The following is a 72,089-nucleotide window of genomic DNA, read 5'->3' on the forward strand; positions in this document are numbered from 1 at the left end:
AGTTCAGCTCCTTTGTCAAGTCTACCTGTATTTTAACCGTGTAGAGAAATAAGGGCAGTTCAATCAACACTAGGATTGTCAATGCTATTGGTTTACCTTGGGCCTTTCACAAAAATGCGCTGGACTCTGGTCCCTCAATGAACACTGATTCCAACTTCGGTGGAAGGCTGGATTGAGTCCCAACAACCACCTGTAACACTCCTGTTAAACGTATTTGCCTCTAGCCTAAAATTAAACCTATGAATGGCTGAACATTCGTTCTAAAGGATTGCTTTCTAGCAGGAGTATTTCTCTCACTGATCTCATGGCTGTCAGTTTCCTAAATGGCGACAGGGTAGCGGCAGATAAAAGAGGAAACAGAATTGCTCGGCAGTCACTCGTGCAGTATTGCCTACCGTCAAACGTGTAGTGTGCAGCTTAAGGTAGTGGACAATCACAACTGTGCGAATTCCTAACAGCCTACTTAAACCTCGAGCAGCAGCAGATAAATATCACGGTGTTGCTCTAAGTCCCTTATTCTCGCCCCCCCCCCTTTTTAAGAAGCTCTTTGCCTGAGGCAATCCTCTGCAACACCCTAGGAGGTGCCTCACTAGATAGAAATTGGTTGTTATTGCCTTTTGCAAGGCTTGCCTGATACATTTATGTCTTTTTTCTTTAATGTGCCTTACAGTACTCATTGTTACACACCACTTTACTCTCTTTTGATATTACAAATAAGAAGATGGGTTTCCTAAATAATTTGAACTTTGATTACAGGATAGTGAGGAACTATTTAAATATGAATATGTATGAAAGAATCCACAAGTACTCTTACATTGATAGCAAATATTGTATTGAGCTTCCCTGTCTGGTGAACCTTGATGGAAATCTCAATTTTTGAAACTGCCTTATATTGTGACAAATAGATTTGGGCTGAGCAGATACGCCTGAAGGGCTTGCATGGAGTCACATCAGGAATGAGGAGATTTAGAAGTTCACACAGCCATGCCATTAATGTCATACACTCTCACATGTCACAATTGTCAAAAGCTCAAGTCGTTCAACACGGTGAAACTATCCTGAGCACTGAAGCTGCTTTGCCTCATTATTCTGCTCCAGTAAGCTGTCTTTGTTTTGAATTTTTGAGCTGTGTCCTCCTGCTCGCTGAATACAATTTTTTTTAGATCATTGGTACTGCATTTACAATGCTTGCAAAAAAAAAAACCCATCCGGATCATGATAGTGCAGGAGCTTGCCTCAACTGATAAAAATCTAGGGCCAGATGTTCTAAAAAATATTTTGCAATTCCCTAATTACAAATATTAGTGACTCATAAATATGGATTGTACTAACTGTGCCAAAGTTTAGAAATCACAAGTTAGTGATTTCTTACTATTTGCTATTTCCAAATAGGGAATCGGAAATTGCAATTAGGAAGTAGGCGCATATTGCAATTATCCATTTTTAATCCAACAAAGTAAGTGGCTCATGCTTATGAGGTTATAACTAGGGAGAGAGCCACATCTACAGCAGAATAGGATAGAGGAGGTCTGTTCTGAATTGCTCTGAATGACTTCAAACCAAGGAACTTTGAAAATGGCTTCTCTACTGAGCGAAAGATGTGAAGATAGGTGAAGAATAAAAGACAATTCAGTGATTCAATTTCAGATATATTATTTAAAGAGTGTTTTGCAAATAATTACAGACTTTGTGGCAAATCCTCACTGACTACCCCAGAAGCCACTGTGAGATTCATCTGGCAAAGGATGCCGAACAGAATTAATGTTGAGGCCAGCCACACCATAAACGAATTATGGAAAAGGGGGTACGATATGAGATATCGTACGTAGGAGGAATTTGCAAGCCATTGAAAAAGCCATGGAGTCCTCACTAGCAAAAGAAGCAGTTGCAGGACCAGTGACATTGACACTTTCATATCACCACCAGCAGGTATTATATTCTTGTGTCACATGTGATTCTACAACCCCTGTATGAACACTTGTCTGTGATTTCTTTGTAATCGAAGAAAAATCTGCAGAACTAAACTATAATAAGATATTGCAATTGAGTTCTCAATGTCACATTGCCTGCTCCCAGAGTTATCAGCCAAGGTGAAAGGCAGGTCAGGTCAAGGGGCAGCTGTGTAAAGCAACGAAAATAAAACATGGCTTTTCATTCTTCTGCTCTTTTTTCTGTCTTATGGTGAATAGCAGAGAGAACATGATTATTTTTTGCATTCCTTAGATAATTATAGAAAAGTTAGAAGAATATTTTCACATGTTTTACACATTCTGAGCTACTGCAGCTTTTTCTAACTGACTTCTATTGAACTGTTTCTAATATATTTTTCCAACAAATATCAAACAGGTCTTTGGTGTATTTTATTTTGCACCAGAGGTTCTATTTTTATTCTTCCTGTTGCAAACATGCTATTTCTTTCATCTGAAAGAGCTCTGCAGGAAGATTTCAAGTGGTTTGCGGAGAAAGGTGATGGTGTGACTCTGTGTTATATCAAATAATGTACCCCTGCCATACATTATAAGGATATTGCAAATCACCTTGGAGTTCTGTAGCATCATAAGGAAATGGTTATGGAACTTATCTATGGCTTGCAATATCAATTCAATTTGTTTATTTTGGTCTGGAACTCCTACGGAGGTCCACAAAAACATATCAATAAATTTAAAAAAGAAACAAACTTTACATATAGTATACAATTCTTTCTTATACATCGCTACATCCCAAGGGTAATTCTTATATTGGGCGTACTGTATAATGTGCAAATAGTACAATAAATACATAAGACAATCAAGAATCTGACCAGCTCACGTAATATAACATTGGAATAAAACTACTATAAAAAATCTTTTTCCTAATAAATAGACAAAAAATGTTTTAAAAAATTGATATATCTTAAGGCAAACCATTTAATTTGGGGGAGACAGAACCAGAGACCGTGCATCCTGGGCAGAGTGAATATTAAATTCAATAAAAAATGGCTTTAAGAACACTCGCTAGCTCTTTGCAATTTTGTACATACAAATAAAACATGATTTAGATCTTGAATGTGTGAATGGCACATTTCACAGATTCTTTTCTCTCTTGGTATCAGATATCGGTAACTTCTCTTAGAGGCATCAAATTAAGTCTCAGTAGGAGTATCAGCCTTCTAGTCCCATGAGGCATATTCCAAGATAGATAGGGTTGTGGTTTGTTCCCCAAGGCACTCCCACTGACCACCTCATTACTGGGCCTGGACAGACTTAAAGCGACATCTTTAGCCAAACTGATAAAGGGAATAGACTTCTTTAAAAGCTGTTTCAAAACAGACTTGGGCATAGGAGAAGCAGGGTTCAAACCAAGACTAAATGTTTCATTTGCAACAAAAAAAGATCTAAAAAAGGTTGATTGATCTTTTAATGTGTCAAAAATCTCTGTTCTCAGGGCATCCCTAAGTGTACCCTCCTCCCCCCAGAAGAGGGAATTTCCCCACCGCAGAGCCCCTGCCAAGGATAAAGCAAAAGACAAAACTAAACTAAATTCGAGACGCAATACATGTGAAGCAGCCAAAGAATTTAAATTACAAATTTGATGCAAGATTCGTCCTCTGCCTTATCAAAGGAGAGCCAGTAATTCATATCTAATACCTTGGCAGCATATATTAGTGAACGAGGGATTTTTACCTCAAAAACTGATAAAACATGGCCGAAACGGCCTCTCCCGCAACTTTTGTAATATCTATTTAATGCACTAGCCTGGGAGACGGCCTTACTAACACAGTGTTTAATGTGCTCCAAGTCTCGGCATCCATTTTAGACATCTCTTTATTCTAAGCCCCTTCTTATGAAAGACCACAATCTTGCTCTTTGTAATATTAATTTTCAGGAAATGGGCCTCTGCATATTTACTTAGGGCATCCAGGCGACGTTGCAAGCCAATAGACGTTAAATCAAATATTGCCACATCATCTGCGTATAATAGAGAGCCAACGGACACTGCGCCAATTCTAGGGCCATCTCCCCTCACCGAGTTCAGGGCAACGGGGAGATCGGCAATATACAGGGAGAACAAGGAGGTGCTAATAAGCAACCCTGCTTAAGCCCATTGTGTGTTCTAATTTTGCATGATAACCCCTGTGAACCTCCCATTAGAACCTGGCACCAGGTGTCTGTGTGTAATTTCATAATAAGGCCCAGAAGATGATATGGTATGCCAAGAAGAAGCAGCTTTCTCCACAGCGTTTGGTGGTCCACTTTGTCAAACGCTGTGGAGAAATCAATAAACGCTGTATACACTGACATACCTTGTGAAAAAACATATTTTTCCACAATAGTCTGTATGACCGCTATATTGTACAGGGTGCCATGATTCTTTCTAAAACCTGATTGTTCCGGAGGTAGAATTTTCTGATCATACGCCCATTGTTGAAGATGACATAATATACTTTTTGCGAATAGTTTACCTGAGGCGTCCAACAGGGCAATCTGTCTAAAACTGCCCGGCAGGGTTTTCAGTCCCTTTTTATACAAAGGGACTATAATACTCCCCTTCTGAGAAAGGGGGATTATATTCATAATAAAACAATAGTTAAACAATGGCTCTAAAAAATCACCCCATGCACCTGGCTCCTTTTTGATTAATACAATTGGAATTCCATCTGGCCTTTGAGCGCGAAGGTTCTAGCATTCCTTATGTATCTTACCACTTCCTCTGCTGATGGGGGGCCAAATTTACCAAATCCAATAAAAGTTGATTTGACGCCGTCAATCATCACGGGAAAACCTGGGTTGGTATTTTTATATAATAGGGAAATATAGTCCACCCATTCCCTCTCTGGGATTGGTATGGGTCGAGCCCTTTGCCTACAATCACAATATTCTGCGATCAGGTGCCCGTATTTTCTTGACTTTTTTGTCCTTGCAGCTTCCTTCAGCCCAATCCACTTAACGTCCTTTTTCTACTAAGCATACAGCGTCTTCTTGTTCGCTTAAGGCGATTGATTTCCTGCTGCCGATCTAGTAGGAAATGTATATACTGTTTCCTCACCAGACGGTTAATGGCTTGGTTTTAAGGCATTAAAAAGGACATACCCCATTTGGGCAAACGAGGTCCGGATGATATAGAGCTTAAATTACATATCTTCTCCATCTGGGCCTCAAAGAGGTGAATAATATTGGCATGAGCAAGACACTGTTTTTCTACATAAGCCGTCTTCGCAATTGAACCTACTTTACGGGTGTTTTTTTGCGTCCAAAAGGCCCGACCATTTGCTTTATTAAAAGTAGCCATGCCCTGACAAAAATTCCCCGAATACAGTTAGGCTAAATCAAAAGCCACTTTCATACCCAATATACTATGATCACTGCATATCGACGGGGTAGCAAAACAATTATCACAAGCCCCAAACATTTGATAGTAGACAATCACGTAATCTAAAAGGCTCTGGGTGTGTTGAGAGTGACAAGTAAAATGTGCTATTTTGTCAGCAGGTATTCTCCCATTTAGAATAATCAAATCCAAACTTCTAATGCTATCCAGCAGTAGGAACCCCCGTTTGTCTGTTTTTATTTTATTTGGTATTAAAATCTGGGGAATGTACCCGATTTCCTCTTTACCAGAATTGGCATAAATCCCCGAATCAGAATTTAAACTTTTGGCATTTAGGTCCCCCACTATTGTCACTAGGGGGCATTCTTCCCCAAAAGCTATATCTTGAATAAAAGAAAAAAATAAGCTCAAGAAATGATCAAATTTTCTACCAGGAGGGATGTACAAATTTGCCACCAGGAAGGAGGTGGACCTGCTGGAATCTCCCAAACAAGCCAGCTTCACACATATACAAAGGTTTGAGGGGTAACAGAAAATCTTCTGGTTCCAAATAATGGAGATTTTCAGCAGTATGGATACCCCCCCCATTAGCGTGTCCCCTTTCAGCACGTTTAGCGTGGCAAGAATAAACAAAATAGCCAGCGCATTCAAACTCTTTGCAGCACCACTGGAGGTCCCTGTTGGGTTAATTGGCCCACTGGAACCCTTAGGCTTCAAGGGGACTTAATCCCCCAACCTAGAACGTGCCAGGAGTGGTGGAGTGGAGTGGTGTGGCTCACTGGCTAGAGGTGGCAGACCCGTAAGCAGAGAACAGCCCGGGACCAGGGTTCAATTCCCGACGCGGCAGGGTCGTGGACCAGGGTCAAAACGGACTCGATAATTCTCGCCTCGGTGCCTACTCTAACCAGGGAACACACTCTGCAACTCTGGGCACTAAGCTTGCCTCATCTCTACAACGGCACCCCACAGATGCCGGGGATGCCTCGTTTCACCTTGGAGATACCCAGAAAGGGACCATCTCACAGGGAAAACCAGGACGGGTTCCACAGCGGTCTTCAGCGCCAGGATACTCCATGGAGTCGCAGTGTACTTTACAAGTACACCCACATTTACATTTACATTTGCAGAGGGTGGAGGAAGGGGGCATGGCCTGTGTCCACCTTTCAGCAATCCCACTATCTGGTGCATACCAGAGGTATCAGGTAGGTTAGTTGGCCCCTAAGGACCCCCAGCATCAAAGGGGGCTTTAATCACCATCCAAAAGTATGCCAGGATGTACATTTGCAGATTGGTAGGGAAAGGGGGCATGGCATGCTATGAGAACTTAGCAATCATGCTGTGTGGGACTTACTGGAGGTAATAGGAGGGGTAGTTGGCCCCCAAGGTTGAATTTTTTTTTAATCTGAGCCCATGCGCCTCTGTAAACTATGTGCCCTCCAACCCATCCCTCACCCACAACAACCTCACAATCAGGTTGTGAACTACACCCTCCCATACACCCTTGAAAAATCCTTTCATCAAAGCAGAAACACATGGGAGATCTCCCGTAGGGACTTGGGACGTCAGCTTTAACCTGCCATGTGACAGGGTGACCAGGCATTTTCAACTAATATTCCAACTGCCAAAGGAGAAGGTTGCACCAACATGTACTCAATAGAGATGAAACTGCTGTAGGGTTAAACTGAGAGAACAGGTGTCAGCATAATGATCCGCGCCGTTACACTAATGGGTTTATAATACAAAATATATCCATTGAACAGCACATAAATCATAGTCACTCAGGTTTTGATCCGAAGTCGATTGTTGAGAGGAAGGCAAAGGTGATGTCTTTGCACCTATGTACTTAGCATACTTATGGGCTGATTTAGCGTCTGTAAAGAATTGCGATTTTCCATCGAATGTGATTTTAACTTTGGCTGGATATAGCATAGCATAGGCAATGGTGGCTGATTGTAGGACGCGTTTCGTTGGCATGAACTCCCTACGTGCCGCTTGGACCGTGGGTGTATAGTGCGGGAAGAAAGACAGGGTGTTTCCCTGGTATGTTATGGGGCTTTTTCCCTTGCTGCTCTGAGGACTGCATCTCTGTCCCTATAGTTCAGGAGGTGTGCAATTATTGGGCGCAGTGTGGCTCCCGGCGGGGGCCAAGGGCCCAAGTTTCAATGTGCCCTTTTAACGATTAAAACTTGTGAGAGAACCGGCCCAAACAAATACAACAGCAGGTCCTCAATATACGGTTCAATTTGTGGGATAGCTGTCTGGTAATGCACAGATTGTTGCACCGGTAGCACACCTCCAAATCCTAATTTTTATCTTTGATTACAGCCAATACTTATCTTTTTCCATTTTTAGGATATGTGTTCTGGATTCTGCATTAGAGTCTTGGGCATCTGATAGTCTGGTTTCAAAAATATCAAGACGGCTCTTGTGCACATCCGCACGTTTTTTGAAGGCTTCCAGACTTGAGTATCTGTTCCAGGCTTTAGGTTAGTATGTCAATCTTAATATCAATGGTTTTAATTCTTGAACGCACATCAAGCAAGATGGCATGGATGTCTTCCTCCTGATTGTCCACAAGGGCTTTGGATCCCAGGGCCGGGTCCAGCCCATGGCCGGCATCATTGGTCCTGGTGAGGCGTTTACGGGAGCTTCGCCTGTTTGGGGTCAGTCTTCCCCATTTTGACAGTAGTGGCAGCGGGAAACATCCTTTACAACTGAACCGTTACAACACGGTACCGTTACAATGTTTTACAACGAAAGTCGTTACAACGACTTTCGCTGGAGGGCGCTCTAGGATAGGGATAGTTTAATTTACTATCCAACGCCTTCCCTACTATCCACGGGGACTGGAGTTGGATCTGCAGTTATTGCAGGTACCCAGAATAAAGAAATCCAGACAAGGAGGCCGAGCGCTGGCCCATGCGGGACCAGTGCTCTGGAACTCTCTACCTCTTGAGTTGAGATCACTCACTAGCCATCTGGCCTTTCGGAAGACCTTAAAAACACACTTATTCACTAGTAATTAACGCTTCCTTTGCAATATGTACTACCCCCCCCCTGAACACAACTATCTGGAGTCATATTCTTACTGGCAAAAGCGCGGAGATACCCCTTCGGGGGTCTATTCAGGCGCTATATAAGAATATAAAATAAAATTAAAATAAAATAGTAAATTAAACTATTCGCTATCCACCGCCCCCCAACGCAAGTCGTTGTAACAACTTGCGTTGTTAAACCTGCGGGGTAAAGGTACGCATTGTAACGGTACGTGTTGTACCATCCTACATCCGTGGCAGCAGCTCAAGATAGCTATATGAGACACAAGCGGTGTGTATTTAATCCAGGACAGTTACACCTTTATATTGTTGCTAGTTATTGTGCGTTTCTTTGGTCAGCAAGTGCCTTATAGAAGCTGTGGCTCAAGAACTGATTGTGAACTCCAAGCCAGCACCAGCGTATAGTACACGCCACACACACCACTGCAGAGGAGAGCCTTTTGTTGTGTCTGCCAGCATGAGGGAGCTACTGCCAGATGCCCATCAACCTCAGGGCAGGATCGGAGCAAGGAGCACACCCACCTCCAATACAGGCCCCTGCACCTTCACCGAAGCACTGTAGGCCCAGTAGAGGGGTAGGAGGTCCCCCAAACCCTTACACCCACTCCGCAGCCCACCGTGGCACCACATCGCCCCCGCGGTCTGGTGCAATCAGGGGCTGCTGCAGCATTGGACTAACTACAGTGCTCCCCACAGTTTGGTCAGTATGGAGAATCCAGGGACCAGGCCTGTGCAGCAGGAGCGCACGCGGCACCCACACCACCCCATTTCCCAGGCCCACACTCACTCCCCACGCCGCAGCACAGGATTCCACTTCTCCCAGGTCAGTGCGATAGGACCACCTCACAGCAGCTAGGATCTGCCAACCAGTTGCAGCGCACAATCCTCAGTTCCTTCATCGATCAGGTCCATCTACGCAGCATGGAGATATTGCAGCATCTTCGCTCTCGAGTCCAGAGCGTTCTCCTTCCAAACAAAAATTGCATAGGGTGCTAGTCCGATCATGGCGTTGCGACTCTTCCTGCTGGCTCAGCACCCACACCTCCAAAAACACAGTGAGTCGCAATTATGGTGCTCAGGGCTCCGGAGCTTAGTAGTGTTGGTTTGCTTCACATTAGTATGCGGCAGCCATATTCCTTTGCCTGCTAGGCTGCGACTCAGCAGATCATGTAGCACAGTGCCTTTTCGGTTCTCGACCTTCAGATCTTACAGGGTGGTGCAGGTCAGTTCATCAGCATATTATATAGAGCATTTTAGGCAGAGCAGCTTTGGCAGATGATGATTTTAAATGGTGATTTCAGAGGATATTGGTGCCTGGTCAGCGGAGCCCCTTCAAAAGGCGGCAATTCCATAGCATGACGTAGCCACACCCCCAAGGTTGACCTTAGGGGCCAACTAAACCTCCTGTTACCTCCAGTAAGTCCCACACAGTGGGATTTCTAAGAGTTCTTCGGAGGTCAAGCTCACCTTTTTCCACCACTCTGCATATGCGCCTCCTAGTACAGTACTGGTTGGGGGAAGAAGTCCACTTTACTCCTGAGGGACTTTGGCAGCCAAGTAGTGCTCCTGGTTCCTCCTGTAAGTCCTACGCAGCTGAGTTCCTGATCACTGGTTGGAGGCCCAGGCCCCTTTCTGCACCACTCTGCAAATGCCACTACTAGTTTATAGTTAGAAAATAGCATGTGACAAACCTTAGAAATTCACTGAAAAAAAGCCATAGGTTTCAGTGACGTTATAGTTAGAAATGAACATTTGAAAAAACCTTAGAAATTCACTGAAAAAAACATAGGTTTCAGGGACGTTATAGTTAGTTGGACATTTTACTCGTAAAAAACTAGAGAAATTTGGCCGTTGTAGTTAGTTGAGCTAACTGTAACTCGTGCTTCCTCAACATACTGCTGATGATGTCACATATTACATCACTCATGATAATTGTCAGTGACATCACTGATGAAATCACTCATGACATCTCAAATGCCATCACCAATGACATAATCCAGTGACTGTTTTTCTGAAAAATGTAAGTATGATTTATATATATATATATATATGCCAAGGTGTATTGAAGTATGAGTGGGTGTATGAGTGACTGAATGGTTGATTTAGTAGGTGCATGACTGACTGTTTAAGTGATTGATTAAACGTGTCTTACTGAATGCATGGGTGAGTAACTAATCTGTATGAGTGTATCTGGTTTTGGACGAGTACGAGTGAAATGTCCAACATTTCATTCCTACAAAACCACAGAAATTCTGCAGTTATAGTTAGTTGGACATTTTACTCGTACAAAACCAGAGAAAGTTGGCTGTTATAGTTAGTTGAGCTAACTATAACTCACGCCCCCACAATGCACCGCTGATGACATCACATATTACATCATTCATAACATGGTCAGTGAGATCACTGAAGACATCACTGATGACCTCTCAAATTACTTCGCTGATGACATCATCCAGTGACTGTGTCTTTCTGTAAAGTTTAAATATGTTTTATATATATGCCTTTGTATATTGAAGTATGAGTGGGTGTATGAGTGTCTGATTAGATGATTTAGTAGGTGTGTAGGCAACATAGGTGTAGAAAGAAGCAAGAGAAGTGCAGAAAGAGGCATCAGAGGTGCAGAAGGAGGCACAAGGGGTGCAGAAAGAAGGAAGAGGAGTGCAGAAAGAAGTAACAGAGGTGCTAAAAGAGGCACGAGGGGTTCAGAAAGAAGGAAGAGAAGTGCAGAAAGAAGCAACAGAGGTGCTGAAAGAGGCACGGAGGGTACAGAAAGAGGCCAGAGAAGTACAGAATGAAGCAACAGAGGTACAGAAAGAGGGTAGAGAGGTGTATAAAGAGGCAAGAGAGTTGAACAAATAGGGAAGAGAGGTGAAGAAAGAGACAGTAGGGGTGCAGAAAGAATTAACAAAGGTGCTGAAAGAGGCAAGAGAGGTGCAGAAAGAAGCAAGTGAAATGCAGAAAGAGATAACAGAGTTGCACAAAGACCCAAGAGAGGTGCAGAAACAAGCAGGAGAAGTGCAGAAAGAGCTAAGAGAATTGCTGAAAGAAGCAACAGATTGTTATAAAGAAGCAAGAGAAGTGCAGAAATGGGCAAGTGAGGTGCAGAAAGAAGCAAGAGCAGTGCAGAAAGAACCAACAGAGGTGCACAAAGAGGCAAGAGGGGTACAGAAAGAGGTACGAGAGGTGCGCAAAGAGGCAAGGAAGGTACATAAAGAGACAGGAGGGGTGCAAAAAGAAGGAACAAAAGTGCAGAAAGAGGCAAGAGAATTGCTGAAAGAAGCAACAGATGTGTAAAAAGAAGCAAGGGAAGTGCAGAAAGAGACAAGTGAGGTGCAGAAAGAAGAAGAACAATGCAGAAAGAACCAACAGAGGTGCAAAAAGAGGCAAGAAGGGTACAGAAAAAGGTAGGAAGGGTACACAAAGAGGCAAGATAGGTACAGAAAGAGGTCGGAGGGGTGCAGAAAGAAGGAAGAGAAGTGCAGAAAGAGGAAAGAGAATTGCATAAAAAAGCAACAGAGGTGTAGAAAGAAGCAAGAGAAGTGCAGAAAGAGGCAAGTGAGGTGCAGAAAGAGCAAGAGCAGTGCAGAAAGAACCAACAGAGGTGCTGAAAGAGGTGCAGAGGGTGCAGAAAGAGCAAGAGAAGTACAGACAGAGATAAAAGAGGTATAGAAAGAGGCAAGAGATGTACAGAAACAGGCAGGAAAGGTGCAGAAACAGGGAACAGGGGTGCAGAAAAAGGCAAGATAGGTGCAGAAAGAGAAAAGGCGGGTACAGAAAGGGCAAGAGATCTGCAGAAAAAAGCAACAGAGGTGCTGGAAGATGCAAGTGAGGTGCAGAAGGAGGCAAGAGAACTGCAGAAAAAAGCAACAGAGGTGCTGAAGGAGGCAAGTGAGGTGCAGAAAGAAGCAAGAGAGGTACAGAGAAAGGCAGTAGATGTACAGAAAGAGGAAAAAGGGCTGCAGAAAGAAGAGAGAGAAGTACAAGAAGAAGCAAAAGAGGTGCTCAAAGAGGCAAGAGGGATGCAGAGAGAGGTAAGAGCAGTGCAGAAAGAACCAAGAGAAGTGCAGAAAGAAGGAAGAGAGGTGCAAAAGGAGGCACAAGGGGTGCAGAAAAAAAAGGATGAGAGATGCAGAAAGAAGCAGCAGAGGTACTGAAAGAGGCACAAAGGGTGCAGAAAGATGCAAGAAAAGTACAGCAAGAAGTGACAGAGGTATAGAAAGAGGCAAGAGTGGTGCAGAAAGACGGAAGAGAGGTGTAGAAAGATGACATTGTATTGCAGATGCAAAAAGAACTATTGATGGACATAATGCAGAACACTGTCATACATTCACCCAGTACAGAGTTCTGGGCCTAAATACATTGTTTTTGTGTTCCCCATGCCATTCCAGTTTGAACCCAGCCATATGCATATCAGTGTTGACCTTGCTCCATATGGTAACAGTCCACCTGAACTGCCAGGCCAGGTCCTCCCTGGATTGGATACAAGCAACCTGGGACAGGTTTCGGGGTAACACCCCTTGTCAAACAGGCTAGCTTGACTCCAGTGGTATGGTGAGCACGGGACACACTTCTGGGCATACCCTTCCAACTTAGGGTATCAAATACAAAAAGAATCTTTGTGACTGGGGGTGAATATTTGCATTGTTCAGCATACTGCCCATCAATTGTTCATTTTGCTTTTGTCACCCTAAGTCCGAAGGGCATGCTCAGGCATGGGTCCAAGCTCAATGTGCCACTTGTATTGTCTTGGAGGAGGCCACAGGGAGAGAGTCAAGGGTAGTTATCACAGGTGGCAGAGTTGGTGGTCATTGTAGGCAGCAGAGTCTCGGCACAATGGGACCCACTCACGGGTTATAAAAACCCAAACTTCAGGATTTCACCTTTTATTCTTTGGAGGAGCTCAATCTGATGCCAGATAAGGGTCCAGGACCAAGACTCGCACCTCTTGGGGATCATAAAATCACTCTAGCAGAGACCAGCTGGGCACAGGCAGGTCCAGTTCAGCAGGTCAGCTGGGCAGTTGCAGGGAGGCCTCTGGAGATTATGTCCCTGTATCTCACAGAGGAAGTCAGCCAACTGACACTTGGAGTGACTCAGATGTGCTATGGATGAAGTTAATCAGACATAGTCTTCCTTCCCAGACAGCAAGGCAGTCCTCAGAAGCAGGCCATTTCTCTGGCAGCAGAGCAGTTGTTCTTCTATAATGTCCACAGGTCCAGGAGTGTTCTGACGAGTTGTTCTATGGGTCCAGAATGTATATCTGATGGCAGTGTTTGAGTGTTAGGAGACCCTGTCCTACCCCCACATCTGGTTCTGTAAATTTCTCACCTTCCCCTCTCAAGCCTGTAAGAAGTCTGGAGTGACAAAAGACTGGAGTCAGGTTCTGTTGTGTGTATTGGAGGTAATCTCATTGAAGTGCAACAGGTAAAGGTTACAGCTCAGCCCCCATCCATGCTGGCAGGATGGCCCATTCTGCCCACATCTTGACCCCTTTGTGTCACTGTATGGCCAGAATGCACAAACCCCAAAAGCATAATCATACAAAGTCATGTGACCCAGCACACTTACAGAAGGGACAAATGTTTAGGACAGGAAAATACCAATTTCTAAAAGTGCCATTTTCAGAATTGTGGCTTAAAATCTGGCTTTACCATTAAAGAGAATTTCTCAGAGCATATCTCAATCTGCTCCCAATCCAAAGTTATCACACATTAAACGTAATAATGTATGCTAGTGTTAGTCAATGTGAGAGATAGGCCTTACAACAGTGAAAAACAACTTTTGGAGTGTTTCACTGTTAGGGCATGTAGAATTGAAGTACACATACCTTCTTTTTAAAAATATTACGCCCTTCCCTATGGGGTTTTTGGGCCAATTGTTAGTGTGGTTTCCCTTGTTTGTTTTATCTCTACCTCCTGCATTTTTGATGTTATGCTAAACTTCATTTTTGCTGGTTTATGTACACTGGGCACTTTACCACTGCTGATCAGTGCTAAACTGCAAGTGATCCCTGTGTAAATTGTAATTCTGATTGGTTCTCCATGATCCGCATATTTGATTTACTGGTAAATCTTAAGTACACAATCCAGTCAAGATTCTTTATTTGTTTTCATGACCGTCAAAGGTACAAAATATCCATATAATACATATAACACATTTTACTTCATTCAGTAACCTTGATACATAAGTATAATATAATAAACATTAAATACAATCGTAAAACTTAGTCCCAGCAACCTCATGCAGTGCAATTACATTACAGATGTTATTAACGGAATATCAAGATAATACTTCAAATTATAATCTTATCTCTAAAATGCCTAACTTGTGATTTTAAAATTATTTCTGCACGCTGTCTATGTGCTAAGGCCTGAGTCACTGCATGCGTACTTGGATACTGACTGCATGATTAGAGTACTGAAAGGACAGTGCCTGGGTGAATTTATAAGTGGTTGGGTTTTGGCACAGTGAATGGATTAGTACATGGTGCTCAATGGGTCACTAGAGGAGTGCAAGGGGAGTGACAGGGTGTTGGCTGGAGTGTATGGCAATTGCCTGGGGGAAAAAGATGTGAAATATAAGTGTGTAGGTGGTTAGAGGACTGCATGCATATTGGGCAGAGGTTTGTTGCAGTCCATGTGCTAAGGCCTGGATCATTGCATGAGTACTTGGGTACTGACTAAATGATCAGAGTACTGCAAGGACAGTGCCTGAGTGAATTTATAAGTGGTTGGGTTTTGACACAGTGAATGGATTAGTACATGGCGCTCAATGGGTCACTAGAGGAGTGCAAGGGGAGTGACAGGGTGTTTGCTGGAGTGTATGGACACTGACTGGGGAATTAAAGGTAGTTAGAGGACTGCATGCATATTGGACAGAGGTTTGTAGCATTCCATGTACTTAGGCCTGGATCACTGCATGAGTACTTGCGTACTGACTGAATGAATAGAGTACTGCAAGGTGAATTCCTAGGTGAATTTACAAGTAGTTAGGTTTTGGCGCAGTGAATGGATTAGTACATGGTGCAGAATGGGTCACTAAAGGAGTTAAGGGGAGGGACAGGGTGTTTGCTGGTGTGAATGGATACTGACTGGGGAATTGAAGGTGTGAAAGATAAGTGTGTAGATGGTTAGAGGACTGCATACATATTGGACAGAGGTTTGTAGCGATCCATGTGCTAAGGGCTGGATCACTGGATGAGTACTTGGGTACTGACTAAATGAACAGAATACTGCAAGGACAGCGCCTGGGTGAATTTATAAGCGGTTGGGTTTTGGCACAGTGAATAGATTACTACATGGTGCTGAATGGGTCACTAGAGGAGTGCAAGGGGAGTGACAGGGTGTTTGCTGGAGTGTATGGACACTGACTGTGGAATTAAAGGGGGTTAGAGACCTGCTTGCGTAGTGGATAGGGGTTTGAAGCAGTCTATGTGCTAAGGCCTGACTCGCTGCATGAGTACTTGGGTACTGACTGAATGATTAGGGTACGGCAAGGACAGTGCCTGTGTGAATTTATAAGTGGTTGGGTTTTGGCACAGTGAATGGATTAGTACATTGTGCTCAATGGGTCACTAGAGGAGTGCAAGGGGAGTGACAGGGTCTTTGCTGGAGTGTATGGATATTGCCTGGGGAAATTAAGGTGTGAAAGATAAGTGTGTAGGTGGTTAGAGGACTGCGTGCATATTGGAGAGAGGTTTGTTGCATTCCATGTGCTAAGGCCTAGATCACTGCATGAGTACTTGGGTATTGACTGAATGAATAAAGTACTGCAAGGTGAATGCCTGGGTGAATTTACAAGTAATTAGTTTTGGCGCAGTGAGAAAGCATTAGTACAGTATTAGATATATACAAGGGGTGACCCTAGAAGTATCTTCCTTGTGCCCACTGGGGCATAATTGTAAATTGGTAATCTAGTACTTAATACTCTGTGCCATATAATAGAATTGTGATGTGATATTATGTTTGCATTTGGTTTCGGAAACATACACCAAATTAAGGGAAACCTGATATTAATGGTGTGAATATTTAAGAACAACCATTAAAAGTATGAGTGGTTGCAATAACATCAATATTTAATGATGTCGAACCCAAAGCTCTAAATATCGCGGTAACAGCGGCACGATTAATATGTGCAGTGGCCCCACATACTTTGATGTACAAATACTTTGAAAAGAATATTTGCATTAGAGTGCTGGACTTAATTTTGTATTTAAAAGATTCGTTTTGTGCACTGTGTGATTGCAATACAAGAATGGAAACTTAACGGTATCAACAATAATGTATTTAACACAATGATAAGATGTCCGCCGTTTTTCTTCACATTGCCACTGTGTACATACTGTCCGTTTTTGTGTCACTGCATTAAAAATATGTGCAAAAACGCCTGTCACTTAGCGTGATCAAGCCGTAAGCTGAAATGCGTTGCTGGGCAGCCTGAATAAACTACTTGCTGCAACACACCTTTGTTGTCTGCGATACTTCTGCGATTGAGGAGTCAATCAATGAATCAGTCATTTGTTAAGCGCACTACAGAACCACGAGGGTCTCAAGGCGCTATGGGGGTGGGGGCCCACTACTGATCGAACAGCCAGGTCTTTAGTATCCTCCTGAAGGTCAGCAGGTCTTGGGTCTGTCGTAGGCTCAGTTGTTGTTCCATGTCTTGGTGGCGAGGTGGGAGAAGGATCTCCCGCCGGTGGTTGTTCTTCGTATGACGAGTGAGAGGTCGGCGGAGCGTAGCTGGCGGTTGGGGGTGTAGAAGGAGAGCTGTCTGTTGAGGTAGGCTGGGCCGGTCTTGTGGAGTGCCTTGTGTGCGTGGATGAGGAGCTTGAAGGATAGCTTCTTGTTGACGGGGAGCCAGTGCAGGTTTCTCAGGTGGGGGGTGATGTGGCCGTGTCATGGTACATCGAGGATCAGTCGTGCTGAGGCGTTTTGGATGTGTTGTAGACGATTGATGAGCTTGGTCAGGGGTTCCGGGGAGAGGGCGTTTCCGTAGTCGAGTCTGCTACTGACGAGGGCCTGGGTGACTGTCTTTCTTGTATCTGTCGGGATCCATCTGTAGATCTTGCGGAGCATGCGGAGGGTGTTGAAGAAGGAGGAAGAGACTGCGTTGACTTGCTTAGTCATTGAGAGCATTGAGTCGAGGATGATTCCCAGGTTGCGTGCGTGGTTGGTGGGGGTCGGGGCTGCCCCCAGTGCTGTCGTTCCAGGCTGATGGGTTGGAGCCGAGGATGAGGACCTCTGTCTTGTCCGAGTTCAGCTTGAGACGGCTGATCTTCATCCAGTCGGCGACGGCCTTCATTCCTTCATGGAGGTTGGCTTTGGCGGTGATGAGGTCCTTGGTGTGGGAGAGGATCAGTTGAGTGTTGTCGGAGTAGGAGATAATGTTGAGGTGGTGCTGTCGGGCGACGTGTGTGAGCGGGACCATGTACATGTTGAACAGTGCCGGGCTGAGGGAGGATCCTTGGGGAATGCCGCAGATGATCTCGTAGGCTTCGGAACAGAACGGGGGGAGGCGGATGCTCTGGGTTCTGCCAGAGAGGACGGAGGTGGTCCATTCCAGAGCCTTGTCTCGGAGCCCTGCGGCATGGAGGCGTGCGCGTAGTGTGCAGTGGCAGACGTTGTCGAAGGCAGTGGAGTTGTCTAGGAGGATGAGTGCTGCAGTCTCCCCGTTGTCTAACAGGGTCCTAATGTCGTCGGTGGCGGTGATTAGGGCGGTCTCAGTACTGTGGTTGCTGCGGAATCCTGACTGGGAAGGGTCCAGGATTCTGTTCTCTTCGAGGTATCAGGTTAGCTGTCTGTTAACGATTTTCTCGATGACCTTAGCCGGGAAGGGGAGCGGAGAGATCGGTTGGAAGTCCTTGAGGTCTCTTGGGTCTGCCTTGGGTTTTTTGAGTAGGGCGTTGTTCTCGGCGTGTTTCCAGCTCTCTGGGAAGGTCGTGGTCTCAAGGCAGAGATTGATGACGTTACGTAGGTGGGGTGCGATGGAGCTGCTTGCATTTTTGAAGATGTGGTGTGGAAATGGGTCTAACAGAGAGCCGGAGTGTATTGTGCTCATGGTCTTGATGGTGTCATCGATGCTCATGCTGGTTCAGGCTAGCAAAGGGACGTGGTCGATGCTGTGCGGAGGTTTTGTTGTGTTGCTGTCTGTTAGGGCTGTCTGAGTGTTGAAGCTGTTGTGGATGTCTTCTATCTTGCGGTGGAAGAAGGTGGCGAGGGAGATGCACAGGGCTTGCAACGGCGGGATGTCGTTGGTGTTGGAGCTGGGGTTGGAGAGTTCCTTCACGATGTTGGAGTGATTGGAGTAATGTGATACAGGGTTTCCGGTACCCTGAACGCCAAGGTGACGGCCTGTAGCCCGACCGGAATCTTTTTGGTATATACATGTGATCAAGGTCTTGTTTGACCGAAACGCGTAGTGGCGGTGTGGTGGAGAGCGGAATAAATCTCTGAGCACTAGTACCTGGGTTTGCCTCGTCTTTTGATGCTGCGTGACTGCTGCGAGACGTCCTTCTGCCGAATATATAGAGGAGAAAGCGGAATTCGTTTTCACACGGACTTTTGGAGTTTGGTGCACATCACGCTGCTGTTCTACCCCCGCAATACCTACCCGCCAAGAACCAAGCATTGTGGGACATGTAGGCGCCAGCCACTGGGCGGCCCACACAAGGTATTAGCGCATGTGACTCACCTGGGGGAGGAGCAGCGGGACACCTATCAGGACGGGGCCGGGTACTTTAAACCCGCAATTCTGCACCTGTATCCTGATTACACTCCGGGCGCTGAAGAGGCTATGACGCCGAAATGCATCCGCCTTCATGTGTGTTTTTCGATTAAAGCTGGCTCCGAAACTTCCCCTGTGTGGCCTCTGCTCTTTCTTCGAGGGAGTCAGTTTTGACATTAATCCGCGCGGTTCCAGTACTGCGCTTTAGAGGCCCTTGCAGCTTCAAGTGGCCCTGGTTTGCTGGACACTGCTTCGGCGGATTTGCGTTTTTTCCAGGTTGCTGGATTTGCCAAGGCCCACCTTCAGGCACAGGAGAACAGGGGGCGGAGTATGCGGTCACTGACTGCACCGTGGCGAGGTGTACCTACACTATTGCCCACGCTGAATTGATGCCTGATGTCTGGAGGTTGCTGCAACGTGGGGACCAGAGGAGAAAGCGGAATTCGTTTTCACACGGACTTTTGGAGTTTGGTGCACATCACGCTGCTGTTCTACCCCCGCAATACCTACCCGCCAAGAACCAAGCATTGTGGGACATGTAGGCGCCAGCCACTGGGCGGCCCACACAAGGTATTAGCGCATGTGACTCACCTGGGGGAGGAGCAGCGGGACACCTATCAGGACGGGGCCGGGTACTTTAAACCCGCAATTCTGCACCTGTATCCTGATTACACTCCGGGCGCTGAAGAGGCTATGACGCCGAAATGCATCCGCCTTCATGTGTGTTTTTCGATTAAAGCTGGCTCCGAAACTTCCCCTGTGTGGCCTCTGCTCTTTCTTCGAGGGAGTCAGTTTTGACATTAATCCGCGCGGTTCCAGTACTGCGCTTTAGAGGCCCTTGCAGCTTCAAGTGGCCCTGGTTTGCTGGACACTGCTTCGGCGGATTTGCGTTTTTTCCAGGTTGCTGGATTTGCCAAGGCCCACCTTCAGGCACAGGAGAACAGGGGGCGGAGTATGCGGTCACTGACTGCACCGTGGCGAGGTGTACCTACACTATTGCCCACGCTGAATTGATGCCTGATGTCTGGAGGTTGCTGCAACGTGGGGACCAGAGGAGAAAGCGGAATTCGTTTTCACACGGACTTTTGGAGTTTGGTGCACATCACGCTGCTGTTCTACCCCCGCAATACCTACCCGCCAAGAACCAAGCATTGTGGGACATGTAGGCGCCAGCCACTGGGCGGCCCACACAAGGTATTAGCGCATGTGACTCACCTGGGGGAGGAGCAGCGGGACACCTATCAGGACGGGGCCGGGTACTTTAAACCCGCAATTCTGCACCTGTATCCTGAATACACTCCGGGCGCTGAAGAGGCTATGACGCCGAAATGCATCCGCCTTCATGTGTGTTTTTCGATTAAAGCTGGCTCCGAAACTTCCCCTGTGTGACCTCTGCTCTTTCTTCGAGGGAGTCAGTTTTGACATTAATCCGCGCGGTTCCAGTACTGCGCTTTAGAGGCCCTTGCAGCTTCAAGTGGCCCTGGTTTGCTGGACACTGCTTCGGCGGATTTGCGTTTTTTCCAGGTTGCTGGATTTGCCAAGGCCCACCTTCAGGCACAGGAGAACAGGGGGCGGAGTATGCGGTCACTGACTGCACCGTGGCGAGGTGTACCTACACTATTGCCCACGCTGAATTGATGCCTGATGTCTGGAGGTTGCTGCAACGTGGGGACCAGAGGAGAAAGCGGAATTCGTTTTCACACGGACTTTTGGAGTTTGGTGCACATCACGCTGCTGTTCTACCCCCGCAATACCTACCCGCCAAGAACCAAGCATTGTGGGACATGTAGGCGCCAGCCACTGGGCGGCCCACACAAGGTATTAGCGCATGTGACTCACCTGGGGGAGGAGCAGCGGGACACCTATCAGGACGGGGCCGGGTACTTTAAACCCGCAATTCTGCACCTGTATCCTGATTACACTCCGGGCGCTGAAGAGGCTATGACGCCGAAATGCATCCGCCTTCATGTGTGTTTTTCGATTAAAGCTGGCTCCGAAACTTCCCCTGTGTGGCCTCTGCTCTTTCTTCGAGGGAGTCAGTTTTGACATTAATCTGCGCGGTTCCAGTACTGCGCTTTAGAGGCCCTTGCAGCTTCAAGTGGCCCTGGTTTGCTGGACACTGCTTCGGCGGATTTGCGTTTTTTCCAGGTTGCTGGATTTGCCAAGGCCCACCTTCAGGCACAGGAGAACAGGGGGCGGAGTATGCGGTCACTGACTGCACCGTGGCGAGGTGTACCTACACTATTGCCCACGCTGAATTGATGCCTGATGTCTGGAGGTTGCTGCAACGTGGGGACCAGAGGAGAAAGCGGAATTCGTTTTCACACGGACTTTTGGAGTTTGGTGCACATCACGCTGCTGTTCTACCCCCGCAATACCTACCCGCCAAGAACCAAGCATTGTGGGACATGTAGGCGCCAGCCACTGGGCGGCCCACACAAGGTATTAGCGCATGTGACTCACCTGGGGGAGGAGCAGCGGGACACCTATCAGGACGGGGCCGGGTACTTTAAACCCGCAATTCTGCACCTGTATCCTGATTACACTCCGGGCGCTGAAGAGGCTATGACGCCGAAATGCATCCGCCTTCATGTGTGTTTTTCGATTAAAGCTGGCTCCGAAACTTCCCCTGTGTGGCCTCTGCTCTTTCTTCGAGGGAGTCAGTTTTGACATTAATCCGCGCGGTTCCAGTACTGCGCTTTAGAGGCCCTTGCAGCTTCAAGTGGCCCTGGTTTGCTGGACACTGCTTCGGCGGATTTGCGTTTTTTCCAGGTTGCTGGATTTGCCAAGGCCCACCTTCAGGCACAGGAGAACAGGGGGCGGAGTATGCGGTCACTGACTGCACCGTGGCGAGGTGTACCTACACTATTGCCCACGCTGAATTGATGCCTGATGTCTGGAGGTTGCTGCAACGTGGGGACCAGAGGAGAAAGCGGAATTCGTTTTCACACGGACTTTTGGAGTTTGGTGCACATCACGCTGCTGTTCTACCCCCGCAATACCTACCAGCCAAGAACCAAGCATTGTGGGACATGTAGGCGCCAGCCACTGGGCGGCCCACACAAGGTATTAGCGCATGTGACTCACCTGGGGGAGGAGCAGCGGGACACCTATCAGGACGGGGCCGGGTACTTTAAACCCGCAATTCTGCACCTGTATCCTGATTACACTCCGGGCGCTGAAGAGGCTATGACGCCGAAATGCATCCGCCTTCATGTGTGTTTTTCGATTAAAGCTGGCTCCGAAACTTCCCCTGTGTGGCCTCTGCTCTTTCTTCGAGGGAGTCAGTTTTGACATTAATCCGCGCGGTTCCAGTACTGCGCTTTAGAGGCCCTTGCAGCTTCAAGTGGCCCTGGTTTGCTGGACACTGCTTCGGCGGATTTGCGTTTTTTCCAGGTTGCTGGATTTGCCAAGGCCCACCTTCAGGCACAGGAGAACAGGGGGCGGAGTATGCGGTCACTGACTGCACCGTGGCGAGGTGTACCTACACTATTGCCCACGCTGAATTGATGCCTGATGTCTGGAGGTTGCTGCAACGTGGGGACCAGAGGAGAAAGCGGAATTCGTTTTCACACGGACTTTTGGAGTTTGGTGCACATCACGCTGCTGTTCTACCCCCGCAATACCTACCCGCCAAGAACCAAGCATTGTGGGACATGTAGGCGCCAGCCACTGGGCGGCCCACACAAGGTATTAGCGCATGTGACTCACCTGGGGGAGGAGCAGCGGGACACCTATCAGGACGGGGCCGGGTACTTTAAACCCGCAATTCTGCACCTGTATCCTGATTACACTCCGGGCGCTGAAGAGGCTATGACGCCGAAATGCATCCGCCTTCATGTGTGTTTTTCGATTAAAGCTGGCTCCGAAACTTCCCCTGTGTGGCCTCTGCTCTTTCTTCGAGGGAGTCAGTTTTGACATATATATATATATATATATATATAGCCTTTTCATCCATGCCGTCAATGGAGTCTCTCCCAAACAAACGAATACAGACCACGGTATTGAGCAAATTATCCTTTATTTTGTGCTAGGCGGCATGACGTGTTTCAGCTCCCACCGGAGCCTTGATCCCATGACATAGTTCACAATTTTCTTAACGTTTATTAAGGGCTAGGTGAAGCTTCAAAATGGTCACATGTGCAAGGTACGCAAAAGACATAAAGGAAATACTTTCAGCTTTTTAGGAAAAAATACCTTTTTTCTTTCTTTATCCTGTGTTGGAAGTGCCTAATACATATATAAATAAATAAATACATGTGTAGAAATAAATAAATACATACATAAATACATATGGATTGCAAAAGTAACAGGTTAACACCTTCGCTGCTGGGCACATTCCCCCACTGTGCTGGGGGAGGGGGACGCGCACAGCACCCCCGTGCTCATGACGAGCTCAGCTCTTCATGCAGCACAGTGCTCATGTGATCACACCCGTTTTCATAGAACGCTCGCACAGCAGGGGAATTAGCCCAGCATACGAGTGTTCTAACGGGCATGACGAGCTCAGCTCGTCATGAGCACACGAGCACCATGGCTCATGACGAGCTGAGCTTGTCATGAGCATCGAAGGAGTTAAATCCTGTGGTATTCATATGTGCAATTGTATATGTAATTCATTGCTTTACATGCGTTTCTACAGGCAAATCTAATGCCTGCCATTAAAAGTGTGTTCTCCTTAGATTTTTCCATTACAAATTCCATTATTGCGTACCTTGTGCATGAGTAACCGTCTTTATGTGTGTATATTTTCCTATCAAAAGTGCTTCACTGTGCTTGAAAGTGCTTATGTGCTTAATCACCCAAAGAGTGATACCTGTGTATTAAAATCCTGAGCGCTTATGATCGATTTACTTGTGTATGCATCTTTTATTAAGTATCTTTTTGGTCTCTTTGGTCTGTAGGAGCATTATTCATATGTCCATCGTAAAGCTAAGTGTTTATCATTGTTGGTGTCCTCTATCAGTGTCCGAATTAGACAATCCTGTTTCTCATTTTTAGATATTGGGTCCAGAATGATTAGTTAATTATGAAGTCTGAAGTTATACTAGGTGAGAACTGTAGGGGTGGATACTAATCGCTATATATCCCTCCCCTATACATATGAGTCCCGAGGGTAACTACTTTCATGCAGGAGCCAAATAAAGACTGTCCCGGTATGACTCAAACTACATGAGTCTGCCATCTGATGTCAGTATAAATACCATTCCATCCTGCATCTCCACGCTTCACTTGCTGGTGATATGTGTCAACCTCTTTATGTATTTTAATTGTGGTGTGTAGTTCTCATCATGTCCTCACCTCTGTCTCTATTGCAAATGCCCATTACAAGTTGAGCTTACAAGTCCCATAGGTCAATCAATGTGCAAAATCCGTGATGTTGTATAATTTAAATAAGTAAATAAATAACTGGTTACCCTGTTGGTGGTTACAGTTCTTGTGGTGATAATCAATGTACATGAAAACTAATTTATGAAAATAATCATAATAATTACTAAAATCATGGTAAAATATCAATGCATGTACAAATTTATATGTTAAGACCAACAAGTTTTGTTAAATTATGTAAAACCATCAGCTAAAATCTAGGAACATAAAACTTATCTCATAAGACCCATATGACAATAAATAGTTTGCAATAAATAGCTAAAACTTCAGATTATACAAACATATGACCATCCCTCATATCTTCTACAGGCATGTGTATAGGTCCACCGTTACATTCAACCCTATTGGGTGTTTTGAATTTAATTCCAGAAAGTATCTGGTTTCCAGTTTACGCAAGCATTGTTCCCTGGCACCCCCTCTCCTACTGGGTGGAACACAGTCAATCACAAAATATCTCAAATCCTGACTTTTGGATCAATGGCTACTCTTAATGTATATATATATATATATATATATTCACTGAAAAAACCATAGGTTATAGACCATATATAGTTAGGAATTAGCATTTACAAAACCTTATTTTACTCACACAAAACCATTGAAATTCCATATATAGTTAGTTGTACTAACTATATATCGCGCACCCGCAATCCACTGCTGATCATGTCACATATTACATCATTCATGACATGGTCAGTGACATCACTGATGACATCACTGATGACATCTCAAATGACATCACTGATGACATCACTGATGACATCTCAAATGACATCACTGATGACATCACTGATGACAACATCCAGTGACTGTATGTTTCTGTCAAGTTAAAATATGTCTTACATATTGAAGAATGAGTGGATTTATAAGTGTCTGGATGAAGGATTTATTAGGTGCATGACTGACTGTATGAGTGACTGATTAAATGTGTCTCACTGAGTGCATGGGTTAGTGACTAAACTGTCTTAATTTGTGCATCATTATGTCTGTTGTTCTGTAAACTGCTGCATGTGTTGATCAATAGCTATATGAGTAACTATATGGGTTATTGATTGGTTGCCTAAGTATTTGTATGGGAGACTGAGTGTGTGTGTGGGTGGCTGGGAGGTGTATAACTCTGTGCATAGATGTGTGAGCAGTTGATTCACTAGATGTATGGGTTCAAAAGTGCATGTGGAAACAGCTGTATGGGCGGTTGACTGTGTGCATGAGTGTATTGGTGAGTGAATGGATATCTAAGTGCTACATGTCAAAGTAAGTACATATGTAAAACACAGTACATGTGAGAGTTGACATATATAAATAACTATGCATAAGAGCCAGTGAATGTGTGAGTGGCTGTATGGATCATTGTGAACTTGTATCAGGGATTGTATAAGAGAGTAAATATGTGTTAGTATATGTTTCAATAAGTAAGGTGTGTATAACTGTATAGTTGAGGAAATGGAGGTGTGATTGATTCTTTGCATGACTGACTAGGTGTGTGAGTAACTCCATGGATGAGTGACAGTCTGTGAGTGTCTGTTTACACTGAGTGTATCTAAGTTTTTATTAGAGTCTGAAGAGATTCATCGTATTATCTCATGAATAATGTCATCAGTGATCTCATCAGTGATGTCGTTTGAGATGTGATCAGTGATGTCATCAGTGATGTCATCGGTGATGTCATTTGAGATGTCATCAATGATGTCATCAGTGATGTCAATAGTGATATCATCAATGATGTCATCAGTGATGTCATCAGTGATGTCATTTGAGATGTCATCAGTGATGTCATCAGTGATGTCATTTGAGATGTCATCAGTGATGTCATCAGTGATGTCACTGACCATGTCATGAATGATGTAATATGTGACATGATCAGCAGTGGATTGCGGGTGCGCGATATATAGTTAGTACAACTAACTATATATGGAATTTCAATGGTTTTGTGTGAGTAAAATAAGGTTTTGTAAATGCTAATTCCTAACTATATATGGTCTATAACCTATGGTTTTTTCAGTGAATTTCAATGTTTTTTTAATAGCAAATATCAAAAGCTTTAAAATGTATTCTTCTTTAAATCGAAAAATATATTTTACGTTTTTAATACAATTTATTTATTTTTTTTATTATTTTTTTTGTTTCGCTCCCGGTCTGCGAACCGGTTAGCTTCCCGTTAGCTTAATTTGGTGCCGCGACCCGGTCCGCGAACCGGTAAACGTTCCGTTTCCGCAACTGCCGCGTTAGAAAACAACATCGTGATGCGTCGCGTCAGCGTGACGTATCGCGTTGTCGCGTGTTACGTCATATGACGCGCCGCGTTAGCGTACCCGGAAGTGAACCGGTACGCAAAGCGAGGCGCAAAGTGCAGCTTCCCGGAAGCGGTCCGGGACGCGGCGCAAAGCGCGTAACGTAAACACAACAGGTCATGTGACTTGTTAATAACACTTTTCATTGGTTCATTTCACTTTTGGTTTCCTAATGATGTAAGACTAGGTCATGTGACCTAAAAGTAACACTTTTCATTGGTTTAGAACTATTGTTTTTCCCAAATGATGAAAACCCCTCCTTCTTTCCTCACTCTGACTTTCACTTTGTGAGAGGAAGACCCTTTGTGATCACTGAGCAATGGCTTCATTAGTAGCTTCAGCTGGTGCTTCCCCACCACCTCCACCACCTCCAAGGAAGAGAGGACCACCTGCTGAAGTTATCATTCAGCAAGAGGAGGAAGAAGAGGAAGAAGAGGAACAGCAGGAAGAGAGGCATTTTTTGCCTGAGGAGCCCAGGAGGTCTCATCTGAAAGAAAACTTTATTTGGCAATTTTTTAAATATCCTCGGGGCCAAAAAAAAGTCAATGCATGGTACGTAACTTGCCTTATCTGTAAGAAGGATTTGTCCAGAGGGACAGATAAGAAGTACAGTTACGGGAATTATACTATGCATCGCCATATGGATAGGTGGCATCCTATCAACTACAGTGCTGCACAGTTACGTGACCAGCAAGATAATCCCCCTATTGTGGCCAGAAGATCAGTTGTACAGGAAGTGTCGGGACCAGAGGCGAGGGAGATGGTCCCAAATATACAGATGAAGTTCGGGGAAGTGAAACAAGTGTGCGTGCGTTGTAATCAATTCATTTGCTACAGAGAAAGTAGCATCAATCTGATCAACAGAGCTATCGACAATCATGATTGTCCGAAGCGCCCCAGAGAATACATTCTTTTTTTTTGTTGCTCCTGTTGAGCCCTTTACAATGAATCGTTTTTGTTTCCCCCCCCAAAAAAAACCCCCAAAAAATATAAAACCGTTCAAAAAATACAAATAAAGTAAAAAATGTTCAGAAAAATAATAAAAAATTATAAAACAACAAAAATAATAAAAAAAGTTATTTTCAGAACTACCTCCCCTTTATAAAAAAATTGCTAGAATGTTTAGCACTCTGGCAACCTCTATTTCTTTTGGTTCGCTTCCCGGTTCGCTCGCCGGTACGCGAACTGGGAGCGAACCAAAAAAAAAATTTAAAAAAAAAAGAAGAGTAAGTATAAGGGAAGGAAACAGAGAGTAATGTTAAAAGAAAGACAGCTATAGGGACTAAACCAGAGATACTGTTTAATAGATCTATTTACCGAAGAAAAGATGGAAGAGGGTATAATTGTGAAAAACAAAATAGAATGCAGAAAAGAAGAAGTAACAGAAAAGGAATGATTGAAACAGCAAAGAAATGTAAATAACATAGGGGCATATTATCAACATAGGCGATAAAAGTTTTGCTGCTTTTATCGGCAGAAATCTGACGCTAAAGACACTTTTGCGGCAGTTTTCTGCCGATAATGACTGCTTTTATCGGCAGAAAACTGCTGCTAAAGCCGCTTTTGCGGAAGAAAACTGCCGCTAAAGCCACTTTTGCGGCAGTTTTCTGCCGATAAAAGCAGCGATAATTTTATTGCCTGTGTTGATAATATTCCCCTTAGGGTGCTTGAACTACAGAGAGAAAGCATAATGAACAAGTAGTGAAAGAGTGATCAGTCAGAGACAGTGAGAGTAATAGAGACAGAGTGAGTGAACAAGAGTGAGGAAGTATGAGAAGAGAGGGACTGAGAAAATAGTGGAAGGAGTAGAGTAAGTAAGTAATAGATAAAGGAATGAGGGAAGTAGCAAAGGCAGGAAAGTGAGGGTTAAAGAAATGAAGTAGTGAAACTAATAGAAGTTAAATGTGATAGAAATGTAACGAAAAGAGTACAAAACATTTACCTTATAATTGTCGTTAACTTAGTCACTTGTTATTTTTATACTTTCAATCTGTGAAAGAGAGAACAAACATTTGAAAAATATTAAAACATGTATTTAAAAATTAGAAAAGACAAGGGAAAAGATTGAAGGACAAACAGTTTTTCAACAACTTTGACACTTACAGAAGCCTCTGCTTCTCCATGCCCCTACACAGTCCTAAAAATATACATTTTAAACTAACAGTATCTTGATGCAGATGAAGTGAGGCCTATCTTGCAACATGGTGCATCTTTTGCACTGCTGCTGTCTCACAAAAGTGATGCAACAGCAGCGCAAAAGAGGTGCACAGCCATCATAAAACTGTCCCTAACATTTTAAATGATTGTTTCAGGATGCCAATAAGGTGTGTCCTATCCAGAGGTTTGTTTGAGGTGAGGCCTACTCAGGGTTGCAGATGAAATTTAGGCTTGTTGAAGAGTACAGAGGAGATAATACATGTCCATGCCTACCAATGAAGTGAGTCATGTCCACTTCACTCTTGAACAAAGGCCAGACCTCCTCTGTTTCCCTGGACAGGCCTAAACTTGATCTGCACAATGTGATGTGTAATGTTAGGAAACACAGGTGATGTAATTGAAAAACGTGCAATTTCTTTTGCTCATTTCACAATCACATCAATTGTGTTTCCTTTGCTTAGGTATCTCATTGTGCAGATGTAGTCCAGCATATGAAAGAGTACCCAGAAGTGCAGCACTGCATGCAACAACTTTGACACTTACTGAAGCCTCAGCTTCTGCATGCCCCCTACACAGTCCTAATTATATACATTTTAAACTGACGGTATCTTGCTGGAGATGAACTGAGGCCTATCTTGCAACATGGTGCATCTTTTACACTGCTGCTGCGTCACAAAAGTGACGGAACAGCGGCGCAAAAGAGGCGTATGGCCATCATAAATCTGCACTTAACATTTTAAATGATTGTTTCTAGATGCTGATAAGGTGTGGCCTATCCAGAGATTTGTTTCAGGTAAGTCCTACTCAGGGTTGCAGATGAAATGTAGGCTTGTTGAAGAGTATAGAGGAGATAATACATGTGCAGGCCTACCAACGAAGTGAGTCATGTCCACCGCACTCTTGAACAAATGTGAGACCTCCTCTGTCTCCTGGAACAGGCCTAAACCTCATCTACACAATGTGATGTGTAATGTTAGGAAACACAGGTAATTTAATTGAAAAACGTGCAATTTTTTTTGCTCATTCCACAATCACATCACCTGTGTTTCCTTTGCTTAGGTATCTCATTGTGCAGATGTAGTCTATCATATGAAAGACTACGTAGAATGTGAGCACTGTATGCAACAACTTTGACACTTATAGAAGCCTCAGCTTCTCCATGCCTACTACACAGTTCTAAATGTATATCATAAATACAAAAAGTACAGAATTAATTATACATGTTAAATGGTTTATTTTTGCTGTTCTCAGAATTTATCAAATTTCACTAAAAATAGTGACTTGAAGGTATTCATCATATAACAGCGGGGAAAAAAAAACACAATCAAAATGATTGTGTTTAAAAAACCCATATAACATAACCAATCAGAAATCAGAACTCCTGAAAAGTAACTTACTTTCCATGATGTCGAAGGATATCCTATGAACAGCTTACACTCTGTTGTGCTGCTATTATTTTCAGCCCGCCACTTTCTGAAAGAAAAGCTCCATCGTTTTGACAAATATGTTACATACAATAAATGACTTCTCGCTCTCTACCGCACTTTTCCACAAGGCCAAATCGTGTAAGAGCCATTTATAACTCTTGGAATTCTTCTAAGCAAATCCCGTCATTTTGTATTTCCGCAACTTTCAGAAAGAAAACGTTCAAGATCACTTTCACAATCCTGTACTTGTAATATCTCACCCTTCTTGCTCACTCATGTTCCACATTTCCTATGACACTGATACTGCTTACTATGAAGCAGACTTACACTACCTCTATGACTACTACAATTATTTAATTCTCTACATCACTTTTAATCACAAAGCAATTTAAAACAGTAGATAAAATTATATCAACCCCTAGAATCATTATAGGCCAGTTACCTACCCTAAATTCTCTTTTCTGAAAACAGAAAGTAAGAATATTTTTAAGTAAAAAGGCAACATTGTATCGTAGTCAAATAGGAATCATTTACGAAACAGCAGCTTTTTTTACATTTTCAATAAGCTGTGTAATAAGCGGATCTTATCAAAGGACCATCATGTCATATAATAGCTGCAGTTAAAAATGTTCTTCCTAAAATAAACGACTATGTAGCCACAACATTTGTAATTAAAGTTAAAGAATTACTTTCATCAGGTTTATATAGTTGGAATTTTAAAATGACATTATAACCAAAAGTTTGGTCAAATAATCTAGACAGCATTGCAGACTTACATTACCTCTACTCCATGTTTTTATTGGCTGCTTGAATTAGCTTATAAAAAGAAACAGTTGTTCTGAACTCATTCAAAGTGCAGTTATTTTTCCATGACGTCAAGTGTTATGGTAAGAACACTGTTTGCTTTGGGAAATACTCTGTTGTCCTTTAACTAATCCGTGCCCACCACTTTCTGTAAGAAAACCTTCTTTTTTTCCAGGAACTTTTTAAAACTCAAAAATAACTTTTGACTCTGTACTACACTTATCCTCAAGGCCAAATTGTGTAGGAGCCATTAGAACCTCTTGAAATTCCTCAGAGCAAATCCTGAGATTCCTTCCCTAAAATTTTGGTTTTAAAAACACCAGGTAAGAATTTTTAAGGTCAAAAGGCAATTTTTTTTTTAAAGTTAAAACAGAATCATTGCAGAATGACCAGCCATTTCTAGACTTTAAATAAGCTGTGTAATGTCCTGATGTTATTGAAGGACCGTCATGATATATAATTGCTGCAGTTACAAAAGTCCTTCCTGATATTGACAACTGCGAAGCCACAACATTTTTAATTAAAGTTGTCAATTTTGTTCCATCAGGCCTACATCTTTGGAACATTAAAATAACATACTGGCCATATGTTCATATAAATAATGTTGACACCATTTCAGACTTACATTGGCTACACTCCATGTTGGGATCAGCTGCTTTTACTAGCTTATTAAAGGACACTGATTTACTGTCTGGCAAAGTTAAATATATAAATTTTTCTGAGTCTACACTAGTAGTACTTGATACCCTACAGTTCTCGCAGTCATGCTGCCATTGATAAGAAAGGCCAAACAGATGATCTACATCTACACCTTCATCTTGCAATACATCAAGCATATACATTAAAAACTCCTGACAATCTTGCTGAATATTTTGAGAGAATTGTGTTTGACCTGAACATCTGTCTAACAGATTTCGAATTTCAGACACACTTTCTATTTTTGTTCTATCAGTGCTACATTTCTCTAACACAGAATTCAACAAACTGCAAAATCTCTGATCCGAATTGACCACAATCTCTTGTTTTAAAGTTTCTAGAGAAAACAAAACATTAACCACTACATTAGCATAGCAGTTGACACCAGAACTGTTTTCAAATTGAAAACCAACAACATCTTCAACAAAATCCTTTTCCTTTCTGCTTATAATTTCTGGTTCATCGACTTTTCGTATTTTTGCTACAACCTCCTTACTATTGGTCACATTTCTTCGTTTCCGGCCTACCACACGTTTCTCAAACAAAGGATATTGAGGCAAATGTTGCCCATACTCTCTTCTTAACCTATTGTATTCCTTAACACAATCTAGATCCGCACAAATGTTTGTGACATCACACTCAATCAAGTACAATCCCGATAAAGTTCTGACTCGTGACAATGCCACATATGCCATACCCTCCTTGAACACAGAACTGCCAATATTCACCAATGCACTGTCTACACTTAAACCTTGCGATTTATGGATTGTCACCGCATATGCCAAGCAAACAGGAAACTGCTTACGGCGAACATATAAGTCTTTCACAAGCAAAAACCTAGCAGAGCAACGACCAATTAGCTGTACTTCCTCAATGCCATCAAATTTAATTTTTAAAAATTCAATTCCATCCCTATTTCTGTATTTCACAAAATCAACAACATTACCCATTGATCCATTTACCAGACCTCTTTCAACATGTAAATTCCTTCTTAAAATTATACGGCAATTTAAGCACACATTCAGAGTCTTTTCAAAACCCGCAGTTTTAGATATACTCTTCTCTAATGAATCCAATTTTGATTTCAAATTCTCAGACAAAATAATTGTTGATCCCATATGCTCTACTCTGTCAATAGCTTCCAGTTTCACAATCTCTTGGTTTTCTAAATACAACATTTTGTTGTTGAAGATGGCACATTCTGCAAGAGTTGGCATCAAACATATTCCAGATTTCTTCTCAGTAATTTTCTGAAAAATATTCTCAGGCACAACGTCTTGTTCTGGATACAAATTTGACAGTAATCGTGCATGTAAAGCTTCTTTCCCATGCTCGGTCACTTTTCCGATTCTAACATCTTGTAGAATATTCTTGTAATCTTCATCCTTCGCCTGACGCATATTTTCATGCAGTTCAGCATAATTGAAGTTTAACCATATATTAACGTTGCCAATGCTCCCTAGGCACTTCCTGGTATCTTCATGCGTGAGCATTTTGAACACAGGTTGTCCTTTCACTGGTGTCAGCTGCAGAAGATCACCGAAAACAATGATGTGTTTGCCACCAAATAACACATCATACTCTGTTTTGAGAACTTCTTGCATTCTCAAATGCACAAAGGCAAGCATGACATTGGAAACCATGCTTACTTCGTCAATGATAGGAAGTTTCATTTTCTTCAAGACTCTTGAAACTTCACAACAAGCATCTCCAGATAACTTGTGGTATTGTAATTTGTTATCATGCTCCACTGGCAGCATAAGTAGACGATGCAAAGTAATACCTTTAATGTTATGTGCTGCCAGTCCAGTTGGAGCGGTGACAACACAAGACAGCGATGACTCAGTCCTTTTCTGCAAATAACATGAAATTGCTTTAATGAGGAAACTTTTTCCAGTTCCCGCTTCTCCACTCACGTACAGTCGGACAGGTTTCAACGATGTACATGAGCACTCTTTCTTCTCATGACTTAATCCATGATCAATTTGGTTGGTAACTTCGTCATATATTTTCCTCTGCTCAACGTTGAGTTTTCTTTCCAAGTCTTCTAAGTTAACCGCATCCTCCTGAGCATGTGCCATGGCTCTTTCCACTTCAATTATGGCAGTGGCAGCTTCATTTTCGATAACTGGTCCTCCTAGTGGATCTTGACTCAATGAAACAGAACTCTGACTGTCCTGAGAACTGTCTCTAGCAATCTCGGCTGCAATCGTTGCTTCCTGCTCGATTTCCGCATTCAACATTTCTAGATATTTGAGAAAAACAGAACATTCTATGGTCTCCTTGGCGGCATTGAAAGAGTCTTCGTAACAGAGGAAATCTCCAAGCAGTTCCTCTTCTGCACGCCAAGGCTTGAAAAGTTGCAAAAGAGCTAAATAGAAAAACTCTTTTTTTCAGGAGATTCGCCACTCAATTTTCGATGGTTTACCAAGTGCCATTTTCTTTGCTTGACGAGACATCCCTCACTTCCAATTACAGCATACACTCCTTTATCAATATCTTCTTTGATGTTCCTCTTGAATATGTAATTTTGTAGAACCTCATACAGACAAACATTCTCGAGGTGACTGCTTCTATTTGGATAATATGTATCCAACATGTTGGTCTTCAAAATATCGGTACTGTTTGGCTCCTTTTCCGCCAAATACTCAATTTCCCGCACAGGTTTCAGAACTCGATTACGCGTTGCAGCAAGACCAAGACTCGCCCAAACGATACTCCTGGATTTGGCATAGAGACTTGCTGAAGACAACCGGTCAGAACATTCGTAAGCTCCGATTTCTCGATGTGACAACATCTTCAGACTGAAACTGTACAACTTCTTACTGAGGCTCTTTTCATGGGAAATGTCCTCCCACATATCCTTCAATTCTGTCTTTTCTTTTTTGGTGATGTAAGATGTCACATACCGAGCCACAGCCATACAGTTATCAGCCACGAACTGTATATCCATGTTAGCATTCCACATGGACAAAATCACTGGGTTGTAGTCGTTGATATACTTGGACTCTTCGTTCCTTTTCAAATTGTATGTGTTTTTAGGTGATTTCTTCATCACATTATGTCGCAGCGAAGACATCAAACTGTTCACTCTTCCTTTAGAAATCACCGGTCGTGGAAAGGCGAAACGACATTTGGTGTAGAACTTGTCCTTGTTTCTGAATTTATGACGACAGTACTTTCCACAACGATGGCTTTGGAAGCGTAGAACTTGTTCTCTTAGGCTTTTGTCCTCCTTTGCGTTTGGAACAGCACATGTAGAATACTGTTCTATGAAACTCATCACTAAGTCTTCTGGATCTGTTCCAAATTTAGGTGCATCCTTGATCCACAGCAGCATATGTATATGAGGAGCACCTCTTGCTTGGTACTCCTTTCTCCAGAAGAAATCCAACACCTCTCCAAGAGGTGGATTTTTCTTGTTCATGATGAAAGACATCATAGCTTCAAATCTATGATTGAAGTACCTGCATACATTTACTGGATCCAAAGAGCACAGTTCTCCGGGTGTCTTGAATTCGATATTTTCAATGTTTCCATTTGCCTCTCGTAGAAATTCAAGTAAGTCTTCCCAGCCATACTCGGCACAGCTGAGAGTGAGGAACCATGTGGGAGTTCCTAAGTTCGTCAGCATACATTTTAAATCACCATGACGACGGTACCAGTACTCATTAGTACCACACTGACACGCCATGAGATTAAGCAGGTGAGAATCCAAAATACTGTCTTGCACATTGACTTTATCCATAAACTCATTTGCCGAGATGTTTTGCATCTGTACACCACTTTTCAAGATGTGGTTCACTGCATATGACAGTCCAGACAGATCGCTTTCAAACAGGAGATGAAACAAATAGGGAATGCATTGTCGAAACCTAGGATCTTCTGCATACAATCGTAAAGTCCGGTATTCAGAAGCAGGAATTTGATGAGTTCGCTCATCATATCTTCCTCCTTGACCTGTTGGAAATAGCTGTGGGAAACACCGAGCTTCCAAACTTTCCTCCCAAACACTAATGGGACTCCCTTTGGCTTGTTTCATTTGAAACAACTCAATAGCATTCCCCATGACTTCCTTGGAATGCAAAGGATGAACACTATAATGTTCATATATTTCTTCACTTTTAGAGGGTTCTACTTTCTCAATTTGACCAGCACACAAATCGCTATCCTCTTCTTCACTTACTTCCTCTTCTGCAACATATACATTCTTATAGTACTTATTGTTTTTTTTCAAATACAATGTTGCCTTTTTGACTTTCCTAACATCCACTAAATCTTGCCATATTTTCTTACTCTTTGTCGGAACCCCATTAACTAAGATAACCAGAGGTTCCTCTTCCACTTTTTCTACTCCAATTGTATTAATGTTTTTCTTCAAATCTAGAGGCAAATAAACAACTCTTCCCTTTAATCCTCTCTGTAAATCTGATGGAGGCAATTTCCCTGTCTTTGGCTCCATTCTTACAATAGCCTGAAAGGGATGGATACTTTGAATCAAAATAGATTCATAAGTATTTAAATCCTTCAATTCAGAAGGAATCTCAACCAATTCCAGATTATTATGAATCGCTCTAGCAGGCATCCGGTTTTGATTTAATTTGTTACAACAATAAGTACACACACGTTGATCCAATCCCAAATCAAAACAATTTTCTACCATCAAGTATGTTGCGAAATCCTTCCATTCACTATTATTTTGCCTTTCACTTTTCGCATATAAATCCACTAACTTAGTCTGAATCTTATAATAAGTGCGTCGACAACACACACAAGTGAAATTAGGCCTCTCACTTGATTTCACCTGAAACGTGGCAATTTCCTTCTGAAAATTATCTGTACTGGAAACCTGTACACTATCTTCCACATTACCCTCCTCTTCTGGGTCAATTTCAACATTCTCCTCTTTACTTGCAAAGTAACAAAACTCAATTTCTTCACAAATATTCTTCACATCTATTTTAGAACCATGCAAAAGAGCAGTGCATAATTGCTTAAGCATAATTGCTGGACTCTTAGCATAATACAACATTCTAACTAATTTCCTCACTTTATTATGATGCACTGCTAGCATCCTGAAATGATGAAAAACACTCTGGCATACTCTCCTGGAAAGACAAGCCAGTGAATGACCATGCAAACCTGTCACTTCTCTGACTCTGCAAGGATCCAATTCTTGCAACAACATCATTTTCTGCTTCAAACTTTTCTTATTAAATGTCCGAACAAAATCACAAAGCAAATTGATGGAATCCTGTCGCACACTGCAAATACTACTACACTTCCAGGTGTACACAGGTCCCTTAGGACGTCTTCCTAAAACCTCATTACCTAACACCTCTTCTACCTCTGTTGTCACAAGTTTTTCTTTTTCAACTGGACAACCATCTTTCACCTCATAAGCTCGACCACTGGTGTCAACTGCATGCACCAAATCATTATCCTGGAAATAACTCTCCTCATTAAAAAATGCCTCACAACTTGAACTATGCATCCATTCTCCTGAAAAAACTTCACAAAAATTACTACGATTAACTGTTCTCTTCCATCTACTATTTCTTTTGAAATCATAAATTGCCTTGTTTAGCTTCCTAATTCTATTGATTATCAAAATAAATAACTTTCGCTTAATTTCAAATGCCTGATCAATAACTTTCTCAATTTTTTTTTTCTCTTATAAAAAACCACTTTCTGCTGACCTTTCTTAATATTTTTTAACAAATTGCCAATTATCCTGTTGCGGAACATTCGTCTACGAATGTCCCTAAACTGATTTTTCCTTCTACTACCATGCACAGAGTTATCTCCTGCTCTAGCAGTATCATTTTTGATTGGCCTTCCCTTTCCGTTTAAATTGCTTCTCTTTTTCTGGAGTAAAACATTTTCTGTAGTACTACTTTTTTTTCTACAAATGTTTCTTATGAATGATTTCTTTATCTTACCCGGACTTTTCTTGGTGACTTGACAAGTTTTTATTGTAGAGGTCGGCTGCAACAATTTTTTAAGCTGCTGCCTTTGATGTTTGGTAGCCTTTCGCCTTCTGTCCTTCGAAGGCATTCTTTAATTTTGAAATGATCTGCAGTTGAATCTGTGGTAAAATATAATAAAAAATGTTATTAACCACTATTAGCAAACAGTAAATCAATAACAGTCATCAAAAATGTAACACACTACTTGTCATTTTTAGTGCATTGGCAAATTTAGTATTCACAATAGTAGCAAAGAAATTGAATGTTTCTACATTTGACCTGTGCTGTTTTATATGTGAATCTGAACTAATTTTATGAGCATATTTGACTATTTTATTAAAGACACTACACACAACCTATTTTTGAACTTTTGTTTAATTTTAAATGAAACGGTTTACATTTTTATTTTTCATTTTTCATTTCCAGTAACTTTTAAAAATAAATGTTTATAGTTCCATAGGGTCAAGCAGGTCAGCTTCCCACCCTATGTCATACAATTCTGACAAATCGGCATCCTCATCATGTTCTTCATCATCCTCAGGATTTAAATCATCCAAGGGATCTACTTCCACTGACGTTTCAATGACAAGTTCAATGATAAGATCGAGATCAACTGATTGCTCATTATCACTCATGGTTGATGTTGTCGTTATCTTTAAAGAAAGAGAACAACAATAAGATGTTGCAGAGTAAGAGATAAATCTCAGAGACTATAATATTAAAATTGTTTAACAAGAGTAACATTTAGCAATTATTATTTAGCCATGTCCAGCGATGCTGAGGAGGTGAGGCCTATGTCCAAGTTTTTAGTGAACAGAACTCATCTCTTCTTAACCTTCGATAAGCCTCACCGACTCTTTTTACCCTGCTCATACTTAAATGTAAAGGGGCAGATTTATGTTAACTGGCGCATCCCCGCTGCTCTGCCACCCATGATGTGACGCATTTACAATGTGGAGCACCATTGAGCAAAAACAGCACAGATGCGTCACGCATCTGTGCCGCAAAAGCAGCACATTGCAGGAATCACGTCGTAAGCGCGACATGTCTACTGCAATGCACAGGAGGAAGCCACACATTGCATGGTGCATCACTCCTTATGCCTGTTTCAAACAGGCATAAGGATTTAATTCAGCAATGCTATAAAGCTGACTCAGTGAAATCTTCTAAATTTCACTGTGTTAGTTTTACAGGGCTTTCATGTAAATGAATGCCCACCCTGCAACAAAATACCTATATGAAACCTGACGCAGGTTTCATGTGGCACAGGACTTTACAGCATGACACATCTGCCTAGAGGCATCAAGTTGTAAATATGTCGCCACATAGCAAATCTTTTGCACCGCCGCTGCGTCACAAAAGTGACGCACAGCGGCGCAAAAGAGGCACACACCTATCATAAATCTGTCCCTAACATTTTAAATGATTGATTCAGGATGACGATAAGGTGTGGCCTATCTAGAGGTTTGTTTGAGGTGAGGCCTATTCAGGGTTGCAGATGAAATTTAGGCTTGTTGAAGAATACAGAGGAGATAATACATGTGCAGGCCTACCAATGAAGTGAGTCATGTCCACTTCACTCTTGAACAAAGGCCAAACCTCTTCTGTGTCCGTGGACAGGCCTAAAGCTCATCTGCACAATGTCATTCGTAAAGTTAGGAAACACAGGTGATGTAATTGAAAAATGTGGAGTTTCTTTTCCTCATTTCACAATCACATCACCTGTGTTTCCTTTGCTTAGGTATCTCATAGTGCAGATGGAGTCTAGCATATCAAAGAGTACACAGAAGTTGAGCAGTGTATACAACAATTTTGACATTTACAGAAGATTCAGCTTCTTATCTTGTTGGAGATGAAGTGAGGCCTGTCTTGCAACATGGTGCATCTTTTGCATCACTGCTGCATCGGTTTCATGTGGCACAGGACTTTACAGCATGACACATCTGCCTAGATGCATCAAGTTGTAAATATGTCGCCACATAGCAAATCTTTTGCACCGCCGCTGCGTCACAAAAGTGACGCACAGCGGCGCAAAAGAGGCACACACCTATCCTAAATCTGTCCCTAACATTTTAAATGATTGATTCAGGATGACGATAAGGTGTGGCCTATCCAGAGGTTTGTTTGAGGTGAGGCCTACTCAGGGTTGCAGATGAAATTTAGGCTTGTTGAAGAATACAGAGGAGATAATACATGTGCAGGCCTACCAATGAAGTGAGTCATGTCCACTTCACTCTTGAACAAAGGCCAGACCTCTTCTGTGTCCGTGGACAGGCCTAAAGCTCATCTGCACAATGTCTTTCGCAAAGTTAGGAAACACAGGTGATGTAATTGAAAAATGTGGAGTTTCTTTTCCTCATTTCACAATCACATCACCTGTGTTTCCTTTGCTTAGGTATCTCATAGTGCAGATGGAGTCTAGCATATCAAAGAGTACACAGAAGTTGAGCAGTGTATACAACAATTTTGCCATTTACAGAAGATTCAGCTTCTTATCTTGTTGGAGATGAAGTGAGGCCTGTCTTGCAACATGGTGCATCTTTTGCATCACTGCTGCATCGGTTTCATGTGGCACGTGACTTTACAGCATGACACATCTGCCTAGATGCATCAAGTTGTAAATATGTCGCCACATAGCAAATCTTTTGCACCGCCGCTGCATCACAAAAGTGACGCACAGCGGCGCAAAAGAGGCACACACCTATCATAAATCTGTCCCTAACATTTTAAATGATTGATTCAGGATGACGATAAGGTGTGGCCTATCCAGAGGTTTGTTTGAGGTGAGGCCTACTCAGGGTTGCAGATGAAATTTAGGCTTGTTGAAGAATACAGAGGAGATAATACATGTGCAGGCCTACCAATGAAGTGAGTCATGTCCACTTCACTCTTGAACAAAGGCCAGACCTCTTCTGTGTCCGTGGACAGGCCTAAAGCTCATCTGCACAATGTCATTCGCAAAGTTAGGAAACACAGGTGATGTAATTGAAAAATGTGGAGTTTCTTTTCCTCATTTCACAATCACATCCCCTGTGTTTCCTTTGCTTAGGTATCTCATAGTGCAGATGGAGTCTAGCATATCAAAGAGTACACAGAAGTTGAGCAGTGTATACAACAATTTTGACATTTACAGAAGATTCAGCTTCTTGTCTTGTTGGAGATGAAGTGAGGCCTGTCTTGCAACATGGTGCATCTTTTGCATCACTGCTGCATCGGTTTCATGTGGCACGGGACTTTACAGCATGACACATCTGCCTAGATGCATCAAGTTGTAAATATGTCGCCACATAGCAAATCTTTTGCACCGCCGCTGCGTCACAAAAGTGACGCACAGCGGCGCAAAAGAGGCACACACCTATCATAAATCTGTCCCTAACATTTTAAATGATTGATTCAGGATGACGATAAGGTGTGGCCTATCCAGAGGTTTGTTTGAGGTGAGGACTACTCAGGGTTGCAGATTAAATTTAGGCTTGTTGAAGAATACAGAGGAGATAATACATGTGCAGGCCTACCAATGAAGTGAGTCATGTCCACTTCACTCTTGAACAAAGGCCAGACCTCTTCTGTGTCCGTGGACAGGCCTAAAGCTCATCTGCACAATGTCATTCATAAACTTAGGAAACACAGGTGATGTAATTGAAAAATGTGGAATTTCTTTTCCTCATTTCACAATCACATCACCTGTGTTTCCTTTGCTTACGTATCTCATTGTGCAGATGGAGTCTAGCATATCAAAGACTACGCAGAAGGTGAGCACTTTATGGAACATGGCTATGTAAGTCAATTATTTAAATCTAAATTTGCCAAGCACACATGGGGGTGTATTTACAAGGACCTTCCACCACGGGGAAATATCTTTAATTAAAATGGGAAAAATAACATCAAAGGGACTCAAATGCCTTTTAAATATACCCCAAGCAACCTATGAAACTCTAGCACTACATATCAAGAAACCTAATTGATTTCAAAAATCGTTTTTAAACACATCATCTAAATCAATTATATACCTATATTCAAGGGGAAATGACTTAAAATGGCCTAAGACACATGAAAGCGTTTTTTAAGGCCCTTGCAACATTTTTCGGTCACTTTTAACATGGCTATGTTAGTCAAAGAATTAAAATCTAAATTTGCCAAGCACACATGGGGGCGTATTTACAAGGACCTTGCACCACAAGGAAATGTCTTAAAATAAAATGGGAAAAATTACATCAAAGGAACTCAAAAGCCTTGAAAATATGCCTCAAGCAACCTATGAAACTCTAGCAGTACATATCAAGAAACCTAATTGATTTCAAAAAACGTTTTTAAACACATCTTGTAAAGCAATTATATTCATACATTCATGGGGAAGTGAGTTAAAATACCCTAAGACACATGAAAGCATTTTTGTAAGACCCTTGCACTATTTTTGCGTCACTTTTAACATGGCTATGTAACACAAAGAAACAAAATCTATTTGTAAAACACTTGACACAAAGCAACATTTTAAATACACAACTTTCTTCATAATTTTCTCCCTAAAGCATACTATTCTCTATCTAAATTAAATGAATCTTTTCTCACCTTAGCAAATACTTTATGAGTTTCAAAACAGTCTCAGAAACACACCAATTTGTCTTTAGCAGAGCAAAAGGTATGCACTCCAGAGTCTGCAGCCATAAAAAGCACAGAAAAGCTGTAATTCATCACACATATCTCTCATGTCACCCAATCAAAACTCTTCCCTCACTTTTTTCAAATCAAGACCCTTCCCCCCTCTGCCATTTCTGCCTTTTTTTCCATAGCAACCACCTCCTGAAAGACCTCTGGTGTTTGAAAGTTCACACAACAATGTTTCAATTGAACTCTGAACTCTCAGTACACCTGCATATCCAGTGCAATCTTTCATAAAATGATTTTTTCTTGACCATTCAAATTACATCTTTCAAAGAACTCATCCATGCACCCTAACTTTCTGTTTTCAGCAATCAAAATCCACCAATCACTGCTACTGCTTCATTAACACAGAAACTCCACAGTTTTTTTCATTTTAAACTCTTATTTTTTCAACTGCCATTTCATTGCCACACTTCATCTGACTGCAGCAGAACCTCCTCTCACCATGTTTTCTGTCTGGATTGTTGGACATAGTTACATCTACTGGGCTCAGAGGTATGCTGATAACAGAAATTTACCTAACCTCAATTTACAAAATGTGGAAATTAAGTGGATTGGCCACAGAGGATTAAAATGTCACCAATTGATACCATTGGTGAAAACCTTTATGCATTTGCCAAAACCTGACCTGTTAATTGTGCACTGTGGAGGAAATGACTTGGGCACTTTGACTGGTGTAGGTCTGGAAATGTTTTTAAAAGACACCTTTGACCAATTGATGGCATTTTTTCCTCAAACTGCCTTGGTATATTCAAATATATGCCAAAGACAGAAATGGAGGTGGTCGAACCAATTTTGTCCACAAATTGAGAAATCGAGGAAGCATGTAAATAAGTCTGTTTCAGCTTACATGAGAGACCATGGAATGGGCTCCATGTACAACAATAACTTGCGTTACTACATGCAAGATATCTACAGAGGAGATGGAGTTCACTTCTCAGATGAGGGGAACAGAATTTTCATCTTGAATTTAAAACTATGTATTGGTACCTACTTATAAGTACCTAAATCTACCACAGACCCAAAAGCTCTTCTCAGAGCTACCCTAACTGTGATCACTATAAACACATTTTAAATGTAACTTTTTTTTTACACATTTTCACAATTTACGCTTTCCGGAGCGCTACCCGGTACGCGCACCGGACGCTAACCGCGCGAAAATTTGAAAAAAAAATGGTTTTTTTCTCGCACATATGGGCCTCCTCAGCCACCCTCAGAAAACCTAGGGGGTCAAGATACGTCTACCGTGTTCCCTTCTACCCATTCTGAACATTATATGCCCTCCATCTTGTATCTTAATTCGACCGAAACACAAAATGGTGGACTCCCGTAACGCTGCCGGTTCGCGTACCGGGGCGCTCACCGGGAAGCGCTCCATTAAAAAAGGTGGGAAAGTAATTTACAGAAAAACCCCTGGAGACAATGTCACCAAATATAGATTAGCTCATACTACATACCAATCCCTACCATTTTCACAAATGTGATTGAAAATCCATTTAGCCATTGAGCCTGTAGACCTCTCTAAATACCCTGAGGTAAATTACTTCACAAAACACATCTGAAGTGTTGGAATTGACAACCAATTAAAATGTTACTTTCATTTTCTATTTTTTTTACCTGACATTTGATTGGTTATGTACCTGAATATATATAAAAAAAGAGAGAGAAACACAGCCATTTTGACTACTACTTCCTGAACTACATTGCAAGATCATTTTCACTCACAACTTAAACATGTTTTTAAAAGGTAAGATATTATTTTATAAATTTGAAAACATTTTCAGATAGTTATATACTATCCCTCTGTAAGAGTTAGACATTGAGAAAGGCTTGTTTATTATAATTATGGATTGATTTAGGTTTCTGTAGTATAATTATGAATTTACATAGGCTTTTTCACAGGCACTTTTTAATAGTACTACTTCATGCCTCAAAAGTACCTGTCTGAACTTAAACCCAACAGTGCCCTATCTTTACTGATATATTTATTTTTTATTCAAATTTCAGCACAAAAATGCAAGGAGAACAGAACGTTTCCTTTGAAATTGTCCTAGACATGAACAATGAGGAAATCATTGAACCCATTGACTTGGAATTCATGGATGAATCACGAGACCATGAACTTCCACAATGTGTAGAATCTGTGGATTTTTTACTTCATTATGATGACGGTCAAATGTGGGAAGTTATGTTCACTCAACAAGAGGACATATCGGACAGTCAAATGTTAGACGTTCTATTAAATTTTGAAAAAGAATCAGAAAAATAAAATTATATTTAATATTAAAAAATTGTTTGAGTCTTTAATCATTTTTATATGTAATTCATAAATTAGTACCAAATTGATTATAATGTAAAGTCAGACTTACAGTATACTGTGCACAATACCAAAAATAAATTTATATTTAATAATCAATTATACTGCTACTTAAATAAAAAAAAACACAAAAAAACAACAAAAAGAACAATCAATAAACATACAATATTTCAAAATATCATAGTCTATCATTCATTTTTCCTTATAGAACGCTCTCCAGAGCGCTTCCCGGTGTGCGTACCGTGCGCTCCCCACGCAAAAAAAACAAAAACATTTTTTTTTTTTTTTGCCCCGCGGGCCCTTTTAAAGCCTCCACATCAAACCTAGGGGGTCAGGCAGGATCTACTATGCCCCCTTAAGGTCATTTCCCCCTTTGTTTTGGCCTCCTCTTGTCTCTCGATCCTACCGAGAGACAAGATGGCAGCCGCTCCGGACTGTTTAGAATGTTGACAGACACCGGAGAGCCAATCAGCTTCGCTTAGCGAAGTTTCGTTACGCGTCAAGTACGCGAACCGGGGCGCTGCCCGGAGCGCGCTTACAGATATATATATTTTTTTGAACGTTAATTTCTCAAAATCCACTGGAGCACATATCTTGAGACCTAGCAAAGGCACATCGGGCTAACAGTCCCTACAATTTTGCCAAGTTTCGTGCAAATCCATTCAGCCGTTCGGGCTAAAAGTGAGGCCAACCGCCCTATGGAAATTAACATGGGAAAAACACGTTTTGGGACCCCCCTTTTTTCTCGGCCCCCCCTTGACGAACCCCCCCAAATTTTCAGTGGCTGCTCAGAAACAAAATGTTCAATTTTCCTGAAAATTTCAGCCAATTCCGTCCTCAAACGCCAAAGTTATTAGACATAGAATTTTCAAAAATCCCATAGAGAAAAAATCCTAACTATATATACCTACTGGCGACCGCCAGTAGGTAATATATATATATATATATTACCTACTGGCGGTCGCCAGTAGGTATATATAGTTAGGATTTTTTCTCTATGGGATTTTTGATAATATATATATTACCTACTGGCGGTCGCCAGTAGGTATATATAGTTAGGATTTTTTCTCTATGGGATTTTTGAAAATTCTATGTCTAATAACTAATAACTTTGGCGTTTGTGGACGGAATTGGCTGAAATTTTCAGGAAAATGGAACAGTTTGTTTCTGAGCAGCCCCTGAAAATTTGGGGGGGGTTTGTCAAGGGGGGGCCGAGAAAAAAGGGGGGTCCCAAAACGTGTTTTTCCCATGTTAATTTCCATAGGGCGGTTGGACTCACTTTTAGCTCGAACGGCTGAATGGATTTGCACGAAACTTGGCAAAATTGTAGGGACTGGTAGCCCGATGTGCCTTTGCTAGGTCTCAATATATGTGCTCCAGTGGATTTTGAGAAATTAACGTTCAAAAAAAGATATATATCTGTGACAGCGCTCCGGGCAGCGCTCCGCTTCGCGTACTTTTCGCGTTACGGAGCTTTGCGAAGCGAAGCTGATTGGTTCTCCGGCGTCTGTAAACATTCCAAACAGTCCGTAGCGGCCGCCATCTTGTCTCTCGGTAGGATCGAGAGACAAGAGGAGGCCAAAGCGAAGGGGCAAATGACCATAAGGGGGCATAGTAGATCCTCCCTGACCCCCTAGGTTTGATGTGGAGGTTTTAAAAGGGCCCCGCGGGGCAAAAAAAAATAAATAATAATAATAATCGAACGGGTGAATGGATTTGCATGAAACTTGGCAAAATTGTAGGGACCGGTAGCCCGATGTGCCTTTGCTGGGTCTCAATATATGTGCTGCAGTGGATTTTGAGAAATTAACGTTCAAAAAAAGATATATATCTGTGACAGCGTCCCGGGTAGCGCTCCGTTTCGCGTACTTTTCGCGTTACGGAGCTTTGCGAAGCGAAGCTGATTGGCTCTCCGGTGTCTGTAAACATTCCAAACAGTACGGAGCGGCCGCCATCTTGTCTCTCGGTAGGATCGAGAGACAAGAGGAGGCCAAAGCGAAGGGGCAAATGACCATAAGGGGGCATAGTAGATCCTCCCTGACCCCATAGGTTTGATGTGGAGGCTTTAAAAGGGCTCTGCGGGGCAAAAAAAAATCGTTTTTTTTGGTGGGGTGCGCCCGGTTAGCGTAACGGGAAGCGGACTGGGGAGCGTACTACAAGGAAACAAGAATGATTGACTTTTAACTTATTGTATGTTTATAGACTTGTTTTTACTTTTTTTTCTGCTGAGTGACGTCTCGGCCTATCTCCACGGGATGCAGTCCCTACCATCTCGGCGTTTAAGCCCAGGGGGACCGGTAGTGTGGGAGAGATAACGTCTGTTAACGTTCGATTCGAAGGAAATCAGGAAGTGTTGAAAAACATTGTCTGCGCCATCTTGCCTTTTTTCAAATGCCACACTTTTGTCGTGCACGGCAGCCATTTTAGATGCCTTGACCAGACCCACTCTCTGCACGCTGTTGATCCTTAGCATGGCTCCCCACCCTCGCAAGCATCTCCCCCAGGCACTGGTCACCCCCGCTCTCTGTCTTATGCATGGGCAATAAACCTCCCCCCATCTGCGCTGCTCTTCCCTGAGAATCACACTCTGTTCCCCGCCCGACACCTCCCTTTCGCCCTATTCACTACCGCACCCTCTGACACTCCTCTTCCTCTGTGTCCGATTGTCCAGGTCGGTCCCAGGCTATCAGGTAGCCCTGCAGATGTACTTTATGGCCCCAGCTGTAAAGAATCACCCCTCTTCAAAGGAGTTACAGTAGATCAAGGCCCCCACCCGATGAGATCCGTCACACCACACGCGTTCCTACTATCTGAAAACCATCCTGTATTGTGATTGGGGAGGGGACCGAGCCTGAAGCGGAAGATTCCAGGGATGCCTCTTTGTACATCAAAGTTTTTACAATTTTGTGTCACATTAAAAATATATAGCACTCCAACAAAGTAGTAGGATTATAAAACTTTAATAACTTATAAATATAAACAACGCAACAAAAACAGTAAAAACATTTAAACATTTTTAGGAAAAAAGAAGGAACAATGGTCAGTAGCGGTCGGTTGTGCGAATAGTCCCAAGGCAGCACAACGTCCTGAGTTCTGGACGGCACCCAGGTGATGTTGCCTGGGTGCCGCACTGGTTTTGGGTATCCTACAATGCTGCTCCGAATAACGGCGTGGGGCGTCCCGGGGGGTGGCTCGTCAGTAGCGGTCTGTTGTGCGAATAGTCCCAAGGCAGCAGAACGCGCTGAGATGTGGATGGCACCCAGGTGATGTCAAGTAAGTTGCCGCACTGGGTTTGGTATCCCACAATGCTGCTCCGAATAACGGCGTGGGGCGCCCCGGGGGGGGGGTGAGGCGGCGTGAACGGGCCTCCCCAGGTGGAGGCTCGTCTGCTGTAGTGGGGCGCCCCTTTACCGTTTCAGTTGCCATTCCGCCCGCTTTTGGTACACTGTGTCAAAATCCGCCATTCAGCTGAGTTGCGCCCACTCTTGCGGTGCAGCGATAGGCGGCTGCCACAGGACTCTCAAAATGGCGGCAGGCTCTTTCCTTTTTGGGCCTGGTCCACTGAAATGGCCCTGGGACACCTTGGAAATCGGATGCTTGTCTGCTAGGTCTTGGACCCCATTCTCGAAAGCGTCCCCTCAGCCTTGAGGATTCTACAAAAGTCTTGGGGGCCCCCGACTCCTGCAGGCTTCCGGTGGGGAGCGGCTGCCATGATTGCTCGCGGAATGACCACGACGGAGCCACGAGATGGTGGTGCTCTCATGCTGACGCCAGCTTCAGTCTGAAACATCCAGAAACAAGGTGGGGCTTTCATCGTTTGGGGGAAAAAAAAGTTTTCATCCAATGAAAAGTGTTATTTTTAGGTCATATGATCAAGCCTTCCATCATTAGGAAACCAAAAGTAAAATGAACCAATGAAAAGTTTTATAAACAAGTCACATGACCTGTTATGCGGAATAGGGTATAAAAAGCGTAGAAAATCCGTTGGCACGTGAGGCGGCGTCAGTAGCGGACCGATGTGCGAATAGGCCGAAGGCAGCACAACGCGCCAAAATCCGGATGGCACCGAGGTGGTGTCTAGCAAGTTGCCGCACTGGTGTGGCCATCCTACAATGCTCGAAGTCGGCGTGGGGCGCCCCGTTGGCCTGTGAGTTCGCGTCAGTAGCGGACCGATGTGTGAATAGGCCGAAGGCAGCACAACGTGCCAAGATCCGGATGGCACCGAGGTGGTGTCTAGCAAGTTGCCGCACTGGTGTGGCCATCCTACAATGCTGAAAGTCGGCGTGGGGCGCCCCGTTGGCCTGTGAGTTCGCGTCAGTAGCGGACCGATGTGCGAATAGGCCGAAGGCAGCACAACGCGCCAAGATCCGGATGGCACCGAGGTGGTGTCTAGCAAGTTGCCGCACTGGTGTGGCCATCCTACAATGCTGAAAGTCGGCGTGGGGCGCCCCGTTGGCCTGTGAGATGGCGTCAGTAGCGGACCGATGTGCGAATAGGCCGAAGGCAGCACAACGCGCCAAGATCCGGATGGCACCGAGGTGGTGTCTAGCAAGTTGCCGCACTGGTGTGGCCATCCTACAATGCTGAAAGTCGGCGTGGGGCGCCCCGTTGGCCTGTGAGTCAGTGGGGGTTGTTTGAGGATCTGACTGCATTGGAAAGCAATGTGATGCTGTGCGTCGCCCCCAAGATGAAGGTTCCTCGGCTGCAGTGGGGCGCCCCTTGGTGTTTCACTCGCTATGCAGCTGAGTTGCGTGCGCACTTGCGGCGAATAGGCCGAAGGCAGCACAACAATATTTTCTGAATAGAAGACACCACAAGGCGCTGAGATTCGGTTGGCACCGAGGTGGTGTCTAGCAAGTTGCCGCACTGGTGTGGCCATCCTACAATCCTGCTCCGAATAACGGCGTGGGGTGCCCGAAGGGGGGGGGGAGGCGGCGTGAACGGGCCTTCCCAGGTGGAGGCTCGTCTGCTGTAGTGGGGCGCCCCTTTACCGTTTTAGTTGCCATTCAGCTGAGTTTCGGCCGCTCTTGATGCTACAGCGACAGGCGGCTGCAACAGGACTCTCAAAATGGCGGCCTGTTCTTTGGATTTGGGCCTGGTCCACTAAAATGGCCCTGGGACACCTTAGAACTCGGACGCTCGAATTTTTTTTCCTTTCCTCTACATGCAAAAAAGGTAAATGCCCGGTACGTTACCTGCCTCATCTGCCACGATGTACTCTCCAGAGGAACCGAAAAAAAATATAGTTATGGTAACTATACCATGCATCGTCATATGGAGAGGTGGCACCGATTAATTATAGTGCTGCACAAAAGAGAGATTTGGAGGAGAACCCCCGACCTGCCAGTACATTCACCAAAGAAGTGGCACTGACAGCATCAGAGGCAAGGGAAACGGTCCCAAGTATTTAGAAGAACTTTGGAAAGATTAAAATGACATGTTTAGATTGTGGCAAATTAATTTCATGTGGACAGATGAGTGTTACTCTAATAAATACAGCATATGAACATCATCATAGTCGATGGTTGGTAGAGACATTTTGACTATATCCTGGACCTGCCCGTCCTCGCCCAAAATGGCGCCGGAATAAATGGAACTCGTAACTCCTTGTTGTGTACTGGTTGCTGAACCTTGAAATCACGAGATACGTATGCAGTTTTGAAGCACATGGCGGGCGGGGACGAGAATTGATTGAATATTTCGACATCCCTATTGATATTAAGTTCTGATGTGTTATTGATTACTGTACTATTGAAAGTTCGAATTAACGTCACCCATGGTACTTGCCCGCAAATGTATATCTAGATAATTTTATTGTAACTGGCTCTGTCGTATTTTAATTATAAAATGTACGTCCACCGATTCCGCAACTGTTAGACACCTTAGTTCTTGCAACCTAATGGCCCGCCGGTTACGTTCCTCTACAGTGTAAATGTCTACTCATCATATATGATTACAGTTTGCTCCGTGGCCGGCCCACGTGGTTATAGGCCCGTATTTGTATACTGACATTTTCACAATAAAGGTTTTTAAAAGAAAACATGGTAGTAGTATTTACATTGGTAAAGTTTTTAATAATAGTCACTGTTTTAGAATCAGTAAAAGGCAAGTGAAATAAAGCAGTCCAATTACATGAAGGGTAAAAGGTATAATACGCAGGAACGCAGTAAAGATAAATGGTCAAGGGCTGTTGTGTTTCTACTTCTGCAACATAAAGTGATCGATAAGAATCTGATATTCAGGTGTATCGGCGACTAAGACAGCAGGCCGAGCCTCTTTTGCTCAACGGCTCCGTCATGGGACGAAGAAACGCCCTTTTTCTCGAAAAAGGAATATATTTTACTTGCAGGACAGTTGTAAATTTTCCGGGAAAGTACATTAGCCTGGAACATTATAACATATGTTTAAGAAAAAATAATGTTCGAAAGTAATAAAAAGCGTAATTTTTAGGTCATATGACCAAGCCTTTCATCATTAGAATAAGAAAAGTAAAATGAACCAATGAAAAGTTTTATTAACAAGTCACATGACCTGTTATGCTTACGTTACGCGCTGCGCGCCGCGCCCCAGATCGCTTCCGGGAAGCTGCGCTTCGTGCACCGGAGCACTTCCGGATGCGCTAACGCGGCGCGTCATATGACGCATTACGCGACAACGCAGGTCCAGAATATAGTCAAAATGTCTCCACCAACCAGCGGTCGGAACACAACCCCTTTCAGCAGGCTAAATAGTTCTGTTAAATGACAACAGAAGGGACGGGCAACAAGAACCATCAGTCAAAGAGGGGAGGGCAAGTTCTTCTCTACCGGGTCACGTTGGGGCGCTACCGGAACTGATCGAATTGGTAGTCTACAGTGTTTCTGGATGTTTCAGACTGAAGCTGGCGTTAGCATGAGAGCACCACCATTTCGTAGCTCCGTCGTGGCCATTCCACGAGCAATCATGCTAGCCGCTCCCCACCAGAAGCCTGCGGGAGTCGGGGGCCCCCAAGACTTTTGTAGAATCTTCAAGGCTGAGGGGACGCTTTTGAGAATGGAGCCCAAGCTCTAGCAGACAAGCGTCCGAGTTCCAAGGTGTTGCAGGCCCATTTTAGTGGACCACGCCCAAATCTGAAGAGCCGGCCACCATTTTGAGAGTCCTGTGGCAGCCGCCTATCGCTGCACCGCAAGAGCGGGAGCAACTCAAGTACATGGTGAGCGAGGCGCTGTAGTCAAAAGAGCAGGCGGTAAACAGCTGAATAGCGGAAGAGGCACAGTGTAGCAAAAGCGGGCGGAATGGCAACTGAAACGGTAAAGGGGCGCCCCACTACAGCGTGTCTTTAGGTGAAACGGATTGTGGGACAAGGCCAAGAATGGAAGAGTCACCAAAAGGCAAAAAGTTCCGCTTGACCCCGGGAGCCGGCCACCTATGTCGGGGGCGATCTCAGGCCACACCAGGGCAACACGACTTGCGGAGGGGGCCGGAGCCAAGCGCCCCCTCCGAGTCCGCGCCATGACACCGTCCCTCGGGGGCCTCCGTCAAGCGGTTCAGGGTGGCACCGCATCACATTGTTTTCAAATGCAGTCACGTCCTCAAACAGCCCCCACTTACATTGAGAATAGTGAAGCTGTAGCAAGTGCAAATAGGCTTCAGACAGTGTTACAAGCACTCCTCAAAACTTTGAATTATCAGAGTGCATGAGTTTCATGCTCGATCGATTGAGCTAGCCGGATCGGGCAACAAAAAGTATAAAATAGTTATGTAAATAGTTATTTAATAAAATGTTTTACCCTGTTACTTTGCTGGTGTGTTGTATATATTTGTAATATTTGCATAGAGTTTATCGTTATTTTGGGCGGGGTGGGTGGCGGAGCCGAGCTGTCTTGCAGCCATCATGGTGTGGAGCTCAGTTCATCTCACTAGTTTCGAATTTCTCATGAGGGGTTGTTCCTAATGTTTCTATTTTAGCGAGGTCAAAAAGAGATCCCATTAGTGGCCTACTGATTTTGCTCGATTCCTTTTGTTTTTTAACACGATTTTTCACTATCTGCAAAGACTAAACAGAGTATTGCGACTCTGTGCTTGTTTGTAAATAGAGAATGAACCAAAGAGAAACAATTCTAAAACAGTAAATGCTTGGATAACAATCAATCAAATGGAGAGAGAAGCAGGCACGACGGATTACAACGGGGGCAAAGGCCTGCGTTAACTACCCTTCACTATCTGCAAAGAGAGAGTACTCCTAATAGAAATGAGGGGGAGGGGGGGGCAGCATTCAAAGCAGATCAGTGTGCATAAACACGAAAATGTTTTTACTTACCACGTACTTGACATTCGACAGCTTATGATATTTGCTATTAAAAAACCATTAAAATTCACTGAAAAAAACATAGGTTATAGACCATATATAGTTAGGAATTAGCATTTACAAAACCTTGAAAATTCACTGAAAAAACCATAGGTTATAGACCATATATAGTTAGGGATTAGCATTTAAAAAACCTTATTTTACTCACACAAAACCATTGAAATTCCATATATAGTTAGTTGCATTAACTATATATCGCGCACCCGCAATCCACTGCTGATGATGTCACATATTACATCATTCATGACATGGTCAGTGACATCACTGATGACATCACTGATGACATCTCAAATGACATCACTGATGACCTCACTGATGACATCTCAAATGACATCACTGATAACATCTCAAATGACATCACTGATGACATCTCAAATGACATCACTGATGACATCACTGATGACATCTCATTTGACATCAATGACCACATCACTGATGATATCATTCATGTGACAATACAATGCATCTCCTCACACTTTAATATAACCTCTGTTACACCCAGTGTTAAATACAGAGTATAATTTTTGAAACCATTGACACACCAATACTAGTTACTACATACGCACTCAGTGATTCCTATGTTTACACACACATTCACTCATTTACCCATACAATCATTCATATATACAATCACTCATCTTTACAACACTATCATATGCACTCATACACCTATACAGACTCTCACACTCTGTCACTCATCCATGGAGTTACTCACACACCTAGTCAGTCCTGTAAAGAATCAATCACACTTCCATTTTCTAATCTATACAGTTAAACATAGAGCACCTTACATTTTGAAACATATACTAACACATACTTACTCTCTTATACAATCATTGATACAAGTACACATTGATCTGCACAGAGTCACACACCTCCCAGCCAGCCACACACACACTCAGTGTCCCATACAAATACTTGGGCAATCAATCAATAACCCATATAGTTACTCATATAGCTACTGATCAACACATGCAGCAGTTTACAGAACAACAGACATAATGATGCACAAATTAAGACAGTTTAGTCACTAACCCATGCACTCAGTGAGACACATTTAATCACTCACTCATACAGTCAGTCACGCACCTACTAAATCCTTCATCCAGACACTTCTACATCTACTCATTCTTCAATATGTAAAACATATTTAAAATTTACAGAAACACACAGTCACTGGATGATGTCATCAGTGATGTCATTTGAGATGTCATCAGTGATGTCATCAGTGATGTCACTGACCATGTCATGAATGATGTAATATGTGACATCATCAGCAGTGGATTGCGGGTGCGCGATATATAGTTAGTGCAACTAACTATATATGGAATTTCAATGGTTTTGTGTGAGTAAAATAAGGTTTTTTAAATGCTAATCCCTAACTATATATGGTCTATAACCTATGGTTTTTTCAGTGAATATATATATATATATCCAGTCAGTGCTTTATTAGGGAAAGAGTTGGATTGTGGAAGGGTAAAATTTGCTATTTTCACTCCAGTCAGTTCAAAATTAAAATCAACAAAATAAGATCAACAGAGTAAACATATTTTTTTAAGTAAAAAGATATATAAATATGTAAAATTTTTAAATAGAAAATAAATGTAATATTAAAAAATAAAAACATATTATAATGTTAAATACATAACACAAATACCTTAGAATATTATATAATTAAAAAATGAAGCATATAAATATTTTTATTTTGAAATTATTTCTAGCAAACACATTAGTTAGTACATAAATTGAGTCTATTTATATCCTAGCCTATAAAACCACACAACTCACATCAATTTCCTTTTTTACATAATTATCAATTAAACAAATATTTTTAGTTAAAGTACAAATTAAAACACATAAAATTGAATTACCTTCTCATCCATTACACCTATAATCTGCACAACCTATACCTAAAATGTTACTGTAAAAAAGTTAATACCACATTTAAAATAAATGTTTAATTAAATAACTAATAATATTTAACAGCTAATTAAAAAGTATGTAAAATGTATTTACTCCCCACCCTTCACCCTTATAAACACAAAACTCAAACACAAACAACCAGTTAAACAAATACTCTAATTAATTATCAATTAATTAAATAATATTAATTATCAACTAATTATTAATTAATTAAAATTAAATTACTTCCCATCCTGTACCCCTAAAAAACCCACAACCCACAACTAAAGTTAATTACACAATTTCCATTTTTAATTGTCAATTAATGAATTAATCTTAATTAACAACTAATTATTAACTAATATAAAATAAATTACTGCCCACCCTTTACCCCGCAAACCCCACAACCTGCATCTAAAATGTACTCCAAAAAATGTAAAACATAATCAACATTATAAAATCTCAATTAAATAAATAGTAATAAATAAAAAATATTCTTTCATTTATTTTAATTAAATTACTTCCCACCCTATTCCCCTATGTACCCACAATCTGCTACGAAACAAAAAAACACGCAATTCTAATAAAGTAAAATTAATAACTACAAAAAATGTAACACCTATATTGAAAAACAAACAATACTTAAACAAAAAGATACAGAACATACATTTTAAATATATACTAAAATACAGAACACTAATTAAAAATTCAATATTTCAAACAACTATATTTTTGCAAACCATATTAATGACTTCTATATTTTTAAAATCGATATTTCTTACCTTAAAGTTGATATTCTTGACCACAGTATTCTTGTTGTCAATATATCGTTGTCACAATATTTAAAACTCGATATTAGTGTACGTCGACATTTCCAACTCGACATTTTGAATGAATTCCTGCTGGGATGGGGTATTTACACTCCCTATCAAATTGACATTAACTGGAGTGGGGGTAAGTACACTAGAGGTATTTATAAACCCTAAAATTAGATATGTGTCAGACGGGTCATACTCTGTGCTTGCTCTACCAGCATAAGGTGGACAGTCACTGAGTAGCAAGGGTTGGATCTTATGTGAGTCTCCCTGGGATACCTCACCAAGCCAACCTATTACATTTAGAGGGAAAGCAGGTCTAATGATGCTTGCAGGGACCTGAGGCCTGGTATACTTGTACTGCATGTTGGAATTATATGGTGGATTAGTTCTATGTTCAAGGTCAACCAGATTGTCATCCAGATTAGAAGAACCTAAAACTAAGTCAATTACGTCTGAAGAACAGTGTAATCTTTTCACACTAACAATGTCATCCTGTATAACACCCCGAACATGCCGAATCCAATGGATCGTCTTATTTTTAAACTAACTTCTGTCTCCACTGTTGAGGGAGTGAATAGATTGGGGATGTTTGCCATTGTGATATAACCACAAACTAGATGTTTCTCCCTGCTTCAAGGTAGATAAAGCTTCGCATGATTACCATGCAGGTTCCAGGGAGCATGAGGAATAGAAATATTTTCCCTGTTTGGCTGTTGCTTGATGCAGGAAGATTTAGTGACACTGGCAATTAAGGCATCCTCTACAGTTCTACAGCTCTGTGCTGCAGAAGGGGGTAAAAATCTTTCTAAATTAAGTCTTCCCAAATTAGTTGAGAGAGTATGTGAAGGTCATATAGGCACAGAGAAAGTGGAAGCAAGGCTCAGGCAAACATTGGGGGTTACTGGAGGCCCACTAGAGGTTAGTATTGTGTTGACTGTCAACGTTAAAGCTAAAACCAGAAATTTTAGGGTGCCCACCTCCTCCTTTAAAGATTGAACAAGGGAAATAAAAAATACTTTATTGGCAAATAGAGGGGCACCCAGACACTGGAAAATTGATGGAATGCTGCTCGTGGTTAGTGCCTTCGGTGACCTTACTAATGGCATTTGTCCTATTTGCTTACAAATCGCTCAAGAGAGCAAAACGATTACTGCAAGGAAAGTCAATCACATTAAAATCAGTATTAGTATTCAAGATAGCAGAGGGGGAAAGGGGCACAGGTGAAGCAATAATATCTAATGGGGAAGAAGAGCACTATGCTATCTGAGCAATTGAGGACAGTTTCCCTGCCCCCTGGGTCTCAAAAACATCTCATCAGAAGCTTGAAGAATAGAAGCAGCAGGAGGTAAGGTGGCATATGGAGTAAGAATCTGTTCACAAGCCACCAGAAGATCATCATTCCTGTAGACAACACTGTTGCCCCAAGAGGTTTACCACTTTTCTTGGTTTTCTTCTGTTTACCGGCCCCCATACTCCTGTGTGGCCTTCTGTTTCACCATAGTCAATAAGCAGTGAAGGTGGCAAAATGTAAAGAGAAAATGTAAGCAAATAGGAAGCAGAAAACATGTGTCGTGACCTCAGGGGATGACTAAAACGCAAGGTAGAAACCAAAGTGCAGCAGTAGGCCAGAGAAAACAATTGCACACCAGGAGCAGAAGGCAAATTCTGATGAAACTTTTCAAGTGCTCATATGCTCGAGGAATACGTCAGCACAACAAGCCCTGGCATGTACGTTGAACCCAGAAAACCATAGTGCCCGAATACTGTGCACAGCAGCAAAGTCCCCTTACCTCCCCCTGGTCTAGCAGCCACCACCTCCACCCACACAAATGACCAGTGATCATAATCCGTAGCCAAAGTCATAAGGGGCTTTACTTATAGAGGAGACTACAATTGCAACTTGTTACTGGTAACTGTCTTTAATCCAACAAGAGGGTTGTAACTAGGGGCTGTCTTAGTTCTCGAGCACAACTCAGTGCAAAGTAAGACGGATCAAGATCAGCTACACCAATAGTAGCCTATTGCCAAGGTCACCACTACCCTAACTTTTATCAAGCAAAAGGTAGCCAGCAGATGCTGCACCCCGCCCCTAACACCCTGCAATTCACCTGAGACCTCTCACCTCTGCAAGAGGACCGGGCGCAGTGACGGGGTGGGTTCAGCTGAACTCTGGACTCTGTCATAAACAACTGAGAGTTACCTTACTGAGGGGACCAACTGAACTGAGGAAGGATTACTGGGCCCTCAGCAGTGCAGCAGTGCAAAATCCCAGAAAACATCCAGTATGACTTCCTTCGTTACTGCTTTCCTCCTTCCTTGCTATCCCAACATGTGATATGTTCTGTGTGTGTGGGTGGGCACAAGCATGTCATCAGGGGGAGGCTCAATCAACACTGTTCCACCGTCTAGTAAAGTACACTGTGTGTGCCAAGGTCCTGTAAATCAAATGCTGCTAGTGGGCCTGCAGCACATTGTTGTGCCACCCACATGAGTAGCCGCGTAAACCTGTCTCCGGCCTGCCATCGCAATGTCTCTGAGTGCAATTTTAAACTACCCTGTTGACCTGCCAAGTGCATCCCCTAATCTACAAACAAGAGGGATCACTGTTCCTATCTGAGAGAGAGAGAGAGAAAAAGAGAGAGAGAGAGAGAGAGAGAGAGAAAGACATGGACAGACCAGAGAAGGGGGGTAATAAACAATATTATTTTTTGTTGCCCTCACACACCCATGGGTTGTCATGCTTCATCATCAGGTGGGTGCTCCTCTTTGGGCCGGCACTGCAATGCCCTACGAGTCCCTTTAGTGGAGATCTTTTGTTTCAAATGTTGTATGATGATAGTGAGGGTATCATAATGTGGTGTGATTGGTGTAGTGTGGTAAGCTAAAATTGGCTAGGTTGTCAAATCTAAGCATTTTATTCAGTAGATTCCCTTGTCAAGATTACATTTTGAGTGCTACTTCTAGAGCAGAGTAATGTGTCCGAGTAGCTGATTAAGTTCACAGGCAGTTGTGTATTTGTTGTCAGACTTACAGTTGGGATGGCATTTGAGGTCCATGTGTATTTGCCCAGAAGGCCTCGTCTGTTCATGTGGGTGCTTAACCAGATGCCTCTAACCTCGCTGAACACATAATCATGATAACTGACTGCATCCCTTTCGAAGGAACTTTCAGATTTTTTTTATGCCCAGGGTTAATTGGCCCATCCTTTTAAACCCTGTATCATGTCATCTGTGGCTTCCAGAATCAAAAGGTTTCAAAAAAGTATTCTTGGTTTAGCAGGGTAAGCACAAATACGCCCTTCTCCTTTGGCGTGTGTGTGGTCTAACGGGAACAGTGCATACCCTCCACAGACACCCCCTATTGATCAGCTGTGGTCTGTGCAGGTAACAGCGGTGGGGCGGTGAGGCGGTGGGGCCAGATAAGGGAGGAATTCGAGGGACGACGCAGAGGGAAAATACATTATTTATTTAATTTTCCCTTTGCATCGTCCCTCGAAACCCCCCCTTACCCAGTCACACATCTGTTACCTGAACGGACCACAGTTGCTACTGATAATTCAAAAATGAGCGTTTAAATATCCCATCACTCCTGCCTGCCTCTTGCTCATGGACTACTGTACAAGTTGAAACCGAAAATCAAAGCCCCCTCGCCCATCATTGCAAATTTCTCCCGCAATCTCAATTGAAAGCAGGGTAAGAGAGACCCAATGCTTATAAGACGGCACCTTTAAAAATGTCCCCCAAAACTGGTGACATAAAAACTCATTTCACATGTTAACTGTACCAATGTGCTGGATGTCAGTCTCTCTACAGGTCTCTTAACGTATTTAAAAATCTACAGCGCAAAGAAAACACGGAAGAAATTGGCAAAAGTTATTTTCCGTCCTACAAATCTGTTCTGCACTACGTAACTAATACAAGTCAATGTCTTTCTTGACAATCATACCGTTTTCCTTCTTTAATAAAAAAAAATATGTTTTTTTTTGTTTTAAAGGATTGTTTATTAGGCCCCTTTTTCCTTTTCGCTTAACAAATTTCATCATTGTTTGGTAACCCTGTCTTTGGAGGATTACCAGCCCTTTCCTGGTTTATGCTGAACATGTTTAATTGTTATATTGTTTAATTAATTGCATGTCTATTACAATATGGTGTTTATCTTCAAAGCACCCTGGGCTATGTCAGTGATTAACCATTTTCCTTGATGTCTGTCTAAGTACTAATTAAAAGAAAATATGCTGCACCTTTCCTACAAAGACTTGCCATCATGTTTGTTGTGCACATTTTATTGTAGGACAAGCAAAGCTGTGGTCTCCATCTCCATCTGTATCACCGCTCAAAAGTTGTTTGACATGAAAACAAAAAGACTTCTCTGTTACTAAGGCTTGTTATGTTCTAAAGCTTTTTTTATCTTCATCGTGTCGAGGCAAAAATAGTGACCTATTAATTTCCCATATATTCTTGAAACTTAAGAGTGAAGAAAAATTGCACAGCAAAATATTTTATACATTCCATGATTGTGATTTATGATTGCCTCTTACTAGCAGCGACTCTATATTTTTAAAAACAGTTAACAATAATGCCATTTTTCTAGTAACGGGTGACGCTGCAATGTTTTTTTTCTGTTCCCAAATTTGAATAATTATCACGATTAGTCCAGCAATGAGAAGTTTTTAGCAAGTGGGTTTTCATGTTAAATTCAGTTCTTTCCCACCCATTTCACATTCTTCAAAAAAAAACCACAGAGTACCTGCAGCCATCCAATTTGTAAGAAATTTAAAAAAAATGGTTTTAAAGTTAACTTGCACGAAAACAGGCATCTACTTTCTGATGTAAGAATGCAGAACTATGGTTCAGCAAGTAATGGAGATGTGCTTGAGACTGCTTGTGTAATAAAGACTTCAAACATCTCATGTCTCCCTGTAGTGAAAGCACTATCCCTCCACCGTGACCATTCAGTGGGTGTTCTACAGTCCCACTGTGGGCATGAATTTAATTCATTCAGAAAACTTTATTTCGGCCAAAGTGGCCTTAAAAGTACAGCTCATAAAACATATATTAAAATACACACAAAAGTACAAGGTTATTTTGAAACATTTAAAAAAGCACAGACACCAGAATTTGAAAAATTAACAACCTTGCTACATTGGAACATGATAAAGTTCATAAGAAATTTTGCTAAGAGGTGATTGCATAATACCTTTCGAAAAGTGCATAGTGCAATAAATAAATAAATACTTTATCTAAAAAAAATCATTAAAAAAGACAATTACATAGATCAGTGACACTCCCCTTAATCACGGGCTGCATATGTGCTACATTTAAAAAAAAACATTATTTCCCTAAAAGATCATGAGCCTCCCTGGAGAGTTTCAATAGAACCATTCTAGTGTTCCACCTAGAGAACAAAAATCCAGCAACTGAAAAAACGAGCGGGACAATGGAATCAGACATCAATATCCGAAAGACCTCTAGATAGTATCTACTGCATATATTCCTACAAATCTGGGCCAGCCACCGTTTCCTAGCTTTACGGTAGCCAGGACAACTGAAGAAAACATGTAACACTGTTTCCTCAGCAAAATCACATGCAGGGCAATGAAGCACTATCTGATTGCTCCACTTTGCTGTAAAACAGCGGAACGGCAAAGCCCCGTACCTGAATTGTAAGAAAAGCTTTCTTGCCTCCAAAGGTGTAATAAAATCTAAGACTACCTCAAAGCAAGATTTATCTTTTAGTTCTAGAAAGGCTAGAGATAGTTTACTTGTTTTGGGGCAAGAGTAAAGTTGGGCCATTCTAAATTCCTCATGACGGTTCTTCAGTTGTTTCCTCGAGATTTCATGCCAGGCACGAGCGGGTTCGGTCCACCAATCACCCAATCCCATATTAGTTAGAGAAAGTTTGATATAAGCAAACCAGGGGAGTTTTACTGCGCACTACAGCGACAAAACTTCAATTAATTCCTTCCTATATGATAAAAGTTCAGGAGTGGTCCACAGACGTCTCCAATACAATAAAGGTTTAAGACCTGACACATGTGCAATCGCCACCACTCCCACATCTAAACGCAAACGGAATTAATGGGGTGCCTATTGGTAGTCTGAACAACTGTCTCAGGTATTGATTTTCCAGCTTTACTAGTGTCTCAAGTTTCCAATGGCCCCATAACTCTGCACCGTATAATGCTCCACCGCGCGCTTGGGCCTTATAGATTTCTAATGCCGTGCTGATTGTTCTCTTATTGGATCTGCTAAATACCTTCATGAGGCCCCCTGTGGATTGAGCAAATTTTAATGTTGATTTACTAACGTGGGCCCCCCAGTCCATGTTTTCAGTAATGGTGATGCCTAAATAAACAAGCATTTACAATGCAATGGTTTCGCCTTTGGAAAAGTTAGAGCTATTGGCATTGTAAATGACAAAATTTGTATTTAGGTGTTGGTTTTGAAAACAGATAAATAAATGGCATTGTCATTTACATTGCCATTAGCTTAATGTCTCGCAAATGTGAGACCTATTGAACCCTACGGATGAGCTCAGCAGACAGCAATTACTACCACACACACACCCAGAGCCCCCTCCCCGCCCCCCCCACACACACACACCCAGAGATGCGCGGCTGTTCGCCAGGCGAAACCTAAAAAGGGGGAAAAAAGAGCGAGAATCTGTGAAGGAAATTTTTTTTCAACAATGGGGAAAAGAAGTAAAGGTGAAAAGAAGGAAAGGCTAAAGTGTGGTTCAATGGAAGAGTGAAAGGACAGATGTAATGATGGATGGAAACGTGAAAGGATGGATGAATGAATGGAAAATTAGAACGGTGAAAGCCCAGAGGGATGCATGAAAGAAGAGATGGATTGAAGGGTGAGGTAATCAATGGGTGAACGGATGGATGGAAAGATGGGTAAAAGGAAAGATAAATGGCCTGGAGTGTGTATGTATGGATAAATGTGTGAATGGGTAGATGAATGGATGGGTGAGGGGAGGCAGAAAGGTTAGATGGATAAATTAAAGAAATGATAAAGGACGAGATAGATGATAGATGAATAGATGAATAGATGAATGCCTAAAAGGATGACTGGATGGATAAATTAGTGAGCGAGTGATGGATAGATAGAACTGCGCACCGATAGCTGCATGAAATAGGGAAATAATGAATAGGTAGATGCACCACAAAGAATGGACGGATAGATGACCGGAAGGATGCCACTGTGAACGGAATTCTTCTGGTGTGGGTCGCATAGCAGGTATAGATCAAAGTGGGAAGTCACTTCGTTCTCTGCCTGCTCCCTTGACTGTTGACCTTGTCTGGGACAATAAACTGAGGGAAGCCGGGCAGGAAGCTGCGGCAGTAATTGCTTGTGCATATTAGTAACACATTCGCCAGGCCCCTGGCATTATGAGAGGAGAGATGGGGGGATACATTTTGCTTCTGTTTAGCTCTTGGGTTTCTCGCTGCTGGGTATTAGTGTGAAGTTTTCGTGCTCAGACTATGTTGAAAAAAGCTTGAACTGAAGAACGCGGCGATTTAATTAACATTGAATCCCGGCGCGCATGAATCAACCAAACAGTGTGATCCTCTGCAAAATGCCGTAACTCTCTGTAGGCCTCCTTGTTTGCCAAAATATTGAGTGCTTAGAAACGAGCTAACCATATTGCAGCTGTGACACACACTGGACGTTTACTTTTTTTTTATTTAGAGAGAAGTCCCAGTTTTAATGTTGTTAACCACTTTTTAAAACAAACAGATATCAATTCAATATTTACCATGTAAAGCCTTCTCTTTAAAAAATAAATGGATCTGTAACCTAACGTGAAAAGCGGCAGGTATCATCCGAGTGATAACATCCAAGGGGACAAAGACCCGGTAAGATAACGTGATGAAAAGAATTAATGCTGTCATTAGTAAAAAAGAGAAATTATAAAGGCATGTAAATAGGATAAAAGCAAACCGTCAGTTCAGGTGAAGGAAAGACAAGTGGGGGCATTCCGGTATTAAATTTTATTAGTAAACACAGTTTGGCTTTCTTGTGATCCATTGTTATTAATGCTGAAACGATTGTTAGCTACGAGGGAGCACGTAGGCCGTAGGAAGGAACAAAAAAAGACTGCCGAACTCCGGGAGATGGAAGGCAGGCCCGGTTACCCTGAACAGTATTCCAAGTCGTGACCTGCAGCTGAAGCACAGAGATCAGCGGAGGGCACTTGTTTTTAATGGTCCTTGTGTTTCATAGGCCTGGCCCATGGTGTGAAAAGTCCATATTCGTCTACTGTGCACTGCACACTTGTTTTCTTGATAATAGCAAATATGGAGTGTGTGACCCGCGCGTGGTGATCATCTTTAGAAACGTCATTATTTTAATGTACAAAATTAACCTTGTTTAATCATGCTGCCTTCCACGCCATTAATATACACAACTTTTAAATGAATTTGCTGCATTGGTCTCCAGTGGTGTTAGGCGCAATCCTGCCACAGAAAGAAGGGCGTTGTGTGTTACACAGACTTTCAAGAACATGGGCAGATATTTGCCCACTGCCAAGAAGCATTCGCCCAGTGCACTGTTAATAGTATTAATGGCCTTTGTTAGCACAACTTCCTGCACTGCACGCCGTCTGGTACAACGTAGACTGTGTGGCCTTATTTTGAAGCCACACATTTCTTTAAATGTGACGCAATGACGAGCCTTTTTGCCTCATGAACAGCGGTAGTGATGTGGTGTTGTGCAGGAGGGGAGCGGATGATCGCTGTGACGTCCTCCAGTTGGCTAAAATGAGCAGGCGACCACCACACCCTACAGAATGCTCAGGTTCCATATGAATAACATAAAGAAACATTATCCCTTAATATTGCTGGCAAAACAGCTTTCCGAGCAGACGGAAATAGCACAATGAAAAGAAGTTGCAGATCAATGCAATTCATGCCAACAGTAAACATGCTGGCCTGTATTTCACTTTCCATTGGTGCTGTCCTCTAAGGGGAACAGCCTCGACAGGGGACCAGCTGACGACTGTGTACCTACAATAACTGCACATATGTTAACATTTCGTAGGGCTCTCTGGGTTTCATTCTTGTAAGGTCCATGTGAGGTTAATAGAGTACCCATTTCTTACCCTTGCGCACAGCTGCAGCAGAGAGCACAGTGCAAAAGGGCAGATACATAGACTGCGAAACGTAGACAATGTTCATTCACACTATCACAACCATATCATGAATACACAACCACAGTCCGTATATTACTTTTAAAAAGCTGCACAATGTCAAAGAAGCTAAAAAGCGACCAGGACCGACCATCCCATCTATCAACACAAATCTACTATATGTTATGTTATGTTATGTTATGTTATGTTATGCAGGGGTTTTGTATAGCGTACGGCTACTCAGAAGAGTGTCCCGACGCTTTAGATTGCGCACTAATCTCATAACACAACAGGGAAAATAAAAGACAGAAATAAGAGAAACCTAAAAGGGGCCGAAACTAAGAGGAAAAGAGCCAGGTTTTAAGCCCTTTCCGAAAGGCCAACAAATTAGGAATGCTGCGCAGGGACACAGGAAGTTTATTCCATAACTGAGGTGCTAGTAGTTTAAAAGAGCGGCCTCCGATGCGGGCTCTCTTCACACGAGGAACCGCCGCAAGAGACAGGGCTTCAGACCTGAGCGGCCTAGCAGGCAGATAAAAGGCCAGCCTCTTCTGCAGGTATTTTGCTCCGGAGGCGTGCAAGGCTTTGTGCGCCAGAGTAAGCGTTTTAAAAATTATCCGCTTCCGGACAGGGAGCCAGTGCAGAGCCTCCAGAAGACCCGAGGCTCTGGCACGGCGCGATAGTCCAAAAATGGCCCGTGCTGCCGAATTCTGGACAACCTGTAGCCGTTGGAGCAGATACTCTGGCAAGCCGAGATAAAGGACGTTGGCATAGTCAATTCTCGAGCCTATGATCGCCTGCACCGTGATCTTCCTATGTTCCTCCGATAACAAGGGAAGGAACTTGCGTAGCATCCGGAGTAGGCCAAAGCAGGTACCAGTGAGACCGATTACCTGTGAACGTAGTGTGAGGCCATTATCGATCTTAATCCCAAGGTTTTTAGCCACCTGGGACGAACTTGCTGGTGGAAACATGTTCTCAGGCCACCACACTTTCCAGTCCGGATCCGAACTGCACCCAAAAAAGAGGACCTCGGATTTATCCGAGTTGCACTTGAGGCTATTGTGATGAAACCATTGAAACACCGCCTCAAGGCAACCCTGGATCCTACCTCCATCGAAGTCCGCACCCCTCTCACAGGTGAAGAGGAGCTGGGAGTCATCGGCATAAGAAACGATCTGGGCCCCGAAAGACTCCGCCAATGCCGCCAAAGGGGTCATAAAGATGTTAAATAGAGTTGAACTCAGGACAGAGCCCTGAGGAACTCCGACACCCAATGGCGACATCTCGGCGGAGCAAGCAGAAGCCCAGACCGTTTGTCGACGGCCTGCCAGGAAAGATCGAAACCACTGGAGCACCGTCCCTCGGAGACCAACCTCTGAGAGTCTTGCAAGAAGACCCTCATGCGGGACGGTGTCGAAGGCCGCCGACAGATCTAGCATCACCAGCATCGCTCTCCCGCCCGAATCCAGCACCTCCTTAATCGCCTCCGAGACTTCTAGGAGGGCTGTTTCGGTGCTAAGATTGGCGCGGAAACCCGACTGGGTAGGGTGCAGTAGGTCATGTGACTCCAGGTAATCGGCAAGCACCTTATGGACATGCTTTTCAATTACCTTTGCAAAAGCCGGCAGGAGCGAAATAGGTCTATAATTCGCCAACACCTCCACATCCAGGCCAGGCTTTTTAAGCAGGGGAATGATCATGGCCTGCTTCCAGGCCTGGGGAACCACACCCTGTGCAAGAGAACAATTCAACAGGGGGTTCACAAGAGGATTGATGACAGCTGCCATTTTAGCCAAAAATTTTGCCGGACAGGCATCCCGAGGGGAACCTGATTTAAGGCCAGCCATCAGGTCAAATGAGGCGGTCAGCGAGAGAGGAGGGAAAGCTGCCAAGGCCACACCTGCATTGAGTCGGGTATCAGCGGTATTCTCCACCCGACCCGGTATCTTAGGCTCCAGCACAAGGAAGGAGTCCTGGATCCGCTGGATCTTAGAGGTGAAAAAATCCGCAATCGCCCTGACCCAAGGCGCAGGAGGGGAAGACTGGGTTGGTACTGCGCGAGACGTTGTGAACTCCCGCACAACGGCGAAAAGCTCCTTACAGGAATTGGAGGCAGCTTCAATTTTTCTCGCGAAATAAGCCTTCTTCTCCGCGAGGATGTTCCGATGGTAAGCTTTCGCCACAGACCTGTAGGTGAGTTTCGCCGCTGCGTCGTAATTTGCGCGCCATGCTCTTTCCGCTACCTTGCATTGGCGCCGAGAGGCCGCCAATGCTTCAGTAAACCAAGGGGCAGAGGCACCTTTTTCAGGTTTGCGGAGGGGTCTCAGAGGAGCCAGATCATTAAGTCTCTCTGAGAACCAGGCCTGCAGTTGTTCCACATCCTCCTCTAAGTTTCCTGCTAACACGAAAGGGTGGTCCGCACAAGCTTGTGCTAGCAGTTCCGGAGTAATCCGGTGAAGTGCCCTGAATCCCACGGAAGACTGCCGGGGGGCGCCGGAGGGCTTCCTAACTTCCGAGAAGTAAAATTTCACCAACCTATGGTCGGACCAAAGAACCTGGCTAGGAGCCAACATCTCTATAGGGGTCGTAGAGAAGGTCAGATCTAAAGTATGTCCCTTCTCATGGGTCGGTCCGATATGATATGGAACCAGGCCCAGAGGGGCTGTGACCTCTCGCATTTTTATCGCATCGGCATCCGTTTCCACGTCCATGTGGACGTTAAAATCCCCGGCAACAATACAATGCTCTGCCGTGAGTAATAAGGAAGAAGTCACCGCCTGGAACTCCTCAAAGAAAGAGCCCATAGGCCCTGGCGGCCGATAGACTAGAAGACCCTTCATCGATTGGTGCGGTGAAAGGACAATGGCAAAGGCAAGGGATTCGCAATCCTTGATCGCGACCGAGGGGATGATGGTACAGGTGGCTATTTTATTTACTATTAGTGCAACCCCCCCTCCACGCCCCTTCGGCCTATCCTGCCTGAAGATGTTATACTCGGGCGGGAGAGCAGTAGCAACATCTGGGTTGGACGCCTCACCGAGCCACGTCTCGGTGAGCATCAGAAACAAAGGTTTTTCTGAGTCCAGCAGATCAAATATGTCCAGAGCATGCCTGCCCAGAGATCTAGTATTGAGCAGTAAGCCCAGATGTTTAGCGCTAACCACCACCTCCTGCGGCGCCCCGCCAAGATGTTTCTGCGGGCGCCAGCCACATTCAGGGCAGCAGTACTTGCCCTTGTGGCGAGCAGGAAACACCGTACGGCAGGAGCCGTTGATGAGTTGCAAGGAACGAAGTTCCGAACCCGAGTAGTAAAGCATCATGCTCACAAGCACAAGCTATATAAGGAATGCAATTGCCCAGACCTGCCCGTCGCCTCGTACGCCTCCGGGACGCTGACGGGCGCAGACGGGCAGACTCTGGCTCGACTCAGGCGAGAGTCAGGCGCTTCCGCTGCGCGTCTCCGCTGCGCGGGAGAAAGCGAGCTTTAAATACAGGCTCACCTGTTGTCCACGCAGAGCACTAGAGCGCTCTGACCAGTGGCACACTATCCACAGCAGTCCCAATATGGCGGCCGGGCGCCTCGAGCTACACTAACAAGGCACAGTGGGGACACAATTTAGGTGCAGGTATGTGGGCGAACTAGTGGCAGTTAAAATACAGATAGTACAATTATTATTAGAGGCTTTGTGCAAAACGAAAATTTCTTTTAAAAAAATTACAGCGCTGCGCGCCAAAATACACGCTAGCACCCGTGCGCATTTAAAATTAGTACAGCTTTCTCTAAGGTCGAGCCACACTAGGTGCTCGCCTTAAATACAGGCTCACCTGTTGTCCACGCAGAGCACTAGAGCGCTCTGACCAGTGGCACACTATCCACAGCAGTCCCAATATGGCGGCCGGGCGCCTCGAGCTACACTAACAAGGCACAGTGGGGACACAATTTAGGTGCAGGTATGTGGGCGAACTAGTGGCAGTTAAAATACAGATAGTACAATTATTATTAGAGGCTTTGTGCAAAACGAAAATTTCTTTAAAAAAAATTACAGCGCTGCGCGCCAAAATACACGCTAGCACCCGTGCGCATTTAAAATTAGTACAGCAGTACAGTATATGTTTTACTGCACCTGAACGGGACGTGGCATTATATTTAACAAATAAAATGCCTCGAAAGTCTTAATCCCGGCGTCCAGGCGTGAACAGTCTGTGTGATCCTGGGTAGACCCCCTTATGTCTCGCTGTTCTGAAGCATTTAGAAAGCAGTTGAGTGGCATAATCAAGTGCTCTTAAGAACTATCGCCTCTCAGTTCAAGGACTGCATGACCCCCACCCTCTAAGGAGCCTGACATCTGGCTAAAACCGCCTCGGCCGAGATGTGCTAATCCCATTATCCATTTAAGCGCTAGACGCCTGAACTGTTGGGGGAAGGATACGTACTCATGAGGAGGCAATAAGGGCCAGATAAACACTTGCCCGGACAGCGCCCTCAGCCAACCCCCCCCCCCTCCACCAGCAGAGAGGCATGCCATTCACCTGTTACTTTCTAGGATACAGCCGCGCTGCTAGGTACCGCCAGGGATGTGTGCCATTTATAAATTATACAATGAAGAAATGACAAGGGACTATGATGCCTCAAACTAGGGACTATCCTTAGAAAAAGAGGGTGGGTGCCACCCAAGCCGTGGGCGGGAAGGGGTTTGAAGCAGCACTCCGAGCCTGGGAAGTGCGGGTCCCACCTGATGACAAGCAGGACAGCGCCAAGAAGCCGAACAATTGGCAGGCTTTGAGCTTCACAGTGACTCCTGTGAACAGCAGCGACACTAGGATGTGTCCTGGTCTAGAAGCCTTGGCTGGCACCATGCCACAGCCCCTTGGCAAAGACAGAGTGAGGGCCGGAGCCTAAAAACCCGCAGTGGGGGCGGTGCTGCGGAACCATGACTGCCCCTTTGTGCGGACCATCTGCCCGAGCATGGCGGGCGCGGTGCCAGGGCAGCACAGCGCTGGGTAATGGTATAGCTGCATTTTTACAGCGCCCAGTGGCACTGCGGCACGCCTTGCGCGGATCCACCGTGCACTGCACCTGTCGGGAAGACAGAGTGCCAACTGCAGGTCTGAGGGGCGATGCTCATCACTGTGACAATTCTTTATGTAGCTCCACAGCACACTCAACCTTCTCTCGGCGCTTTAAATAGCGGGAGTGGTTTCATGTATCTAAGGAAGGCGACCCTCGCCCTGTGCCCACAAACCAACCCTTTAACTGGAGACACAAACTGACGACAGACAGACACACGACAGATCAGACTGACACACACACACACACACACATGAGCTGCACCAGAAAGGCAGACTGACACACAAGAGATGCTGACACACAGCGAGCGACTGACAAGCAAAAACACAAGCTGGCCAACGATGCCGACATGATCAGTACGACAGTCAGGAGGCAAGAGAGACCGACACAAAGGTCAGACATACACACAGAGGCTGATGAGCAATGCAAGCAGACAGCCAGCATTAGACAAATACAGAGTGACACAAGAGGGACAGGCTGACCACGCCAGCGAGACAGAGGCTGATGCGCACACAAACGGACAGGCCAACAACCCTGCACAAGACAGAACAAGAGAGAGGGGCGAACAACAAAGCAGAGAAACGAACGGTGACGCTGGGCACCCTCCCGGCTCCTGCGGCAGCCGCGTCGGAGAGCCACCGGGCCCTTGCAGTGCTGCTGGACGCCGCCGGCCCCCAGATCCGACGAGGGGTCCCCCCAACTCCTGCAGACGCTCAACTGTTACCTTGGAATAGGCAGTGTCACCGTCTAAAAAGGAGAACCGTCGGAAGCCAAGCCTGGTGAGCGAGACTCTTGTCCAGCAAATTTAGAAGTGCATTGCAGCAGGGACGAGCAAGCCCACTGAGTGACCGGCCGAATCGGGCTGGAACCAGGTCCGCGACCAACACGACTGAAGGTGGCCCAGCGGAGGAGACAGCCCAGGAAGGCGAGCTGGTGTGAGGCAAGGCGGAGCAGGAACTCCTGAGCGACGGCGATCAAGTGGCGAGCCCAGCTGATCCGTCCGACAGCCTGTGGAGTACCTGGAGAACCGGTCAGCACCGGAACCACGACCAGCATACTGAGAGCGACGCGGGTGCACTGGGGTGATGGTGCGAGTCCCCACTGCTGTTTGGGGTGGGTTTGCGGGCGTGTAGAAGGAGAGCTTCCTGCCCCGCGGTGTTAAAGGGGGGAGAAGCCCTTCTCTCTCGCGTGTGCCGGGGACCGTCTTTTGATGGCACCCTGGGTTTCAAGAAAATAACCGTGTCTAGCATGAGTCCTGTGCTGAGACGAACGGTTTACTATAAAAGGCTCAGCGCAGCTATAAGGCATACACTTACTTACCCAGAATCAAAAGCAGTCGTTCCATAGATGAAGGATCAGCTGCCGGGCCGTTCACGGGTTCTATCAGGCACACGGCAGCAAACTCTAGTGAGAACCCGTATTTTTAGCTAGCGGTTCTCGCGAGTCATGATCTAAACAAGTCAGGTCCCGGGCCGGCCAGCCAATTACAGCGCGGCCCGGGAATGACGTCACGGGGGTGTCCCGGGCCGGCAGCCAATCGCAGCGCGGCCCGGGACAAAGGGGCGGGGCTTAAAAAAAGCACCAGAAACGCCCCCGAATCGCGTTTTCAAGAGAAAGCGCGATTGACAGCCTCTGTCTCCCAATGGCTAGCCTCCATTTATGGAGCTAGCCAATGATAGACAGAGGCGGGTCATCACCCGACATAGAACTCAAGAGGTTTTGCTAGCGCATGCGTACTTCGTACGCATTGCTAGGCAAAACCTAATAAACGATGTAACTCTCTCCAAGGGTTTACCATTTAGTGTAGGGTTTGGGCGTGTGCTTTTTGAACCATTAAACTCCATAAATTTGGTTTTCTGTAGGTTTATTTCTAGACCACTGTCCTTACAGAAAAGCTCAAATTTATCTAAAACCCTTTGAATCCCCATGGGCGATTTTGAAATCAACAGAGTATCATTGGCAAACATCATTGCTGATATTCTGCGGGTGGCTAGCTTAGGGGCATCTAGGTCTCTTGGTGTTT

The sequence above is a fragment of the Lissotriton helveticus genome, chromosome 10 (genome assembly GCF_964261635.1).
Source record: "Lissotriton helveticus chromosome 10, aLisHel1.1, whole genome shotgun sequence".
Taxonomy (NCBI): domain Eukaryota; kingdom Metazoa; phylum Chordata; class Amphibia; order Caudata; family Salamandridae; genus Lissotriton; species Lissotriton helveticus.